The sequence below is a fragment of the Carettochelys insculpta genome, chromosome 7 (genome assembly GCF_033958435.1).
Source record: "Carettochelys insculpta isolate YL-2023 chromosome 7, ASM3395843v1, whole genome shotgun sequence".
Classification (NCBI taxonomy): Eukaryota; Metazoa; Chordata; order Testudines; family Carettochelyidae; genus Carettochelys; species Carettochelys insculpta.
This window is the reverse complement of record NC_134143.1, coordinates 17,845,341-17,917,429: the sequence shown is the minus strand read 5'-3', so window position 1 is coordinate 17,917,429 and position 72,089 is coordinate 17,845,341. Positions and strand designations below refer to the sequence as shown.

Here is a 72,089-nt window from a genome sequence, read left to right as displayed (position 1 = left end):
AGCTGGTATATTACTTCCCAGTACAGTAAACTCTTTGATATTCGGCATCCATGGAACCATGAAGTTGCCAGATAATCAAATATTCTGGATAATAGAGAGTTCAGTACTCATGCTGGGTAGGAGTGCAGAGGAGCCTGCCATCTGCATTCACATGCAGCATGAAGGGATGTAGGGCAGTGCTGAGTGGGATGCAACCCCTGAGGGGTAGGGCTGTAAAAAACTCCAGCTCCCTGTACAGAGAGTAAGCCGTGCTAGTCTATACACCATCAAAACAAAAAGCAGTCAAGTAGCACGTTAAAGACTAGCAAAGTATTTTATTAGGTGAGCTTTCGTGGGACAGACCCACTTCTTCAGACTATAGCCAGACCAGAACAGACTCAATATTTAAGACACAGAGAACCAAAAACAGTAAGCAAGGAGGACAAATCAGAAAAAGATAATCAAGGTGAGCAAATCAGAGAGTGGAGGGGTGGGGGGGAAGGTCAAGAATTAGTCTGAGCCAAGTATGCAGACGAGCCCCTATAGTGACTCAGAAAGTGTCCTCCTTGCTTACTGTTTTTGGTTCTCTGTGTCTTAAATATTGAGTCTGTTCTGGTCTGGCTATGGTCTGAAGAAGTGGGTCTGTCCCACGAAAGCTCACCTAATAAACTACTTTGCTAGTCTTCAAAGTGCTACTATACATAAGGATAAGGACATTGAGGTGGAAACCAAAAACCTAATTAATTTTCATTACTTTTTATAAGTTAATTGGACAGAACTGTATAACTAGATGTTTAATAAATGAGGAAATCAGCCAAATTACTAAAGGCGTTCCTGCCCAAGTTCAGGCACTTCTGCATCAAAGATCTGTAATATCAGATCAAGCAATGCAATTAAGTATTCATCGTTGGTATGATACTTTCAGGGGATTGTCACCCACTTAAACCTCCATTTTGAACATTGCCAAGGGTGGAAGTGCTATCTCTTTATTGCCAAGCGCTGTCTGTGTTGTTAGATGCACAGAATGTATGCCAATTAAAACCAGAAGCTCATGTAGTAACAAAATTCACCTTGAAACGGTTACATAAGGTATCAAATGTAACATGACTCATCCAAGAATTGTTCTGGAGCGGTCAAAGATGGATAATATAGTCTGCATAAGTATTAGATAATAGTTTGTATAATTCATCAGACAATGTTTTGCTTATACATTCTGTGTGCTTCTGTTTCACCCTGCCAGCCACCCTTCATGATTAGCACGAAGGAACGGCTTGTGCTCTGGGTAGGTATGCATCAGGTAAACAGTAAGTGCATACCCTGAAGTTGATGCATGAAGAGACTATAAACTTTTTATGGTTATTTATTTTATCTTAGGATGACAATGTTTTCAATGCCTGCATTACAAAATAAATTGTGTTTCTGGTCCACATTACAAATTAAGTTGTGTAAAATTCTTTTGTAATTTCATCAGTGACCATATGACCCTTTCTAAAATGTCATCTGATCTGAATTTCTTAGTCAAATTGTGTGGTCATGAGTGAAGAATGTGTGTATAGTTAAATGTGAAAGCCATCACTAACATCCCAATGGTTAAGAAGTGAGAGACGAATCACAAAATATCTGTTGTGCTCGATGCTACGTTATGCCTGATGCTCAATGAGTAAGCAGAACTGGTAATCCCTGAAGATGAGATAACAGGCAACAGAAACTAGTATAAAGCAACTCCCAGAGACAGTTGTCTGAAATACTGATTAAGAATAATGACAGAGACAACACTAAGATAAACACTCCAGTGATAATTTATTGCAATGTAACACAGCGGGATCCATAGACCTGACGGGCAAAGATGGGGTGCTCTGCCATGGGATTTGGGGTGCCATTCTGCAAAGTATCGGCTCACAACTAACAGAACCCAGCCTCTCTACTTACGCACAATCTACCTGGCCACGAGATTGGTCTGAGCTGTAGACTGGTAAGTATAACATCAGCAGAACTGGTGCATGTGGGAGGAAATGACAATGCTGTTTTCTTGCTGTATTTTCAATAATCGAGCCCTACTGCCTTTTCCCCTGAAAAAGAACCCATGTGTTTCTTATAAACGTAGAAGAGAGCCTGTGTATCCATTGTGAAACATCCAAAACAATCTCAGAAGCATCAGCTGTAAGAGACATGGAAGCAAATAGGTTTAAAGCTACATCACCCAGATATACCTGAATCCGTGGTGTGGGCAAAGCAATCCTGTCCATTGGATTATTTGTGGCGGTTGCCCTGAGTTTTGGAGCGTCCTGTGCTTCAATGGGATTTGGGGAATGGGCAGAGTGGGGGTTGACAGGAACACACCCAGCCCCACTCTACTCTGTCCCCCTGCCTCAGGGGACATGGGGCTGTTCAGTGCAGGGATGGGTGACAGCCCCACTCTACCTCGCCAGCTCCTGGCATCGCTTGGGAGAAGAGGGGTTGGGGGCTTTGAGAAGGAGCAGGGTACACGGTGGGAACTTGGAGGAAGAGGTGGAGTGGTGGGGAAAGGGCTGGGGTGGGGCAGGGCCTGGGGCAGAGTGGGGTTTGTTCCAGGCCCCAGATCCCCTAAAAAAGGCCCTGGATGACCACTCCCTAGTTTGAAGGGGTTTCCACTATAGACAGCTGCAGGAATTCTCTGTACACTGCAGAGCCAAGACTGGTGTCTGTAAACTGAAATCTGGTGCACTGGTGCCAGCACAGCCAACAGAACTGTAAATAGCGCAGAAACACTGGTCCCAAAAGATACCCTTGGGACTTTCTTCTGCTGCTTAAATCCTGTAGCAGCTGTCCTGAATGCAAGTTCCGAATGAAAATTTCATTCTTTTGCCTGTGCCTTTTGACCTTTATGGACTTTGCTCTACACTTTGCTTTAGTGTTTGGCACAGTCTACAGATGCAGGGTTCTAGCAACTGTTTCTTTTGTCAGAGGAGAAAAAAGCTTTGTTAGTAGTTTTGCAATATTCTATTATCATTGTTTGTGGGGCATAAGTTAGGGCCTCATTTTCTTGTCGAAACTTAGATTGCAAGGAGCTCTCTCTTCACAGCATGAGTCAGCCCCTCACAATTTAGAGCAACAAGACACAGAAGATGACATGCAAACAGCAATACAGCTTGAACTTCCCCAATCCGGCATCCTTGGGACCTGACCGGTGCTGGACCAGACAATTGTCTAGCAGCATTACCAACCCTTCCAGTGCTTACTGGGCTCTTAGAACATACAGACTTTAGAGGTAAATTACAGCTAAACATCAGAGAACACCGAGAGCCAAGACTGATGTCTGTAAACTAACTTTACAGGATCACAGGAAACTTTGGCCGCACCCATGACAAGAGGTTATCCAGATAACTAAAATCACACTGGATTGCGGGTGTTGCCAGACAAAAGAGTTCCAGACTAGCGAGGTTCAACCTGTAGCAAGGGATGGGTAAGAGTCATGTACACAGAATGACATGGTGATGTTAAACAAGGTCTTAGGGACCACACACCACACTGGAAGTATTCTGATGAGGCCGTGTTACAGTTTACATTAAATGTATGTAGCATCTTCGATCTTAGCAACACATTAGGAATTACTCTATCCCAGTCTAGAATCTCTCTGCTTTCCTTCTATTAGTCTTGTTATTCAGCATATAATTGGCTAATAAAAAGAGCAAATAATTGTGAACCACTGGATCAGAGGAAATAAGTAATAAGTGTAGGTGCAGCCAGGAAAAATAGCTAGTTAGATTTCAAGACTACTGTGAGATGAGCAGGTGAAAGGATTATAGCATCAGAAGTAGTTCAGCCAATCACAAAAGTGACTTGAATTCATTCTCTAACAGACCTCTACCAGCAGGAATGGGGATCAGTTTTGCAATCACACAAAAGTGATGCTAAAGGGACAAATTCTGACCTCAATAATACTTAGAGGAACAGAAACAAGTCCTTCAAAGAGGGGAGTGTGTCTTTCGTATGTTGCACACAGTCCCATGGGCATTTAAGGAACTATACAAATTATTTATTATTCAAAGTTCATGTTCTTTGCTCCTTAATACAGAACTCCAGTGCCACTATCAAAAGGAAAACAAGTTCTAACTTTACCTCTTTCTTTCTCAATCCAACAGGTTTAAACTTTTCTAGAAGACAATTCCAAATCCAATTTTATTGAAGCGTAATAGCTCCTTACACTTTGATTATTCAATCACGCATCTGAATCATATCAACAGGCTTCTCCCACATCCTCCATCAACCACAGTGAAGGAAAGAGCTTCTACTCTGAAGCTACATCATATTTGCAGATGTCACTATTTCTAAGGCAATGCCTTCCTGAAGACTCAGCACTTAGCAGCCAACAATCTATGTCCATACATGCACCATTTATTGGTGTAAAAAAAAAAAATAAATTCGGCAATCTGATCTGGGTTTCTTGCAAGTTACGAATTTACTACAGGTTGAACCTCTCTTATCTGGCACCCATGGGACCTGATACGTGCCAAACCAGAGAACTTGCCAAATCACACGAGGTCAAGCTTATCTAGCAGTAATACCAATGTTCCCATTTTTACCAGGCTCTTAGAAGACATTTAAGGATAAATTACAGCTAAACAACAGCACAGAATACTGAGAGCCAGGATGGGTGGCTGTAAACAAACTGTTTGGGACCACAGGAAACTGGGCACACTCATTACAAGTGAAAAAAACAAGAAGCCCTGTGGCACCTTAGAGAATAACAATTGGTTTGACAGTCTTACTTAATCTATAATGTGCCACAGGACTTCTAGTTGTTTTTTGCAGATACGGACTAACACAGCTACCCCTCTGATTCATGGCAAGTGGACATCCAGCTAAGTAAAATTATGCCAAACCACGGATGTTGTGGGACCAGAAAGTGCCAGATTACAGAGGTTTAACCTGTTCCAGATGCCCAAATTACTCAAGAACACAACTATACCCCAGGCTGCTATTGCTCCTCTCTACCTCGCTGAGATATGTTGTGTGGATAGCACCAGACTGGAACTCAGGAGATCCCTGTTTAATACCCGTTCTTCTAGAGTCCTTACATGAGATAAGGCACAATCATTTGCTCTCTGAGCTTGAGCTCTCCGTGGTCCAAGGGGCCTAGGAATACTTTCTCAAACCGAGGCTTTGGGGTGCTTGCCTGTGTTATCAGGAGGCCTCTGGTCACTCAGATGAAGCTTAGCAACGTCGTGGACTGCAGAGACCGCTACTAACCCACCGCCCCTTACGCAACCCACGTGCACCGTGCAGCCTGTCAGCACAACCTCAGGTCACCAAGGGTTTATCTACTGCACACAGCTCTGCTGCTCCCTCCACCTAATTGATCTCGAGCGCTGGTTCCTCAGTCGCTCCTGTGACAAACATGGCAGCCTCCCCCGGCGACACCTCGGCGGGCCGCTTTGAGAGGCTACAGAATGAAATCAACCGGCGTCCAGCAGCTCTCCGGATCCCACCGACGCTCCCCGGCCCTCGCCACTTAGCCCAGGGGAAGCCCCGCCCGGGAGCCCGCAAAGCCTCCGGCGGGGCGGGGCGGGGCGGAGCTGCCAGTGCAGGAGAGAGGAGATCCCTCCTGCCCGTCCCGGGCCCCGCCGTGCGCTGTCTGCACCCGCTCGGCCCTGCAGGGAGTGGGGCTCCTGAGCTCCCCCGCAGATACTCACACGGCCCCGGCTGCATCTTTCCCCCGCTGCGGCTGCGCACGTGCACAAGGGTCAGCTCCGCAGCCAGCGGCTCCTCCCTCCCCAGCGCCTGCGAGCCAGGCCCAGCTCCCGCGCGGCGGGGCATCCCCAGCCTGGCGCCCGGGTGGCCAATCAGCGGCAGGTGCCCGCAGGGCTCCCCGGGGAGTCCGCAGCAGACGCGTTGTTGGATGTGGGGCGCCGGCAGCGCAATCTGCGTGTGCAGAGTCTGCGACCAGGGTTTGTCTGCAGTGGGGGACGGACCCCGCGCAGCGGTCACCCTGCAGTGCCGGAGAAGTCCAGATAAGGGGGCTTTTCCTTCCAGATACTGTAATAACTCCAGCTCTGCGAACGACTTTCGTGGGAAACCCCCCTCCCCAATTTCAAGGTTAAAACATCAGTCCTGAAGCACCTTAAAGATTAATCATTTCCTTTATTAGGTAGTACAGAGAGATAGCCGTGCTAGTCTATATACTATCAAAACAAAAAAGCAGTCCAGTAGCACTTTAAAGACTAACAAAATAATTTATTAGGTGATGAGCTTTCATGGGACAGACCCACTTCTTCAGCTCATAGCCATACCAGAACAATGTTATGGCTATGAGCTGAAGAAGGGGGTCTGTCCCATGAAAGCTCATCACCTAATAAATTATTTTGTTGGTCTTTATAGTGCTACTGGACTGCTTTTTTGCTTTATTAGGTAATGAGCTTTCTTGGGGAAGGCCGGCTTCTTCAGAGTCTGCAGTAGAAATGAGCAAACCGGATAATTATAAAGCAGAGGGGGAGAAGAAGGGGTCAGAAAAGAAAGAAAAAAGAGCGCAAAAAGAAAAGGAAGGAAGTCACCTACCATTAATAGGAGCCTGGAAAAAGTAAATTAAGTGGGATGGCTACATTCCTGCAAACATCAAAGGTGGGGAAATTGTCCTTGTAGTGCATAAGATAATTGAGATCTCTTTGAAGGCCCAGGTTAAATGTGTCAAACTTGCAAATGAATTCCAAATCAGAATGTGTGTGAGAAAAGCGTTTAGATCCCTATGTGGATCCCTTGTGTAGCTGTACCCTATTTGCAAACATGATCCACAGATAGAAAGTGTATATCCACAGATTTGCAAGCTGAATGAGTTAATATGATGTACAGTTTGTCTGCATTAACTTGGCCCCTCTCCACACACAAATTCATTGGTTATATGCAATTGTAACTACACAAGTTGGACTGCATGGCTAGGAATCGAGGCCAGACTTTGAGTTAGCTTCCCTTCAGAGCTGGTAACTCAAGTAATTCCTCTAATCTAGTGTGTACACTGATGCCACAAAATATCACCAGTGAACTTTTAGTTCCCTAGTGCCTTCCCACAAACTTTCTTCCCAATGACTTTTTCTTAATATCAATGTATTGTCTGTTCCTGCCTGGAACAGACCTATACAACCCTGCAAGACTACAGATAGCTGTTTTATACCTACGTCTTAGAAAGAAAAACTCTCAGACTCATGAATTTGGAAACAGACTGACATGCAGTTCGTTATTGCAATCAACCGCACAAATCCAATATTGGACATATAAGCCATGAGAGAAGCTGCAGACTCAAACACTGCCCATAGCGCCTTACCACCGCTGCTATCCACCATCTGTTGAGACAAAAAGGGGCCATATTACCTGTGGATCGTTTTTGCAGTTTGAGTGAGGATACAAATTTTGTATCCCGGCAGATCTCCTAGTCATGTACCATTGCAAATAGGCCTTCTCAGTGTTCTTCCACCTAGTTACTGGCAACTTGAAATACAGGCAGTCCTCAAACTTAAGTCCTTGGTTCCCGAAAATTGCATCATAAGCCAAAACATCATAACTTGGAACTGCGATACATTCCACACCATCAGTTTTTGCTTGATAGAATACCTGAGCTTAAGTTTCAGAAGGTTAGTCATATTATTCTGTAGCTTCATAAATAACAAGCAGTCCTGTGGCACCTTAGAGAGTAACAAATTTATTAGGCCATGAGCTTTAGTGGCTAAAACCCACTTCCTCAGATGAAAAAAACCCTCAAGTGTGTATGACTCATGTTTCTTTTGTGGGCTGCATCTTACTGAGGTTATGTGCCTGAAGACTCCTATAGCTGATCTAGATGCTCCTTTAGGTCAAGTAGCTTTGTTTTGTTATTTGAATCCTATGGTCAGTGACAGCCACAAAGTAGACTATACAAGAGTACAATGGAGCCATGAAATTGTTACAGCTGCCTTTGAAAATGTACATTGGTCCCAATGGAGGGCACTGGATAGAAAATAATCAGGAAACCACCTTGGTAGTGAATAACAAGGCTAAATTCGACATTTATAAGATCAAGAGATTTTCTAACCGCAGCAGTCTCAGGATTTAGCACTTGAGATGGGTGGCAGGTTGGTGAGGGATAAGAAGATATAATTATTTAGTGAAGTCCTGACCTAGTGCAGGAATGCTCTTTGTAAACCACTATGGATAATACAGTTTAGTGCCTTTCTCACCGTCTTGAAGACACATTTGAAACAAAAGAGATTTCATCCTCTCCCACTTCACTGTACTTCAGCAATGTGATATAGGTTGAACCTCTCTCATCTGGCACCCTCGCGACCTGACTGGTACTGAATGAGAGGATTTTCCAGATCACAGGTCAATATTGTTTAGCAGCATTACCAACACTTCCACTGCTTACTGGGCTCTTAGAAGATGTATAGAGGTAAATAACATCTAAATAACAGCACAGAACACTGAGAGTTAGGACAGGTGGCTGTAAACAAACTTTATGGAACCACAGGAAACTTGACCACAGCCAGAATAAACTGTCATCTGGATAACTAAAATCATGCCAGACTAAGGATGTTGCCAGATGAGAGAATTCCGGATTAGAGAGGTCCAAACATTATATTGCAATAACATGACTGCCATAAATTAATGCCCATATTAAAATCTTGGTTTCTGCAGGTTGTCAGCATTCCTTGTTTCTGATCTTCAAAACTGGCTTTGACTTTTCACAAACACTGGTCCATCCCTAATATCATGTTCATTTCCTTGTTGCTACAGATCTCAGGGCTGGGTTCTTTACTTGGGTAACTGTCAAACCTGAGGGCAGTTATCCCAACAGGTATTAACATGAAATCCTGTTTCCAGAAATAAATAAATAAATAAAGATTTAAGAACAAATTGCATGATGAAAACCTGCTTTAGAACTACCATAGTCAAAATAATTGTAGCTTTTAGATCTGAAATAAATCTTTTTCAAGGAGGAAAGTCAAGGAGGCTAGCTTAATTATAAATTTCATTATTTTTAGCTTCCATGATTACTAAAACATAGCTTATTTTGAAATAACACTGCTACACACAAAAATGCATTTCAAAATAGTACTTAGCTATTTTGAAATACAGCATCTACATGCTAACGCCATATCTACACTAGCAAGTTCTTTCAGAAAATCAGATCATTTTTCGAAAGAACATGCGGAGCATCCACACACAAAATGCACTCTTTCAATCTGAAATCAATAGGACATGGCTCTTCTTCCAGAAGCCCTTTTCCACTCCCAGATCAAGAAGAGCGTCTCCTTTCAAAAACTTTTTGAAAAAAGAAAAATGCATGTAGACTCTCCAAAGGCCCTTTTTTCAAAAGAGCAGTCCTCATGGCAAAGGATTTTTTGACCCTGGCCCGTTCTTTCAAAAAAAATGTGGTCTGTGGACGCTCTCTATCAAAAGAGTGACTCAATCTTTCAATCTACTTTTTTTTTGTGGACACACTTTGAAAAGATCTTCCAGAAGATCATCTTTCAAAAGATTGCTGCAATGTAGACGCAGCCATAGAGTGTATTTTGAAACAGAGCCAGTAGATGCACTACAGCTTATTTCAAAATAGGCTCTATTCCCTCTCTTAACAGCATCTATTTCAAAATAGCTGTTTAAAAATAAGCTCTGCAGCTGTGTCTACACTTGCATTCCTCTTTCAAAAAAGGCATGCAAACAAATTGAAAATGCAAACGAGGTGCAGGCTTACATATCGGGCACCTCACTTGCATATTCTTCTGAAAGAAGAAAAGCAGTGTAGACGTGGGCTCTTTCGAAAGTAATCCCCATCTTCAAAAGAACCCTTCTTCCTATTGTTTTTTCGGTTTTTGGGAAGAAGGGTTCTTTTGAAGATGGGGTTTACTTTTGAAAGAGCCGCATCTACACTACTGTTCTTCTTTCAAAATAATATGCAAATGAGATGTCAGATATGTAAATCTGTACCTCATTTGCATATTCAGTTTCCCTCATTTACGTGCCTTTTTCAAAAGAGGAATGCTAGTGTAGACATAGCCAGAATGAGGTTTACTAATTCTGAAACAAGACACTATTTCGAAATTTTAAAATAACAGTAATGTTGTGCAGATACTAGAATGGTTATTTTGAAATAACAGCTGTTATTTCAAAATCACTTTGCTGTGTAGACCTACCCTTAGCATGTAAACTTATTTACAATAGATTTACAGTACTGATTCTCTTTGTTTTGATCTTCATTGTTCAGCACTGCCTGTATTAGGAGATATAATATCAATTTCTATGCAATTTATGCCTATTTTTGTATTATACAAGGCCTCGTTAATTCCTGCACAGTCTGCTCCACTGAATTTCCAGCGGGATTTTGCAAAAAGACTTACTATCAATTGCAGATAGTTAATAATGTGTCTCAGTGCTCCAGATGTAAACTAAGGCAAACAAATCTTATACATTAATCATCAGCAGAGTCCAAACACTCACTAGCCCACAGGGATTAATTCTTAATGCAGATACATCAATAGCTTTGTAGTTCTGAGTAAAACTAACTAAATAAGGAAACTCAGAGGTAAGCTGGTCTTACAGGCGGTATCAAAACTGCTTGGCCTAAAATGTGGATTTTGTTAAAAGAAAGAAAAAATAAGAACAGTCTGTTAGGTTGTGGTTGTAACAAATGACATTTAATACTAGTAATACATGCTTTCTTTTTTTTTTATTTCAGTGAACAGTTTTTGTGGGGAACATTTAGGTTTCCTTGCAGTACAGAAAATTCTAACCCAACAGGCATTATATTAGTGGTTCCCAGTGAATAAAACTCAGGAGAGGGACTTAGAAGACCTAGCTTCTACTCCCCAGTATGTGAGTGGCTTGCTGGGTGGCCTTGGGCAAACTATCTCACCTCCATGCCTCAGTTTCCCCATCTATAAAATGCAAAAAATTATTTGCCTTGTTTGTAAAGCTCTTTGAGATCTACTGATGGACTGTTAGTGGACCCATTTTCTAATCCTAATCTGCATGGTCCAACTCCCCCTTTGGCCTCAGTCTTGTCGGTTCCCTACAAAAACCAGAGCACTAGGCTACATGGAATTAAATACATAAAAATCAATTAATTTTATACTGATGGATTTGAGTGTGACTGTTTGGCCATGGACCCTCAGTCTTTACTTATTCTGTTATTGTCAATCTGACTGTAAGACTTCACTGACATTAGATCTGTACACATTGCCAGGAGCACAAATTCGCTGATCTCTTGTGACTGGAGTTTTGTATTCTTGTATGTTCATTACCTTTCCTACTTTGTTGACATATAAAGTTTTATGGCAAGTTGAATACAAGGTACATTTAAATAATTAAAGAGGCCATGCAGGGTGGGCAGAGCTGTTGGTGTTCTTTTGTTTTTGTTTTAGTTTGCAAAACAATAATCTCAGCCTGAGTGTATCCTGGACTAAGTCACAATTCCCAGGAAGTATCACCAATTGGACACCACCATTGACAGGCAGCTTTACAGACCGAGACTTGGATGACCAAGGGATAAGATTCGGAAAGTGATGACAAGCAAAGAGTGAAATTAACCAAGACATCTGGAATAGGGTATCCAAGCTAAGAAAATTTAAGTAGTAAACAAACAGCATAAAAGACAAATCATTTGTTGTCTGAATGATCCCATATGTAGGTATTTGCAGCCCAAGAACCTCTCAGTGGCAAAGGATAGAGGGCAGAGTACAAGAATATCTCGATTCTGGTATTGTAGGCACATTCTAGTTCATCAAAAAATGTCATGGGAGCTTTACTTAACAGCGTTGCAATGACATCAAATGTATGCACAGATACTATGTCAGGAGTGTTTGTGTGTTTTATATAGCTATAAACAGTAATTTATATCTATCTATATTGCTATATTACAGTCTGTATCAAGGCAGATTTGACAGACAGGGTTTCTGTCAGACACTGGATTTTTATTCACCTTTCTGTTGTATCCTTCATAAGTATTAGATAATAGTTTGTATAATTAAAAGGATAATATTTTGCTTATACGTTCTGTAAGCTTCTGTTTCACCCTGTCACTCACCCTTTATGATTAGCAGGAAGCAATGTCTTGTGTCACTGATAGATATGCATCAGGCAATCTGTTAAATTTGTATCTTGATGCTAGGCACAAACAGCTATAACTTCTCACGGTCATTTCTTTTACCTTAGGACAAGGTTTTAGTATAATGTTTGCTGTATCTGCATTACAAAGTAACTTGTGTAAGGTTCTTTTGTAGTGTATTCAGTAACCATGTAACCCTTTCTCAAATGTAATCCAGTCTGAAATTCTGTCAAATGAATGAAGAATGCAGGCATAGTTAAGCGTGAAAGCCACTGCGGACATCCCGATGGTCAAGAACTGAGAGACAATTAGAAAACATCCATTGTGCACAACACTAAATGAATAAGCAGAATTGACAACCGGGAAGTTAAGGCAAGCACTCCTGAGGATAAGATAACAACATGACTCCATACCCCCATATTTTGTAAGGAACCACGTTTTAAATATGAATTTGCATTACTCAAGTTTGTGTTATGCAAACGGGGGAAGCAAGCTATCATTCAAGGGCTTGTAACCTCCTGAATGTGTGTATTCTATTTGTGTTCATGTATCTTCCTTGAATGTGAAGTTAGAAATATTAAGTGTAAAAATGATTATTAATCTAGGTCTTCTATGAAAGCCATTAATGGTACTTAAGGGTCTTCATCATGACCCAGTGTTCAGGGTAAGGATCTGTAAATAGTCATTTTTCCCATAAGCCTAAACAATGGTTGGTACTACAAAGACATGTGACCTTGACACCTCATGCTGGAATCCATTCTGAATGCAGTATTTTTGCATAGAACTGGGAAAAGTGGAACAAAGACTTCCCTCCCTAGGGAAATTTTAAGGGATAGAAAGAAAACACTGATCAGCTCCAGCTGGCTTCACAAACGGCTCTCTATCACAAGAAGACACACGCAGAGACCTGGAAACAAAGAGCTCTAACAGGGGAAGGGGAGAAGGGAGAGGGAGAGAAGCAACTCTGACCAGGTCAGAAAAAAGAGCAACATTGGCTCACAGGATTTTACCTGAAATAAGGATTAGGGTAAGAAATTATTTGTAATAATTTACTTAGTATATTCATCTTAGTTCACATTTTTTAACTTAGTACAGTAGAACTCCAAGATATATGCACTTGACTTGTGCATACCTCAGGTGAATGCAACTTTGAGTGGTGGGGAAACTGACCAGCTCCTGTTGGGGCTGCAGCCCAGAGTCTGACTCTCAGCTGCTGGCATTGAGGGGGGCAGCAGCCTTACTGTTGGCTGCTGCCTCTGACAGAGGGGAAACTGACCAGCACTGGCATGCTGGTCAGTTTCTCTGCTCTGGGGAGCAGCAAGCAGCCCAGAGCCAGGCTCTCAGCTGCCTGACATTCACAGGAATTAGCAAACTGACCAGCGCAAATGCACTGGTCAGTTTCCTGATCCACAGAAGCCGCAGGGAGTGAGGAACCAGGCAGCAGCTTGGCTCCCAGCTCCCCTCCCCTAGCAGGAGCCAGGAAACTGACCAGCACACCAGCGTTGGTCAGTTTCCTGGCTCCCACAAGTGCAGAGGAGCTAAGAGCCAGGCTGGCTCCCAGCTCCTCTTGACTTGCACAAAATTTGAGTTACGTGAGGTTGTCTGGGAATACAACCTTCACATAACTGGGTAGTTTACTGTAACTTATTTTCCTCTGTCATCACTTACAACCACTTAAACTCTTACTTTTCATACTTAAATTGGTGGGAGGAGTGCAGTGCATCTCTCTTCCATTTACAAAGAGTAAGCTTACAAGTTTTCCCTGTGTAAAATATTTTTACAAAGAACCAGATGGATTTATCAGGTGTTTTAGTTGCTTCAGGGCTGCACTCCTCAGTGCAGTCATGTCCCTGTAACTGACATCCCAGAGCTGAGTTGTTATTAGTGTCTCTGTTATTCTGCTGGGGGGGGGGGCTGTTACCCCAACTTTGTGCCTCTGCTAGGGGAGAGAACTGTATTTCTGGCTCAGTAGGACAAGGTCATGGGCTATTTCAGGTGGCAGGTAGGTGGCTGCAGTGGTATGATCAGCCCATCATGCGACAGTTTTGAGAAGAGCTCTGTGACTCAACCCATCACAAACAGACCCCACTGAAACCAGCATGGGGCAACTTCCGGAGACAGTCATCTGAAATGCTGAGGAAGAATGACAATGGCCACAACTGCTAGCAGCCTGACAGTGAGATCCATTGATAGGAATGACAGAACTACTATTAAGATGAAGTGTTTTCCCATGGGACTTTGAAGTTTTGGAGGACAGAACCCATACTGCATCCCACAGAATCTGACTCCGCCCTTCAGGCTCAATCTAACTAGCTTTTAGATGGGCCATACTTCCAGCCAGCTAACTATAACAGCAGGAGAAAATGAATGCCTATGCAGCTTTTCATGCATTTTCAACAAACAAGGTGTATTGCTTTTTCGCCAAAAGAGATCCCATGTGCTTCTAATAACCATAACATTATCTGCATGTAAATTAAGCATTAATCTACCTAGATAAAGGCATACTAACACATTAAGGCAACAGAAAGAATCATATACAGAAAGGAAAGAGAGCCTATTTTAACATGCAGTTCAAAGTTTTGTTTGGGCAACAAAGAAAACACCCCATCCTCTTCAGTCTAGGAAGCAAGTAGACACGACTTACACTCATAAGAAAATCACCACCAGTCTGTTTTGTAATGCTGTGTATAGGATAAGATAAATGTCTTTAGACAGGCAGTTAATGTTAGTTTAATGTCTATAAAGCACATTATGACTTTGTTCTACATGTAACCTTTTGCTTCCATTATCCTTACTATCTCTTGTCTATCAACTTTTTATGATACATATCTCTCAATACTGTGGCATAAAGCAAGGTGCTTATTCTTTGACTCATAAGCTGGTGTGTAAACTATTCTCTTGGGAACAGACATAATATTTTGGTGCTGAATGGCTACGTGTTTGGAGACTAGAGCCCTGTGTGGAAACTCTCATTAGAACCCTGCAGACAGACTGGGATGCCCCCAGTTCCTACAGCAGCTGCTACCCTAATAGCACGAGTAAAATTAAACGAAGTGCCATGGACTGCTGTGTTGCAGACTAAAACAAAACACTTCAAAGGGACTCATGGACGAGAGTGCATTTATTATTCATCTGCAAGGCAAAGTAAGGGCTGTCATAGCCCCGAGGAGATAGCTTGGATGGCTAAAAGGATGATGGTGGCAGGGAGCGGACACCCAGTTAAGCACAGACAAAGCTCCCTCCTGTGGAAGCAGGGCAGCAAGTTACTCAGTCCTGAACATCCTAAGAGCTACCACAGTACTGTATAACATTATAAAGTTGGCCCTGCTCTTTGTAAAAGGCAGAACTCTGGTCTCCTCATGCTGCAAGGCTTCCTTAATCATTAGATTACGCTGTCTTGAAAAGGCATGAAAACAAACCAAAAGATCTTTCTGTATTAGAATTGTGTGTCTTAAGACTACAAAAATAAGACTGGCCACTAAAGGGTTAAGCCTGTCAGATCTGGTTTTATTCCTCAGAAGCAATGACGGTCTCTAAATGGGTTTTTTCATGCTTTTTGTCCTTTGAGTTTTGCTGCTGGTAGAACTCCATTGTTCTCTATAGCTTTTTGCACATTGCCTAATTAAACTGACATTTTTGTAGAGGGATGGGTAATAAATTATACAAAGTTAGCCCCTTATGATGGAAGAAATGTATCTAGAGCACTGCCTGAAAAACAACTTTTTTAAATGTTTTTTAACTACACACCCACTCTCTAGCATCTACATTATCTAGATGAAGGCCTCTCTACAATCAGTTTAGTTTTCCAGCACAATCCTTCAAGCCATACCCAACAGATTTCATTTTAAAACTGCATAATACCAACATTAAAAGAACTAACTGTTTTTCCTGTTAGGTCTCTTAAAAAACCTATTAAAAAGAAAACCCTGCTGCCTTATTTTTCTTTCTTCTGCATAATCTGTTGACACAGCAGCATGCTCACTTGCATTTGAAGAATGTCTTTCTGAAAACTTTCCACGTACTCACTCAACTCTTCCCTAACGTGCCATCGCTAACATTTGTAAGAAGAGATACCTGTCATCTATGCTAAACAGACAATGTCCCAATGTTATAATAGAAACCTGCAATTAGCATCCAAGATCGAGACCTTTCATGTTACACTAACACATTCCCACTTCTTGATAAGTCCTGATATTATACATTGTGCTTTAGAGCAAGTGCTTTGCTGAAGGAAACTGATTGAATTATTATTTTCTTTTTTAAAACCAAAGCAAAAAAAAAGGCAGGCACGCATGCAAACAGCATGAAGTGTCAATCTAAGGCAGAAGCTAGCTCCTTTGTTCAGAGGGACTTCTTAAATTTCAGAAGACTGAGCACTGGACTTCAAAGAATCTACCACCTGGGGACAAAGGGAGGGGAAATACAAAATTATGCCTCAGACCTGTTTGCATCAGTGCTAGCTGAAGAGGTCATTCTTCAGTTCCCTCCCAGAATGGTCAGGAAAGCGAAGGAAGTAAGCATCACTTGCCTCTCCCCGCCCAAATATCAACTGGTGTTTTGGCACCACTCCACCAAGTGGTGTGCCAGCAAGAACCATCTCCGAACTCATGGAAAGAAACTGTCATGATATCTTCAAACTCTGAATGTGCCAGACAAATAAGCCACTGAGATCACCTCACAGTCATGTAAAGGAATGAGTAGGTCTCATTTCAAAACCAGTGTTGAAGGGCAATGATTAAAACCTCATTGTCAAGAGCTGCAGGATTTTTTCAAACCCCTCTCTTTTGAATTCCTTTATGGCTTCCACGTATGCAGCATGACTGCTGCAGCATGCTTCTGAGCAGATTGCTGTAGGATAAAAATGACTAAAGGCTTATACAACACCACACCGCATACCAACAGCCCCGCTAACAGTGAATTAGTAAGCTCTAGTTAACCAAACTTGCAGGATGAGGCTTAACTGAAAAGTGAGTAAGGGAGAAATAATTTCAGGACCTTTAAGTTATTCAGGGAGTATTTAGATAATTAGTGGTATTCTCCTAGAGCCCAGGAGCCCCAATTAGGGTAAAGGACCCAAGTGTGCCAGTCCCTGTACAAATAGACTGTCCCTGTCCCAAGGAACACACAATCTAAGTGCAAGACAAGAGACAATATGTTGTAATGAAAACTGACAGTCCTTTCATCATGTGATCTGATAAGAGAATAATCACTCATTCACTGGCAAGTTTAGAACAAATACTTCACAAAGCACTGGTATTTCTAAGCTATGCCATTCATGTCTATACATGATAGAAGTTATGCTCACAGAAAAGATTTAAACAGGATTGAATAATTTTATGGTCAACAATATTTCCAGCAATGTAAGTTAAGGGCAACCAAAGACACCTCAGGGTAAAAGTGATCCCTCAAGGGGGCAGGATATGGAGCACTATAGATTTGCATCACTTTTGGACACTTACAAATCACTGTGGTGGAAGATGATGTATTTTACACTAGTTTTTCTCAGCTATTGATGGCTAGATGATTCTAGGGGTATGCAGCAATCTGCTTGACTTTTTTAAAAGGATGGTTGAACTACCATGTAATTCTAGATTAAATGTTTGGCTTTTTGCTTTTTTTTTTTGTTCAGTGTGTCATTCTAGTGCCTTATCTATGACAGGTTAAAGTAACATGAACTTTCATTTGCATGCTTCCTCCTATTCTATTTTAGCATTTGGCCTGGATGGTCCTGACCTTTTCTTAAACAAACAGAAGAACTGGCTCGTCAAAAGTTAATATATTAATGCTTAAAACAGTAATGAGCTTGAACAAGCAAAGAATATGTATGTTTTAGTGGAAGTAACACATTAAAAGTCAAAAGGCCTGTAGATGAACAACTGAGTTGGATGAATTAGTATTAGTACAGAATTCTGTACTGCATAAGTGTAGAATCCAACAGGTCTTTATTGTGAGACACTTTAGAATATTACACCTATTTCATAATACACAAACACTGCTGCTGAGGAAGTGAGCAAAATGCTTGAGTGTGGAAGATTAAACTAATTGAGGGATCAGGAAAGCAGAAGCGGTAGGTTAAAAGAATAAATGAAAGATGCAAAGTTTAAAAAATGGGTTATTACTGTACATCTCAATACAAAAATTGTATAATCCTTGCAAATGAACCCAAGATGTTTTCTTTACATCAGCTCTCTGATAGCTTGGCAAATGCTTGTGTTCTTTGTTCTGCTGTCATGTGCTCACAGGCTTCCAAGATATTTGCCACAATTAGAGTTTGTTGAATTGTTTTTGCTTTTACCCATATTCTTCCATTCATTCCAAACACTATCTCAAAAGGATAGAGTTGTCCCAATTCCTGAATGATTTCACAGTTGGGAGTTAAAAGCCTGAAAACACAGCAAAAGGGATGTCAGAATAAACCGTAACTGAAATAGATGTCACTGTTAGTCAATACATGATCCCTGCTAATATCACCATTAATATAAAAATATCTTCAATAGTTAAGGCTGAATTGAGTCGAAAACATGGATTTAAACATTCATCATCATATGAAACAGTAAAATTAAAAAAGCCTAAACCCAGAGGAAATATATAATTAAGGTTAGATCTAAAATAAATTTCAAATATAAGGTAAAAACCATATGCTCTGCAGTGAGACCATACAACAATCATACAATTTGATTAAGATATACTAGTGTTCATAAACCAAATTTAATTAAATTGATTTTTAGCTCCTCATTTGCAATTGAGAATAAACCCTACTTAGTGCTAACCCAAACATTTCGGCCAGATTTTATGTAAAAAAGGTGCTGATTAAATGCTTAAAACAACAAGTTGTTTTTTGCCGCTGCCCTTATCTTCCTTCATCCCCAGATAGCTTTTGGGGGGCAGAAACTGAGTAAGGTCAGTTTGTTTCTTCACAATCCTTTTCTTGACTCTCCTTGAAAGAGAAACTTCTGAGAATGTTTGAGAATACCACTGAAGGCTTGGTGAAGACTGTCATTTAGAAACTTATGTTATTTTCAGACTACCTACATATACAGATTCTTCTTACCACTGAAGACAATATTTACACAGTAAAATTTTGATTAGTGTCTGAAGTAGCAACAGCGTCAAGTAGAAAATAAACTCCAATATGACATTACACCTAACAAAGGCAAATAGTAAACTTCAAAATCATTTTAAAATGTACGGAGTAGAATTATACTTAGAGCACAGCTTTATCAAGAAAACAGCAAACATACCAGAGACTTGTTAATTTACAATACCAGTTAGTAACTGAGGAAGAGAGAGAGAAGCATTTTTTGTTGTGACATTTCTTGGTATTGTACTTCATTGTTCATCTCTTCCTTCTCCATACTATATACTCACACTTCATATGACTGTAAATTTTGAAGATGGCAAATGGCAAATAATGGCCAGGCAACACTGATGACAACACATGCCTTAAGGACACTATTATCACATCTGTTACTGCACTGGTCATGCTGCTCAGGCCTGCTGCTTATGGACATCCAATGCATTAAAAACATGAGTGAATACCATTTTCCAAGATAAAGAGGTTCACTCATCTGTCACAGGTCAAAAACATGACAAAAACCAGCTTCTCATATCCCTGGAAAGTTAAAAGTTGTAATACTTACTTTCTTATTAGACCTAAGGAAACCTTAAACAACAGGCCTTCGTGTCCAATTACACCCATTCCATTTGCTCTTCCACTGCTGTCTATACAGACCATCTCTGGTTCCATGTCTTTATTGGCTACAATGAACTGGCCGTATATAAGATCTCCCACCTAAAACAAGTGATGGGAAGTGTTCAGAGAAATTTTATCCGCCCATTATCTGTTTTGTTAAACCTGTCCCTAGTTCTTTACAAAAGTACAGTTACGCAACAGTGAAGTAGATAAATGTATTAACAGTTCACTCTTCAACATTTCTCCATTCTTTCAGACATTTCTTGTGGATGGTACTGGTATTAATACCTACCATATACCTTGTCCTCAGTACAGTAACTAAGGTTTGCTGAAGACATCAACAGTGGCAAAAGGAATTTTGCAGGAATGTGGCACAGATTTTTTTCCTCTAAAGAAACACTCCCCTCAAACTTCATGTTTGGTATTTGAGAAAGCAAACCAGCTTCCTCACCTAAACTCCATTGTAAATTTAAAACAAAGCAATTTTCAAAGTAATTTACTTTCATAATTTAAATAGTTTACTTTTGCATTTCATTCAGCTTGGATAATGAAAGTGGATTATTTTTCTTTTCACCTTGCCTAAAGTCAGTATCACTTCCTTTTTATGGTATGTAAGCAGGATGCAGAAATGATGGAATACACATGCTGCTGAAAATGTTACATGTTTTTAACTGTTAAAAAACAAACATTTCTACTGATGTCACTAAGACATTGGAGCCAGCTCTTTCCCAGGCTACAGGCATTAGCTAAGAATCAAAAATCATAGTCCAGATCAGTTCACCTGTATGTTAGTTTTACTCAAAATTAGTATTAATCTTCTAAGAATGCATTTCATGTTTAAACTCTTAGGAACTGCTTACAAGTTGCTGCATGCACTAATCTCCCTTAACTGTCTTTATTCTATGCAATAAATATATTTGTGTTTTATTTTCTAACTTTGACAATGTTTGGTCTGAACTTGTGAACCACCTACAACAAACATCTCTTCTGCTCATCCAGTGGAGCTACCAAAATGAGGTAGGCCATCAAGAAACATGGCTCCATCCCACCTTGGAAATGCTATGTACAAAGAAACATACCCTGTGAACTTGGTAACTGAATGAAGGAGACAAAGCCTCTCCCTGCATTCCATCTCCCTCTTTACTGTCTGAATTCTGTCTGAAAACTGAGGCGTAGATTCACAGGGGTAACCCTCCAGTCTGCCCTGAAGGATGACTTTGAACTGACAGATTATTACAACTTTAATGCTGTTAGGATTTAGGTAACGGTTCATTTGCGTGTACAGGCTTGCTAATTTTAACTCCTAAGTAACTTATTTCTTTTCCCCAGTTAAACTTTTAGATAGCCAATCCTGTAATAAACTACAGGCATTACTGTAGATTAAGGGTTTAAGTCATCAATCATTATTTTGGTGTATATTCTAGAGACCTGAGATAAATGATTGGTTTCATGGACTGGAAGCAACAAAGCAGACTGAACATGGTGTGATTTTTGGTGTAACTGACCTTTTATCACTAAGTGGTATCTTGTCACTCAGACAAGATGATTGTCCCCTTAGACTCTATGATCCAGTTCACATTTGTTACTGGCATTGTAAAATCTATAGAATACATCATCAGTTTGCCATATCTGCCCTGACGTAAACATTTACAGTCAGAAGCCATCCCAGACAGCTAACAGTCACATTATGTATGAGCCTGTTTTATTCAACCAGTATTCTAGTCCTAAAGTGATCTCACAGTGTTTCTTTGAATGACAAATCTACCTGCAGAAATACCATTTCTTCCCTCTGATATTGAAGATATAACTGCAACACCCATTGTACAACAAATGGCAAAGTCTGGCAACTAATCTAGTGGCAGTCAGCGATCAAAGGAAGAAAATCCATGATCTGCAATTGACTCCCTCTACCAGGGCCAAACATAAAGACCTAGGAGAAATGGCAGAGAAGAGTTTGTGAAGGTTGTGCCTTTCACTAAAAACCTCTCATATACCAGAGCATCTTTTGACTAAAGAATACAGATAAATATCTTGGAAGAAATTTTAAACTGTCTTGTTGCAAGAAAGGGAAAAAAATACTTTAAAGGGTTCAATATTGCCAATACTTGTAACAAAAATTACCTGCACATTTGGCCTGTTTCTCTTTGTTGCACCTTCAAATGCCAAATAGGACAAAGTAGCTTGCTCACTTCCACCAACATCAACTTTGAATATATCACCAGCCTTGATGGTTACTATGCCTATCACATGATCGCCCTTGACTGGCACATACTGAAAATAAAATCAAACTTTAGGATAAAAAGACATGTACAGGAAAAGAATATATACATCTTTTAAACACATCTCTCCCCTCATATGTTACCTTTAATCTTTTCGCATCAATGTACAGAATACATTTTTACATGCACTGAGGCATGTGTGACGGTGCACCATCAATAGACACAAAAACACATTTGTGGAGACTGCTAATCAGCTGGCAGGCATTTTAATCTCTTCAGAGCAGCTGCACAAGCGTACAGTTTACAGAGAATACTGACAGACACAAACATCGTGTACAAAGAAGCTGAGTGAGCAAACTTATTTGCAAAATAAAAACTGCTGAAAAAACTGATTTAGTATCAAAATGAACTATTTTTAGAAGGGACTGAACCCACTGAAAATGCACTACTTCAACAGGGCTATCAAAGTTAAGCATCTGTATTTGCAAGAATAGGACCCCAGAGTCTTTATAATAAACGTAAACATACAACATGGCTAGAAGAATGCTTCTCAGTGCGAGCAGTCATGCCCTAGCTCTGCTGAAGCAAGCAAGGTAAAAATAACAGTGAGGCCAAGGGGGCACCACTAGTCACCTGAGTACAATCATGCTTGATGCAGTATGTAACCACAGGACTATGTACTGGTGAACTTCTAGTTTGAGCTGGCACATTTGTATACCTGCACCAGACCACACACTTGCAGCAACAAAGCAGATGTACCCTAAAGGTGTGTCTTCATGGCAATTACGTTTACTGCAAACCCTCAATTTAATAGACTAACGGATGTCCATTAAACCCAAACGTCCATTAAATCAGATGGTTTACTGAGACCCACCTCCATCAGGCTCCCCCCACCCCGCCCCAACAAAAGCCTGCTACTAAGCCATGGCTGTGGCTTCCAGGGCCCAGCGCTGCGCGCCCAAGAGCCACCACTGCCACCAGAGATTGGGGGGGTATGCGCCCGCCCTCTGCCTGTGTATGCACCCCACCCATGGCAGCTCCCGCAACAGCAACTGTCCAGGCAACGGCACCCCAACAACCAGTAAGTCATTTACTTTTTTGGGGGGTGCGGGAGGCACTTAGGATTTTACAGGCCCCAGGAACAACGAGGGGCTTGCGGACGTCCCTTGTTCCCAAAGGCTGCTAAGTCAGGGTCCTTAAAATTGAGGGTTCACTGTAGTATTACACCAATTTGATTTCCATCCCCAAGCTCATGACCTAAGAAATCCGTTAGTCTTCAAGGTGCTGCAGGACTGCTGGTTATCTGGGAAGCTACAGAATTACACAGCTACCCCTGAGACTAATAGGGGGAGGAAGATGACGGCAGCCCTGCGGACTCCAAGAAAGCACGGTAAGGACAAGGGCCCACTCCTGGAAGGCCAGCAGCTCAGGAAGGGGAAGGCGACAGCGACTGTCCCAGCAAGGGCGCGATGCCGGGCAGGCGGCTCCCGGCCCTGCCAAGGCGCTCGGGCCCCACAGCCCCCCGCGAGCGGGGAAGCACCGACCGCACCCGCCTTTCCTTCCCGGCCCGAAGGCCCACCCCGCGCGCTCACCCGCTTCTGCTGGGAGTCCACCCAGTAGGCCCCGCCCGCGCCGGCCCCGCCCGCCGGCCGGTGGCGGAGCAGCCCGCACTTGGTGACCAAGAGGCCGGAGCCACAGCGCCTCAGCCCTGGCCCGCACACCAGCCGGCCCGGCAGACCAGCGGTGGGGCCCAGCCGCAGCCGCTCCCCGTCCGCCTCGGGGTGCGAGGGAAGCACCAGCACGTCCCCCGGGAGCACCACCTGCCCCACCAGCTCCTCGGCGGGCAGGGCCCCCCCCTCGGCCGCCATAGTCACGCCCTTCCCCGAGCCACCGCTTTCCTGCTCGGCGCCTGCGCGTCAAGGGGCTGACACGCGCGCACAGGAAAAAAAAAAAAAAAAAAAAAAAGCAGCCAGGAAAGGAGAGATGGGGCGGGGAAAGAGACGGCTCATCCATATTGCGCATGCGCCCAGGTAGTCTGGCGTGTGTAGTGGCTGTTGCGTGGCTGTAGCTGGGCCGTTCGGGAGAAACCGGAAGTGAGGAAGGCTCTACAGTCTCAACCATTCCAGTTGCGTGCGCGCGGATAGCTCTGTGCCGTGGCGTCAGCAGAGCGCTGTGTTCGATCTGAAGTAAGGGCCTCCGAGTGGCCCTGGCTGCTACTAAGCCAAATGGCAAGCAGTCCTGAGGCACCTTTCAGACTAACACGCTTGTCTGTTAGCTCCTCAGTGGCGCCCAGGGAAGCTACTAAATAAATGTTTTAGCGCTAAGGTGCTACAGGGCTGCTTGTTACTTCTGAAGAGGCGGACAGACAGGGTTGCCCTCTGTTGCTGACCCTGTATAAGGGAAAAGGGCAGGAGGTCAGAGGAGCCTGTATAAGGCAAAAAAAAAAGCCTGAATGGGGGAGTAGAGAAGGCGAGAGGGACCATCCCAGCAAGGGTGCAGAGATGAACAGGTGTGACTGCAAGGGGAAGCCACACCGTGGATTTCACAGGTGCTGCTGTGCGCACATTGCAAGATCAGCACTATGGGCCAGCGTATGCCATACCAGGAGTAAATTCTAACAGGTAGACTTTTTTGGCAATACAGGTAGCTATGTTAGCCTGTATTCTACCAAAACAAACCAGCAGTCATGGCCTTAAAGACTAACAAAATAATGTTAGGACGCTGGAATTAGAACACAGAAAAGATTGATTTGGCACTGGATTGTTAACCAATGGCGACATCACCTGGCTGTGTCTGCATTAGCAAGTTCTTTTGGAAAATCCAGCCCTTTTTTGAAAGAACACATGGAGCGTCTACATACAATATGCACTCTTTCAGTCCAAAATCGATCTGAAAGAACACAGCTTTTCTTCCGGAAGATCAGTACAATGAGATTCATATTTATATAATATTTGCTGTGTTGTTACAGAATTAGCAAACCTCTCATAGTGATATCAGTAATGCATTGAAAATGTGACAATCTAATGTGCTATACTGCTATAACTGGTATAAAAGCATATGAAAATGAATGCTATAAGGTTTTGTTTTAGAGTGTGTGATGAAATTGTCTATATTGTTTTTGGGTATCTGCTGGATGGAGGTGGATGTTTTATGAATGTGGTATTATATGTTGTGATTATATGTAATATGTTGGTGGAAAAGACACCAGTTTTTCCTCTTATTTTTATGATGCTAAAGTTAGGAGTGTCGCCTGCCACTTACAACCTTTAATGTCATTATATGTAGATTTTGCTGGGTTTAGGGCTTGCTTCACAGAATTCCAGCTGACTTCAGTCGGAGTTACATGCAAATGAGAGCTGTACAACAGATTAACAGTGAGTGCCTTTCTGGAGAAGCACTCTCAGCTATGAAATATCCTTTTCTTCCTCTCCTTCATCCCATCTGGAATTTTTTACACTATGAAAAGCCTATTTGAAGACCTTGACTGAGGCTTTGCTATTCCCTCTCCCTAAAGTCATGTACATGAGTGTTACAACATTTTTAAATTGTACATTTTATTGAAGAAAAACCTCAAAATCTTTTCTTCCAAATTATCTGATGGCCTTCTACGTGCATACAAGAAAACAGGATTTTGACACAGTGGATTCAAAGTATGCATAACCTTAAAATACGTAGACAACTCAACATACAGGATAAATAACTTTAAATATCTCATATTTTAAAATATGATAGGCCGTAGAATCTGCGTTAAACTTTATTAAAAACATCAAGGATCTTAAACAAATTCTATATTCAGCAGGTGCATATTAGCAATTATTCAGCAGACATTTCATGCAACTATTTAACTAGAAAACAAGGATGCTGTTTAGGCAAAATGTGATGTTGCCAGTTCCATTTGCTTTGTGATTGAAATTTAGCTAAAATCTACCATTTTAGAAACAATTCTAAAGGATGCACTATTTTCAAAATTAGTAACTACATATACAGTAATCCAGTTGGATCCATTAAATACAAGTACATAATTAGTAATGTCATCATATGTGCCAGGACATATTTTAAAATACTAATATAGTAGGTGGCATAGAATGCAGTGATGCTAGAGGTGCAGAAACTTTAAAGAAGTAAATGCTTCAAGGTCTTTTATTGTGCACTATTTTATTTAACATGCAAATGCAGACAGTCTGCACAGACATACTACATTTCAGGATCAGGGTCTTTGACTCTATGGACTGTCATGAACAGAGAGGAAGACTCTTTCCTTACTCTTTTCCAGAGCACGGTACACAAGAGGAAGATAAAGATGAAAAATAAGACATGAATTCACTGAATTATGCTAATTTCAGGGTTTCACTGGATTCATATTTGTCATGTTGAACTAATACATCTTGGGTTTTGTTGTCTTATTTATTGCTAGGTTTGTTGTGTTCCATTGGTCATCTCAGAAAGGTTAGTGGCAGCTTTGCTTGCAGTGTTCTCATTTGAGGCTTCCTCATGAGAGATAGTTAGTGATACGCTCAGCTGACTCATTCATGTACTGAGTTGTCTTCTCTGTAAATTTTGTCTCTTGATGGTTCCTGGCTTGTTTCAACAGCTTTATCGCTTGCTAAAATGTCCACAACCTTTTCCTTAATGTCCTGTGCCTGAAAAGAATGAATTTTGTGTGTGCAAACAAAACCAAACATGAATACACTTTTTGGCAGAATAATCAAATCACATTATTATCTGTTTTGTAATATTTATTTCTACAAATAATGAAGAATGGCTTATAATGTATAAAGGACATGACTACTGTTTATTTATCGAGTCTCCTTTTTCAGTGTCTTTTAGGAGTATCTAGAGAGTCAAAATTGGTGCCTAATCTAAGATTTAAAGAGTATTTTGCCCCTCAGTTTAATCTGTGACGGGCAGGCAATAATTCTGGGAGTAGGGGGCACTACAAGAATTTGTAAGTGATCAAGGGCCACATTTGAATGATATTAATGGAGAAGGTGCGGAGTTTGAGAGGGATGTTGGGTGCTTTGAGTAAGGGATTGGAGTGCAGGAGAGGGTGTGGGATTTGGGAAGAAATTTGGGTGAGGAGGGGGTTGTGGGCAGGGGAAACAGGAAATGCTTGCTTTTGAGATCAGCAAGCTCTTGGGATACAACCAGCTTCTCTGAGTAGATGGGAGAGGGAACTTTTTGTGACAGGGAACTGCTATGGTTACTGTTAAGATAGAACAGTGTGTTGCTTTTTAAAATTACATCCAGCATCTTATGTGCTTTCTTAATTTCTTGTATACTCTGGACAGGTATCTTCATGCCAGTATACAGGACTTTATTCTGTCATTACACAGTATGTTTATTCAGTTGCTTTTCTACCCATATAATATTGTCACGAACCAAGTAGTCACAAACCATGCCAATTCTTCCTTTGAAAATATTGTCACAGTCCCCATGCTTTACAAAAATTGGCTGATGAATATGAATATGCATCACTCACACACTTTATACAAAATCTCTCCTTAACATATCAATTTTTATGTTACAATCGTCTGATTGTGTATATCCTATTTTTGTGCAGGTGTCATTCTTATATGTGAAGTTAGAAATATGAAGTGGATACGTTTATAATTCTAAGTGTGCTAATAAGGACCTCAGAACATGAATGACTCAGTGATCAAGGCAATTACCTGTGAATAGTCTTGTTTATCTTGTAAGCCCAAACTGTGGGTTGTCTTACAAAGACATGTGACCAGGCTACTTGATAAAAACCATTTTGGATCTGGTACTCTTCAATTCTGAATAGGAAAAGTTTGAACTGAGCACAAAGAATTCCTGCCTCGGGCAAAAGGGATATAAAAGGGAGAAACCAAACAAGAGGGGTGTTGCCAGATGCCAGGAGATTCCCCAATTAACAATTACCACCTAGGATGTCTGCTAGAAACATCTAAGACTGAACAGGGAGAAGAATGAGGCCCAAGCTTGGAAACTGCTTAGTTTGTGAAAGAAGTGTTTAGATCAAGAATTCACATGTAACATGTTTCTTAGTATTTTAGGATTAGCTGGCATGTTTTCTGTTTATTTTAACAATAACTTACTTCAATCTGACTGTTTTCACTTGCAACCACTTAAATCTTACTTTCTGTTTTTATTAAAAACACTTTTGTTTATTATCAAGCCCAGTGTAAACAGTTTTGTGGGCAGGGAAAAAACAGCCATTGTGCATATCTCTCATTCACTGATAAAGAGGGCTGACTTGATCGTATGAGCTTTCTCTGTGCAAAATTGTACACGGAGTAAGACAGATTTATTTGGGGTTTTGGTCCCCTTTGGAAGTTGGTTTCCTGGGTGCTGAACCCTCCCAGAGCTGAACTGGTTGCTCAGCAGGCAGGTAGTAGTAACCCTGTGCCTTGCCTGTGGGAGATTAAACTTCTGGCCCAGCAGGAAAGGTTGGTGGGAAGCCTCAGAAGGCAGGAAGACAGGCATCAGTGGTATGATCAACACACCAGCGGACAATCTCAAGGGGGTTTCTGTGATCCAACCAGTCACAAATATATCATTTGGTTTTCATCCTTAGTTTTCTCACTCTTGTATAGCTGTGTGCTTCATGGATGTATATTCCTTTTTTGCAGGGGAAAGGGGGAATGAGGGAGTACCAATTCTATTTAAGGTCTGGATTTCCCTCCCTTAACCTCCTCTCACTGCCAACTAGAGACATATATCTGTGAGTATAGATAACCATCCAAGGCAATGACTCAAGAGATTGGTGTCCTCATGGTCCCAGGTGTTGATAATTTTTTCCTGAGGTTTCATGCTTTTGCTTCAGAATACAAAAAGCATAAGACCCCTTCACCTGCAACAGAATTAATGATGTTTGCAAAGAGTCTACATGACAGTGACAAGGTTCAGGTGTGTGTATGAATGAGAGACAGGAAATAAATAGAGACAGAGTCAGACTACAATAAGTTGGAAATTCTGAGCTTTAATCAGGTTACATCACAACATTTCTTAAAAAATATACTCAGGCATGTGGCTGCAAAACTTAAATTGTCTTTGTGATGTTCTGCTGTTAAATACATGCCTTTTATTCAAGTTTAACTGGATTTTCTTACATTAAAATTATTCTAGGAATATTTTCTTTCTTTAAACCAGCTAAGAAATAGGACAAATTCAATAAAGGCAAATGCAAAGTACTCCACTTAGGAAGGAACTATAAGTTTCACAAAATGGGAAATGACTACCTTGGAAAGAGTACTGTGGAAAGGGAGCTACGGGTTCGTGGTAGACCACAAAGCTAAATATGGCTCAGCAGTGTAACACTGTGTTGCAAAAAAATCAAACATCTTTCTGGGATGTATTAACAAGAGTGTTGTAAATAAGACACAAGAAGTCTCTACTCTGTGCTTGATTAGGCTTCAACTGGAGTTTTGAGTCCGGTTCTGCATGACAAATGTCAGGAAGATGAGGACAAATGGGAGAAGGTCCAGAAAAGAACGACTAAAATGACTGAAGGTCTAGAAAACATGACTTATGAGGGAAAATTGAAAGAACTGGGCTTGTTTAGTCTGGCAAAGAGAAGACTCAGAGGGGACATGTTAACAGCTTTCAGGTATCTAAGGGCTGTTAAAAGGAGGGAGAAAAATTATTCTCCTTAACCTCTAATGATAGTACAAGAAGCAATGGGCTTAAATTACACAAAGAGAGGTTTCGGTTGGACATTAAGACAGACTTCTGACTGCCAGGCTGGTTGATAAATAATAAATTGGAAGAAATTGCCTAGGAAGGTTGTGGAATCTCCACCATTGGAGATTTTTAAGAGCAGCTTAGACAGAGACCTGTCAGGGATTGCACAGATGGTGCTTGGAGCTGTCATAAGGGCAGAGGACTGGACTTGGACATTCCTTCCAGTTTTATTATTCTATGATTCTATCATGTAAGTCCCACAAATAGCTAAACTATGATAAACTCTATTCCTTAACTAAACTGAAAAAGGCACTAGCACATTTCTACTATATTGTTTCCAAGGCAGATTAAAAATTGACAGTCTTATTACTTGTTTGTTGCAATAAGTTTTCTTGTTTTATAGAAAAATTTTTATGGTCAAATCTATTTACATAAAAAAGAGGTCAATGAAGTCATTCTATGCTTGATTAAAAATGTGCTTGTCTGTTGGTATATGTCAAGCCATTTTTTTCAAAGTGTGTTATGTACTCAGCAGACTACATCAGGTAGAGTATGAAGGAACATTAACTGCAGTACTATGAATGGGGCCAAAGGAGAACAATGTTTAGACATTAGTTATATTACTAGATATGATACTTACCTAAATAATAGTCTCATCATCCTCTACAACAGTTGCCAAATTAGGGATTCCAGACTTGCTGGTCAGCTCCACTGTGCTATTTCTTGGATACTGTTCAAGAACTATCTTCTAAGATAAAAGTTACATTTGATTAACGAAAACAAACGGAAAAGACAGACAGACCACATGCCATATCTTGTTTCCAGTGAAGTCAAAGAGCTTTTGCCATTGACTGCATGGGGAGTAAGTTTAGCTCTATGCAAACTTTTTTCTCAATTCTTTAACAGTAAGGGTATGTCTACGGTACAAACATATATGAGCTCCACTTATAGACACTGTGATAATTAATGTGCTGGTGCATGTGCAAACTACTAACCTTGGGTCAGTAGTTCAAGAGGGAGGAGGGAGAGGTTGCGGGGTAGCTTGGGCTTCTCACTCCAGCTCCCAGGTGGGCGCAGGGTCCAAAGCCACCTAGGTTTCCAGTTCCAGCCAGGAGTGGGTTCCACACACCTGGGCTTTGACTCCCAACCAAGAGCAGGGTGCAGCCACCCACATCAACAGAAGAGCAGGGGGTGCTGGGTTCTAATATTGCAACTTTCCTCTGAATTTAACATGATTTGCTAAATTAGACGAGTTGTTTTATCTATTTTTCTTGTGGCCATTTCTGAGTTTTATGCCATATTACTTGTATTCATGTAAAATCTCTGTCATTGTTACACTTGTTTTATTTAAACCAGCATGTTCAAATAAAACAAGTGTAATAACATTAGTGTATTTCATTTCTATTCATAAAATGACAGACTTTATATATGAACTTGTTTTGCCCAGGAGAGGGCTGGGCACTACAAGACTAAGCTTTCTGGGAATAATCTGGGAGTTGCAGTACATTGGGGTCATCCTGCAGTATAATTCAGGTTGGTAAGAGCTTGAGTGTTACTGGCAAGCTGTAAGCATACACAAAAATAATTGAGAACAACTTAATGCTGGTTGGTGTTTGTGAGCAGTAACAGCAAAGCACTGTAAACAACATCCCTGGTTAAAGGGCAGCTTGGATTTTACCCTGTCTGTGTCACACTCATTGACCATCTGGCCCACTGAGATCCCTATCACTGCCCTAGAACAGGATCAAGACCCAAAATTGGGTTACCAGAATGTTTCAAAGGGTTACACGGCAGCTCCTGTGGTTCCTGTCCCACGGCTGGCTGGGCTCACCTCCCTGATCTAGGAACTGCAATCTCTGGAATGTCAGAACTATTCAGGCTTGGCTCAGCTATCATTATGACAGCAGTATGTGTAGGTCAAATCAGAGTGAGTGGCACTGCAACCCCATTGCAACTCACAAAAATTTGGTTTAGTCAGGGAGCAGGTCCAAACCAGAACAGTGCTACAATCCTGGAGGTTGCAATAGTCACAGCCAAAAGCCAAGCCGCCCCAACCCCACAGCACAGGAGCAAAACCACTCACTTAAAAGGCAGAACCCAACCCAAACCGCTCCAGGGCCACCACCCTCAGAATATTTCCTAGATTGTGACAGACCATAAATATTTACAAATGAGTCCTGAACTCAAAGGTAGAGAACTATTGCCCTGGAACTGACTAACCAATTGTGCTGCCCACAATTGAAGTAGTGTTTTGGTTAGATCTCTTAAGTCATATTTGTAGCACTTTGAGAATAGATTGGACCATCTAGATCATTTTGTCTGACCTCCTACGAATCACTAGTTTTTATACATCATCCAGTTTTTCCTGTATTCAGTCCAGGAACTTGTGTTTGACTACAGAATAATTTGTAGAAAAACATCCAATCCTGATCTGAAGACACCAAGAAATACAAAAAAAAGAATGTTTATCTCCCTTGGTGGTTTGTTGCAGAGGTTAATCACCTTCATTGTTAGAAACGTGTGCCTAATGCCTGTCTCCACTAGGTCAAAGAGACCTTTAGTACCAAGTGAAGGTGCTTACATGCTGTAACCAAGAGACCTGAAGAAGAACTCTGTAAATTTGAAAACTTGTCTCTCTCACTAGTAGAAATTGGTCTAATAAAAGATACTGTTTCACCCACTTGTCTCTTTAACACTGTCATCAAGTCACCTTTCAGGCTAAGTCTATGATACAGACCTTACAGCTGCACCACTGTAAGGTCTCTCTGTGTCCATTTTTTGCCAATGGGAGAGAACTGTCCACTTTGGTGCTTTTGTTGGTAAAATTTATGCAAGTCAGGGTTGCTTTTTTCAGACCTGTAACTGACAAAGTGATAGTATGCATATACCCTAAGTCTGACAGACTGCATTTTAAATTTTTACTGCAAGGCATTTTATCAAGCCTTGTTGTGGGTGTTTTCAACATTTTTCAACATTTTCAATTTTTCAACATTTTTTTAAAATCTGGGCACCAGAAATGTAAGCAGTAGTATATTTCATTCACAAATGCCTTACAGAGAGGTAAAAATCATCTTCCTCTTTCTGTCCACTATCTCCATTTATACATCAAAGGATTACGTTGTCCCTTTTGCCACAGCAGTGCACTGGGAGCTCAAGTTCAGTCATTCATCCAACCTGATCCCTGAATCCTCTTCAGAGTCACTGCTTGCCAGGATACAGTTCACTGTTTGGTACGTACAGCTTAAATTATTTGGTCCTAGATGTATAACTTTGAATCTAGATGTACTAATATGTATTTTGTTTGCATGGGCCCAACTTGCACCCGCTGTCATAATGACAGGAGTCTGGGTAGATCATTCTGCATGATTCCCTGTCTCCGTCATTATTTAAATTCTGCCAATTTTTGGCTCATCCATAAATTTTGTCAGCTCTAATTTTGACTTGATATTCAAAATGCTGTAAGTCTCTTTATACTAAGGTTTCTAATACGTCTGATGAAATGGGACCAAATGTTACCAATGTTTAGAAAAGATTTCCCAGTATAGATAAGATTCTAGATGCTGCTTTTATGATTTGTGACTAACTGGACAAGGAACTGACAGTATGATGATGCCTGAACATTACTGGGATGAACAATATAAATATGAACTCTAGATTATAATCTAAATTTCCAGAGCTGGCCCAGCAGGGCCTGGCTGGTGGGCGGTGTCCACAGCTGTACGCTGACAGCAGGGCACAGCCAGCAGATGCGATCGTCCATTGGAGCACAGGGTTGCTCTCCTTGCTCTCCTTGCCTTAAGGCGTGGCCCATACATTTCCCTCTTAGCTAGGTAATTGGAGCACTGTGAGAATTCCTTAACTCTTGTCTGTAAAATGGGAATAAAAAGTATTTACCTATCTATTCTAATTACTGCATTATTAGATTAAGAATGCTATAACTGTTACATAGGTTATTATGATTTACTTTTCAAAAGCATGTAAAAATAATAAGATTTCAGTTTAAAAATATATTACACAAGATTACATTTTTCTGACCTGATAATGTGTTTCTGTTTTCTGCTTGATCAGGAGTTCTTCTGCTTTCAGTTTCTGTACCATGTCCAGCTCTATCAGGGTGTTTCCAGGTTCCTGTATCAGCTGGGCCCTCTCTACCTTCCTCTAGCGTTGCAGAAAAATTGACATTTACTAGTTAAAACCAGTGGAAACTACAATCAGCCACATTCCGATTATGTAACAAAAATATTTAAATGAAATTCACCTCTTCTTCATTTAATGTTTTCTTGTATGTGTAAAGCCAGTATGCCAGATAATTGATTGGGTCTGCTGGTCGATGCTCTACCACCTCTGCAAGTCCTTCCGCTAAACATTTCCCTATGCATTTCTTGAGGTACTCGGTATCCATGTGTATCTTCTACCAAGCACAGCACCAATATATTAACTGAAAATGTTTTAGACACTGAGTGAGAACATATGCAAAAATTTTCATATGGACATTGGTGATCACACAAATATCTTTATATTTTCTTGGATGATACACCTGAATCTTGACGGGGGGTACTATTTCTGGTAGAGAGTAATTCAGCCTTAACGGTTAATACATTCTTTGATGACCATAGCCAAGAAAGGTGGTAACTGAGTTCCTGTTGTTTCAAGATAGATCTATACTAATACTAGAAACTCACTTCTCATAGCTTACTGAAAAGACAACCAAAAGTGGTTACCAGTAGATAACTACCAGCTTGCTACTCTAGAAATGAAAGTTCTTGGACTGCATATTTACTAATTAAATTCTGTGTCAGTCTGAATAAAATAGTTCTCCTTAAGTATTGTTATATTTCCATTGGATCTGCAGTATAGCCCTAACTTGAGTAAAAACAAAATCTGCATGACTGAACTAAACATAAGTCTTAGTTTTCATTATTCACAAATACAGTACAAAATACTGTCTTTATAAAAAAGCTTCCAAGCTAGTCTAGACAGCCAAAATACAGAATGAAATGTAAAAGATAAGAAACTAATGCAGTAGCAGTGTATGGAAATATGGGAATAAATACTGAACACTAAGGCTATGTCTACACTAGGGATGTTATATGAAGGTATCCCATATACTTGTTCAAAGCCAGCCGGGGAGAGTTCTCCAACCAGCATAATTGAACCACCCATAATGAGTAGCAGTAGCCATGGCAGTGGGAGAGCAGCTCCCACCAACACAGTGCTGTCCACAGCTGCTCTTGTGGATGAACCTTATGCTGGTCAGGGGTGTATCTTTTTCACAACCTGACCAACAAAAGTTTTGCCCACAAAAGTGACACTGTAGGCAAAGCCTAAAGGTATACCTACCTTTCAATGCTACAGCAGCACAGCTTTGCTGCTGCATAGACACTACCTCCACCAATAGGGAGGGATTTCCCCATAATGTATTGGTAATCTGCATTCCAGAGTGGTTGATGAAACACTTATGACAGATGTGGCCCAGTTTCCCACATTCCCATAAAGTTTGTTTACAGCCACAAGTCCAGGCTCTCAGTGTTCTGTGTTGCTATTTGCTGTACTTTAGCCCAACACAGCTTCTAAGAGCCCAGTAAGCAGTGGGAGTGTTGGTAATGTGCTAGATAACATTGACCTCCCACAGTCCAGCAAACTTCTTATCCAGCACCAGTCAGGTCCAGAGGGTGCTGGACGAGAGGAGTTTCAACCAGTACCTCCCTCGAAGGTGTGGATTTTTCACACTGCTAAGAGACCTAGTGGTGCAAATCCCTAATGTGGAGCGGGACTCAGACTCAGTGTTGTAGGCTGCAGCGTCTTCGAGTGGGAGCCGGACAGCCCGAGTCACTGAGGTTGTTGGATCTTCTGCATCATCAGATCGGGGCTTTCCCCGTGGGTGCCTGCAAGCCGCAGCCAGGGCGCTGATCACCACTTACAGGATTCCTGCTGGGCGCCCATCACTCACCCCACGGCGCTGGGACCAGTCCTGACAGGGCCTGGCCGCCCTGGAGCCCCACCCACGGACAGGCTAGCGCCAGACCAGCCCCACGGCCAATGGCCCGGCGGCCCGTGCCCCGCCCCCTTATCACGTGACAGCCCCACCACACCGCCTCCCGCTGCCTAGCGACTGGACGCTCCCGAGTCCGCGCGCGCCTGAGCAACAGCTTCTCGTTCGACCGCCGCGCGTTGCCGGCGCAGTCCCGCGTGCCGTCTGGGCTGGCTGGTATGCTGCTGCCGGCGGAGGCACCCGGTAGGGCTCTGAGGCGGCCGGGGGCGCTTGGGCCTTGTCTTCCCCAAGGAGTCGGGCGCGCGCTGGGGAGCCGCGGCCGCCCGGATCGCCTTCCTCTGGGGTAGAGGGCGCAGGGCCGTGCGGGTGACTCTGCCCGGCGGACGAGGCCCGGCAGCCGTGCGTCGCGCGGGCTGCTTCATCCTTCCCGTCCGTCTGCGGGGCCGCCTCAGCGCGCTCCTGGCCTCTGTGCCGTCCGGTGTATAGCCAGGTTCCGGCTCCCACCGGCCCGCCAACGGGCGGGGTGCCCCGTTGCTCTGTCACTGCCCTTTAAATCGCTGCTGGAGCACCTCAGGCGCGGTCCAGGCGGGGGAGGCGGGTGCAGCAAGCTGGAGGCCCTGGCTCCTCCCCTTCATGCCAAGCCCCACCCCTTTTGGGCACAGGGAACTGACCCTTCTCACCTTTCCCAGGGACCTGGCAGGGCTGTTGGCCCCCTTCAGCAGCTTCCCCTCTTTCCCCACTGGGATCACCATGTGGGTTCATAGCAAATCATAGAAACTAGTTGTTTTCGACAGCATTTGGTGCATGGATCACTGACATGTTTCATGTGGCGGTATGGACCCCTTTGGAAACCTTAAGCATATTCTGTAGTGTGTGCTCTGGGATCCATAGGCTGAAAACCCAGGATGCCCAAGTTGGATAGCTCCAAAGCTGTTTGTCAGGAGGCTGACCTGTAAAGTGGGAGGGCTTCTACATCTGTTGGAAATCAAAATACAAAGACATTCAGCCATAGTTTTGCTTCAATTTGCATCTTCCAGGAAAGATGTATAGAAGTTGCATTTTGTCTCCATTCACCAGCATGAAAGGCTGCCATATGGTCTATTTTGTCCTCCTTCTGTATTTACACAAAGAGAACAATCCTAAATGATATTTTAGTGCATCACAGACCTCACTGTAAACACTCCAGGCCTAAATAAAATGTTGACTAGGTCTTTAATGTTGTTTTATGGTGCTTGAGTATTTGTAATTGTGCACTATAATGCATACACTGCTTTCTAGGCTGGCCCCCTACTTCAATTGTATCAGAAAAGCCAGTGCACACTAAAAGTTCCCAAAAAACCCTGATATTTTGCAGATGATTGCAAAAAGCTAAATTCATTCTGAGTTCTAAGTTTTATATTAAAAATAATATAATCACAGAACACTAGAACTGAAAGGGACTTTGAGAGGTCATCAAGTCCAGTCCCCTGCCCTTACAGCAGAACCAAGTACCATCTAGACCGTGCGTGATAGATGTCTATCTAACCTGCTCTTAAATATCTCCAATGCTAGAGATTCTACAGCCTCCCTAGGCAATTAATTCCAATGTTTAACCACTCTGACTTTTATGAAGTATTTCCTTATGTCCAATCTAAACCTCCCTTGGTGCAGTTTAAACACATTGGTTCTTGTCCTATCCTCAGAGGCCAAAAAGAACAATTTTTCTCCCTCCTGGTAACACTCTTTCAGGTACTTGCAAACTGCTATCATGTCCCTTCTCAGAGGTCTCTTTTCTAAACTAAACAAGCCCAGTTGTTTCAGTCTTCCCTTATAGCTCATATTCTCGAGACCTTTAATCATTCTTATTGCTCTTCTCTGGACCTTCACCAGTTTCTCCACATCTTTCTTGAAATGCAGTGCCCAAAACGACATAATACTCCAATTGAGGCCTAATCAGTGCAGAGTAGAGCAGAAGAATGACTTCTCATGTCTTGCTCACAACACTCCTGTTAATGCATCCCAGAATCATGTTTGCTTTTCTGGTAACAGCATCACAATGCTGACTCATATTTAGTTTGTGGTCCACTATGATCCCTAGATCACTTTCTGTAGTACTCCTTGCTAGACTGTCACTTTCCATTCTGTATGTGTGAAACTGATTATTCCTTTCTAAGTGGAGTACTTTGCATTTGTCCTTATTAAATGTCATCCTATTTACCTCAGCCCATTTCTCCGTTTGTCCAGATCGTTGTGAATTATGACCCTATCTTCCAAAGCATTTGCAACCCTTCCCAGTATGGTATCATCATCAGATTTATTAAGCATGCTCTCTATGCCAATATCTAAATTGTTGTTGAAGATATTGAGCAGAACCTGGCCCAAAACACACCCCTGCAGAATCCTACTTGTTATTCCCTTTCAGCACGATTGTGAGCCATTAATGACTACTCTAAATAAAAGGATGTTCAAGCTGTTATTTTTTCCTTTGATCTTTTGTTGCTTCCAAAGTGTTGTGGACTGAGACAGTGTCTTCAACATTCACATACAAATCCCAAAACCAGGACAATGCTTTTTTTTTTTTTTTAAATTAAAAAATAAAAAAAAGAGGAGCTGGTACTCACCTGGCTCCTTGCTCCCCCTGCTCCAGCCAATCCTGTGGCTTGGTTGCTGAAGTGCTGATACTCAGTAACAGCAAGTAGAAGCACAAAAAAAGTACTGAATGAGGATATTAGTATTATGTGACAGCACTGCTCACCCTAGTAAGGGAGGGGCCTAGAAAAGGTGGCCTAAAAATTGCCTGCCCTACAACAACTGACCAGCAAGCCAGGTCTGGCAGTTCAACCCTACTTGCGGTCGAAACCAAAAGAAAAATTTGAGAAAACTTACCGTTGGTGTATGGAATGTTCATACTCTCATGGATGGAGAAGCTGTTGCAAGACCTGAGAGAAGGACAGCTCTCATTGCTCATGAACTAGCCTGCTATAACATCGATATAGCAGCATTAAGTGAAACAAGGTTGGCTGGGGAAGGTTTCTTGAGTGAACCAGGAAGTGGTTATACCTTCTTTTGGAAGGGCAAGACTGAGACAGAGGATAGAATACATGGAGTCGGTCTGGCAATAAAAAACTCACTGATGCATCAACTCCCAGACCTTCCAGTGGGTATCAATGAAAGATTGCTGAAACTACGCTTCCCACTAAATGCCAAACGTCATGCCACCATCATCACTGCATATGCACCCACTCTAACTGCCCTGACAACTCAAAGGAACAATTCTATGAAGATCTCGACAGACTGATCAAGGCCACACCTGCAACAGACAACTACTTCTGCTTGGAGATTTCAATGCCCAAGTCAGGGCTGACAAGGAGAACTGGAAAGGAGTGATCGGGCCACATGGTGTAGGCAAAATGAACAGCAAACTCCTTTTGAGCCTTTGTTCTGAAAATGACCTGACTATTACCAACACTCTGTTCCGAGAAGCGGATAAATACAAAACGACGTGGATGCACCCTAGGTCTAAACAGTGGCATCTGATAGATTATGCCATTGTCAGAAGGTGAGACATCCAAGACGTACTGATCACCAGAGTAATGCGAGGCGCAGAGTGCTGGACAGATCACAGATTAGTCAGGATGTCTCTTCAACTTTACATCGCTCCCTCTTGGCACAAATGCCTTAAGCGTGTGCGACCTGCTTTTAACATAGCCAGACTGAAGGATGCTCAGTGTTTCAACAATTTTCAGAAGAGTCTCAATGACAAATTAATATCCCATGGTCAACTGATCGGTACAGTAACCGGAAAGTGGGATCAGTTCAAGCAGACAGTGACTGACACGGCAATTACATGGCTTGGACCAAAGAGAAGAATACATCAGGATTGGTTCGATGAGAACCAAGAAGAAATATGTTCAGCACTGGAAGTAAAGAGAAAAGCCTTTATTGAATGGCAGAATGACCACTCCTCAGTCTCCAAATGGGACCATTTCAAGCACCTTCAGAGCAAAACACAGAAAGACCTCCATCAGATACAAGACAGCTGGTGGGAGAGCAAAGCCAAAGAAATTGGGCACTATGCTGAGACCCACAACTCAACAATGTTCTTTAGTGCTATTAAGACTGTCTATGGACCTTATAAACCAAGGACTACCCCATTGCTCTCATCAGACAACACAACGCTGATCAAAGACAAAGAGGGCATCAACGAAAGATGGCGAGAACACTTTAGTAACCTCCTTAACAGACCATCAACTGTGAATAATAACATCCTCAATGAAATTCCACAACAACCCGTCCTGACAGATCTTGAATTTCTGCCCACTATAGATGAGATTAAGAAAGCTGTTAGCCAGATGAGTTCAGGAAAAGCTCCTGGAAAAAATGGGATACCAGCAGAGGTATATAAAGCGGCAGGTCCAGCAGCACTAGCAGCATTCCATAGCGTGATCATCAGCATCTGGGAGGATGAAAACATACCACAGGACCTCCACAATGCTATTATTGTCTCCCTTTTCAAGAATAAAGGCAGCAAAGCAGAATGTGGAAACTACAGAGGCATATCCCGCTTCTCCGTTGGAGGGAAGATCATCGCCCGCATCATCTTGAACCACCTAACAGCCAGTATTTCTGAGGCATATCTACCTGAAAGTCAATGCAGTTTTCAACCTGGCTGGAGCACAGTTGACCTAGTGTTTGCTATCAGACAAATACAAGAGAAGTTCATTGAACAGAACATGCATCTGTATGCTGTCTTCATAGATCTGACAAAGGTGTTTGATACCGTCAACAGGGAAGCCCTTTGGACCATTCTAATATGACTTGGCTGCCCAAGAAAATTTGTCCAGATTATACGCCTTTTCCATGATGGCATGACAAGCGAAGTACTGTCTGATGGAGCCACATCAGCCCCCTTCAACATCATCAATGGCATGAAACCAGGATGTATTCTCGCTACTGTCCTATTTAACCTGTTCTTTGCATGCATCCTTAACCATGCAATGAAAGATCTGGACCGAGCTATATATTTGAAATACCGGCATGATGGTTCACTTTTTGACCTCCGTCGCCTGAATGCAAAGACTAAGACAGTGCAGAAACTCCTTTCTGAGGTTCTCTTTGCCAACTACTGTGCCCTTATGGCTCACACTGAAAACAATCTACAGCACATTGTCAGCAAGTTTGCTGAGGCCGCGCAACTTTTCGGACTAACTATCAGTCTCGGAAAGAGAAGTTCTCCATCAACCTGCACCTGGATCAAATGCTCCTGTCCCGCGTATCTCCATTGACAGCACTCAGCTTAAAGTAGTGCAGAACTTTAAATACCTGGGTAGTGTCATATCCAGTGATGGATCACTGGATAATGAGAGCAACGCGCGAATATCCAAAGCAAGCCAGGCACTTGGCTGTCTGCATGTCAAAGTTCTAAACCACCACAACATCCGGATGTCAACAAAACTGCTTGTGTACAGAGCTGTTGTCCTCTCATCTCTTTTGTACGGGTGCGAAACATGGACACTGTATAGGCATCACATCAAGCAGCTCGAAGCATTCCACATGCGCTGCCTCCGTAACGTCATGAAGATCTGCTGGCAAAACAAAGTGCCCAATCTTGAAGTCCTCGAGAGAGCCCAGATGACAAGCATCGAAATGATGATTATGAAGTCACAACGACGTTGGACCAGTCATGTCAGCCGCATGGATGCCAACAGAATCCCTCGCCAGCTTCTGTATGGTGAACTCTCCCAGGGCATCCGGCATATAGGTCGTCCACAGAAATGCTACAAGGATACCACCAAAGCCAATCTGCAGTACGGTAGTATCAAACCTAGGGACCTTGAGGACACTGCCAGTGACAGAACACAGTGGCGTGCAACAGTCAGAAATATCTGCATTGCCTTTGAGGAAGACCGCTGCTGGCATCTACAAGAGGCACGCGAATGACGTCACAGAGCATCAGCAATGCACAACCCACTGATTGCGAACTTCCCATGCACCATCTGTGGCAAAATGTTCACCTCTAGAATTGGCTTATACAGTCACCAGAGGGCACACCATGAGACTAATAACAGATGATCTGCACAGATTTGTCATCATCGGATCGATAGACTACCATTATAATATTATTATAATATAATATTATTACCTCATGCTTTGGTCTTCAGAGTCATTCCAAAATCCACATGAAGTGATAGGATAGAAACATCATCATTGACCTGACAGATTATGCACATGATATTGTAATAATAGTAGTCTATTAAGTGCTGATAATGCAGACTCTTAGGCAGATGTTTAACATTTAGCATAGTTAATTCAAATCAGAATCTGTATTTAAATACATAAAAAGAAAGCTGGTATGAGACCATAGGGAGACAAAAACTTAGCAATTTGAGGCAATATGTTTTTAGTCTATTGAGTGGCAAAGGAGACATGCTGAAATATGTGGCCGTTTATGCTATTTAAACTTAATTCATACCTAATTCTTCTTTTGTTTTAGAAATGGTTTAAACAAGAAAATAAAGCATCTCAAAACTGAAGTGCAAAAACTACACCAAGAATATAAATATGCTTGAAGAGTATTGAAGAGGGTTGCAGAATCCTTTGAGGTGAGGGGAAGGTATTGAACCTTCTGTGGAGGTAGACTGTGACAAAACACTGATATATTGCCAGGTGACAGAAAGTAAGATCTAAACAGAGAGCATATGGTCTCATTTCCTTTATCTGTTTTATAGTCTTTAGATAAGATGTTTTCTTCTTAAATAGATCATACAGAAAAAATATTGAAATTCTAAGTAGCTTTTAGATTCTCTTTGAATCAGCGTATAATTGAGTGACGTGTATATACTTGGGGCAGAAAATAGCTAACTGGGACTACTGCATTTGATTAGAGCTAGAAGAATTAGCACTGTAAGGAAAAGTTGTGATCATGTACTACAGTAACTAGAGATAAATGAATATTTACTACAGTTAGACTATGTTAACCAACTACATGTTGAACCTCCCCATTCTGTCATCCTTGGGACCTGACAGGAGTGTAGTAGAGACCAGGGAGTGCATCTTGGCAGCTAGAGTCCCATAACTGGGAGTACAGCACTGCAGCACAGGCCTGTCTCTTTCACCAAGTATCCTCTATCTCTGCTCCTCCCACGTTTTCACTGAGCATCATTTCTACAGATGAACTATTTGTGGCACTCCAGAAGCTCTGGGATGGTGGTAGAGGAGTTGCAGAGTATGGGGCCCCTAGATTTTCCTTGTGAATGCTCCAACTCCAGACCACCCATTGGTGCTGGACCATGGATGTTGCTGGAGAGGGAAGTTCAGATAGTCCTGCCTGTGTCAGCATCTGAGTTTGCAAAAATGACATCTGTGGATGTGAATACTTGTAGGTATAGTGTGGATAGGCACAAATTTGCAGATTTCTAGATTAAAGAATTGTATCTGTGTCTGTATCTGCAAAATGAGCTTCAGATATCCACATTCACATCCATAGATGCAGATACCTCCTGGACCAGGAATGTCAAACTCAAAGCCTACTGAGGGCTGCACAAACAAAAACTGATAGCTTTCACGGCCACCAAGGAAAATGTACTTCTGTTGGAAAGTTGTAATTATTTATTACTGTATATTATGTTTTAGGTATATTTTATAATATTTTTCAGGTTTTGTTTGAATATAATACAATCATGTTAACTGAGAAATTTAATACTAATTTTGTTGTTTTATAATTTTATTAATAGTTCATAAAATATGATGTGTAAAATTGTTATTTGCTCATATATAACAATTTTAATTTAAATATAATTTTAAGGAACTTTAATTTTTTATATGATACATAACTTGTTTTGTTGATAGAAACAACTATAAACAGTGGTTAATCAAATAGTGCAGCCCCCATTGCACCATGCCTGGCTCCTAGACATCTGTACTGCCCCCTTTCCATGCACTAGCTCCCCGGGGGGGGTCGGGGACTGGGAACACACTTGACCCGAAAAGCAGCAGCCTGAGAAAGCTGCCAGCCAGTCCCATCCAGCTCCCAAGCTCTTAGAAAACGTGTAGCTTCCACAAGCCTCGAAGGAGAAAGAGCACCCCTTCCTCCTGTCCGGCACAAGTGGCAGGTGGAGCAAGCCCCCACTTTTCTTGCAGATTGTCTGAATGTGTTTTCTTCTTTACAGCTGCTTTCCAGGTGTTTTTTCCTGCACAAACATTTTTTTCCCCCCTTTCCTACCTTCTTTCCCTTTTCTGTTTGTAGCACTGAGAGCAGGGAGCAGGGCACATCAAACACAGTGGCGTGGACCTGCTTTTCCCCTGCAGAACCAGAAAATACCCCGCCTTCCCCTTTCTACCAACCTCTCACATGCAGCAGCTCATTCTCAGGGGGTTAGTCTTTCCTGTCTCCGCAGTCTCTGGGCTTCTTCCCTGCAAAATCACTAATGACAGCCAAGTTCCAAGAGGGCACCGCAGCATCTCTGGCACAAGCAGACCAGCTGCACAAGGGGCTTGCAGCCTCCAGCAGCAGAAAGAAGGGGACTGGACCAGTGGCCACAGGGGCCATGATACATGTTTGTCCTGCCCCCTGCCTCCTCAGGCTACCCGTGTCCAGCCCATACCTATTAAAACCCCAGGGAGACAACAAGGGTTTAATAGGCACGTGCCTGACATGGGCAGCCCGAGGAGGCACGCATGAGCAGCAGGGGGCTCCTTGGGCTGTCCGTGAGTGCCTGGGTGGGCTGCACTTATGTGTTTCATTAACATCTAGTTGCAGAACCCAAAAAATGTGGTAGGGCCGCATGTGGCCCCCTGGCAGGGTGTTTGACATGGCTGTCCCAGACATTTAATAATGGATTTAAATGTAGCTATTCTAAAGAATATTATCACCTAATTACAGAGGGGGAACATCTGAACTAGAATTCACTTACAAATTTAACATCATCAGCTTAGGTTTGAATTAAAATCTTAACTGATTAATGCATTACAAGGGCAATTTCCCCACCTTTGATATTCACATTTCTATATCACATGCTATGAGTGAGATATATCCAGCTTAATTTGGTCCTACTAGTGACAGGTAAATTTTTTTGTATTTTGCTGCAATATATGCCCTGGATCTGCAATTTCTACTCCAACTCATCTGATGAAGTTGGTTTTACGCACAAAAGCTCATGACCTAATACATTTGTCAGGTTCTTAGGTGAGTTATATGTATCATCGAAAGCAGTGAGGGGAAACCTAGGGTAGTGAGTGGGTCTCGTGAGTGGCACTCCATCATCTCAGTGAGCCACTAGATTATCATAACCAAGCAAGTCTCCCAGGATAGGGTAGATTTGCTAACTGCACTTGTGTACCTAGAATTTGTGGGGTGTGCTGATTGAACAGTAAATTTGATTGGATGCAGGGGGAATGCATGGCTCTCACAGTGAATTTTGTGTGCAATAAACACTCACCTAAGTTCCTGTGCCCTTGCTTTAAATGCAAGTCACTTCTGATTTAAAAAAAATCTGGATGAAAACCAGTAGCATATGGTAACTTGTGCATGGGCAACAGTTAAAAAAGTCTTGTGGGCCATAAACCCTAATTATCAGAGGGGTAGCCATGTTAGTCTGTATCCTGAAAAACAACGAGAAGTCCTGTGGCACTTTACTTTATAGACTAACAGATATTTTTGGGGCATAAGCTTTCATGGGCAAAAACCAACTTTGTCAGAAGACCCTGCATCTGACAAAGTGGGTGTTTTCCCCCCAAGAAATCTGTTTTACAAACCCCAATGGGCCTCATGTGGCCTTCACGCCGCAGTTTGTCCACCATTGATCTAAAGTTCTATAAAATTAATTGACAATGAGCCATTTTTAAGAGAGTTTATTGTTTCCTTATATCTAGTGTAGTTAGAAAGGTTGGTAAAAATGTTTGCAACTGAAATTATAATGCTCTTCAAGAAGTTGCAACGTTGCAAGGAAATTGGTACAACAACATAGATTCTGACACCTTTATGTCGGGTAATATTTTATTCACGAAATAATCTCAATTAGGTCAATAGGACTTTTTTGTAGAGAAGTGTTATGCTCAACATAAGTAAGATTTTTGGAATCTGGTCTCAGATAAACAGAATATAATAACAATGCATTTTAAAGCTTGTTTTTATTTCACTATCCATATAACTATCGATGATGCTGGTGCTTCACTAGACTGGAGAACATGTGTATTCTGAGAAGTAATTAAGACCTCCCAGGTCCAGCACCCTTGGGACCTGACCAGTCCTCAAGGAGGGGATTTGCTGGACTAGGGAAAGTCCCCTGCCACTGGCCCCCACCTACCTGCATCCTGATTCCAGCCCCGGCTGAAGGCTCAAGCACCAGCCATGGCCAAGCAGCCACCACTGAAGGCTCCATCTCTGGCCGTGTCCCCACTGCTGCAGGCTCCAGCATGGGGTTCTCTGGTCTCACGGATATTGCTGGACCAGAGAATCCCGGTTTTTAGAAGTACAACTTATATTATTTTACAATCTGAATGAATAGCAAATCAGATATTTTAATTTCAATGAGCCATGGGAAGTCTCTTCTGATCTGTTTTTAATATTCTTCACATATAATCAGAAGACAGAAGAATTATAAATTATAATTAGTACCTAAAGTAGTTGAGAAAAATGCCTGGTGAATGATGGCTATTCTCAAAATATCTGGCAGATTCATGCTCTTTTGGCAGAGGAAAATATTTCTAAAGTTGGGGTCAAGTACTTTTTAGGCAGCATAAGTTCATACCAACTTCCAGGTTTTGCCTATGCCTGCTTGTAAATTAGAGAAATTATTTGGTTTTAGTAATGATGGTCTTGTGGTTAGACACAGGATGGGGATTTGTCTTGTTTTAGTCAAACCATACTGTACTGCTCACTTCATTTTTTGATTAAAATACATCAGACGTGCATGTTTTTTTGAGAGTAAAACAGCATTAATGAAGCTTTTTGTCAGTATAATCTACCAGTTTGTTTTGATTGAGTACTATTCACCTGTCCACAGAAAAAACATGTTTGTATTCACAAGAATTCTTGTTTGCAAGAAATCTCACCTATCCTCGCATGAACAAATCTGTTTACAAGAGTATTTGTGTTGAGCCTACTTTGGTGGACATTTTGCAAAGCTGCTTTAATTATTCTTGCATTAGTTTGACAAAAATATTTATAGACAATTTGTGAACAGAAAAACAAATTTCAATTTATAAAGCTTAGGCTGTTTGATCAGGGAACAGACATGATACCTTGTGACTTACATGGGTAGGTCATAAAATATTAATAGAAAATATACATTGCAGCAGTTCACGAACTGTGATAAATTTTTTCTGAATTGTGAACACTGCTAAAATGAGCAAATTGGTATTTATTATTAGTAATATTATAGTGCATATAGTCCCCAACTCTGACTGGAAGCTCTTGTGCTAGGCATTGTTCACAGTGAAGGATAGTTTGTGCTTAGACCAGCTTGCAGCCTAAATAGGCATGACAGACAAAGGAGTGAGAAGGGAATTAAGGCAATGACCTTTTCAACAGGTGTTGGCAGAGCTGGGAATCCTGACTCCCAGCCTAGTGCACTGTCAACTAAATAACGTGTTTATACAATGCACAGTGTTTTCACCAAGCATTCTTAAAAAGGAAAAAGAACTAAAACTCTTTTTTTAACTGGTATTTGAGTAACCAGCACTTTCAAATAACCGACATAATTCTCATGCTCTCTCCATCCCCGTCCCCTGGCGGTGGCTGCAAGATACATTGTAATAAGCTGGCAGCAATAAAATCTCACTGGTTTAGTTGGAAGTGGCTCTCCTAGAGGGACATTTATATGGTAACTGACAAACCTTACATGTCTCAGCATCCTGTTCCCTAAAGAAACTAAAAAGACATGCTTAATCTAGCCCAATTAATCATGTAGTTAGCAACAATTTAAATAGATAAGAGGCACTACCTCTCTCCTCTGAACACTATGCTTGCCTGCCGCCAGTCAGTGCAGGCTGCGCAGGGAGCTGCCTGCTCTTAAAGGAGAAAGGTGGCAGCTGGGGCAGGAAACACTCCTGAGTCAGCTGCAGCTCGCCCTGCGGTGCCACCCCTTTCCTTCTCTACAATGAGGCTCCACCTTGGAGGGCTTTGCAAAGCCCTGGGGTGGGAGGTGGCAGCTGCAAACCTGCCTCATTTTGCCCAAACCCATGGCCATCATACAGCAGAGCACAGAGCCAGGAAGAAAAGTACAGGGAGCTGGAGTTTGTGTACAGCCCCACCCCTCGGGGGGTGCATCCCACTCAGCACTGTCCTGCATCCCTCCATGCTGCGTGTGAGTGCAGATGGCAGAGTCCTCTGCACACCTACCCAGCATGAGTACTAAACTCTCTTTTATCCAGAATATTTGATTATCCAGTAACCTCCCAGTCCGGTTGATGCCAGATATCAAAGAGTTTACTGTATGTTCATTGGCTAACCTATTTGCAACAGACCATTTAATATAATTTAGTCAATAATTCTTAACATATTTTGTAGTTTAAGTTATTGTTTGATATCTCTTGCGTTTGCATTTTCAGGAGGTGTAAATGGAGTCTGAATACCTGAAGAGATGCCTGGGGACATGCTTGGCAAAGGGACTTGCAGAGGTGGTAGAGAATCGGCCCATAGACCCGATAGAGTACCTGGCATACTGGATTTACAAATACAGGAGAAATTTAGATGAAGAACAACAGGTGTATCTCTTTGCATTTAAAATGATTATTATTACTCTTTCACAAACTTTAATGACCATATAGTTAATTAACTTTTTCTGATTTGTAAATATCATGCAATGACAGAGGAAGCAGGAGAGGGATAAACTGGAGCAAGAGCGTGAGGAAGCCCTGAAAGAACTGGAAATGTTAGAAAAAATGAAGGAAGAAGAACTCATGATCCAGCAGAAACTTGCAGAGGAGCAGAAGGTATGACAAAATATAGCTGGTAGTAAAAATAGTTAAAATTTCTAGCTAATAATACTTGGCTCGATACCTTATAACATCAGAACCAACCTAAGTATGTATCTTATGGGTGATGTATTACAAAGGTCTGTGTAATGGTGTGACAAGAAAGTGGCATAGGAGCACTATATGTGACTTGTATAAAGAGATGGTCTGCTAGATAATAAGGCTATGTCTACGCTAGAGGGTTTTGTTGATAAAACCCACAGAGCATCCACATTACCAAGCCATTCTGTTGACTGTAAATTGACAGAACTTTTGTCAACAGCATTCTGCTATTCCCCCTTGACACAGAACGCCTCTGTCGACAGAGACCTGTCAACAGAAAGCCTGACTGGACATTCCGGGGGCCTTCTGTCGACACTGGGCAGCTGTGTTTGCTGTGCTTCTGATTGTCTGCTTTGTCAAGAGAGTGACTGGGCAGTCCATGAACTCTAGTGCCTGACATGCCAATTGTAAATTATTGATGCTCAGAGAAGCCTTAGTTTGGGTAGCCTTTCCTCAGGGTTCTATGTTATTTAAGAAGTCCTACTGCAAACTACATTTCCCTGTTAAGCTAATTGTATGTTCCGGTTGGTCATATCACTTGGGCTATGCCTACATTACAGGGATTTGTTGACAGAAGGCAGTGGCCACTGTCAGAAGACAGGATACTTACTGGTCTAGGTGGACCTTTAGTCTCACCCAGTATGGCTGTTCTTATGTTCTTACATACAAGTCCATGCACTTCCACTTCTTTTTTCAGCTATGAAGACAAACACATTTGTTTATATTTACAAAAGATAATGCTTCCCATTTCTTACTTACAATGTCTCCTGAAAGTGAGAAAAAGCATACGTTTGTGACTTTTATAGACAGAGCTGCAAGGTTCTTAGATGCTAGATATGGTAAAGATTCGTATGCCCCTTTATGCTTTGGCCACCATTTCAGAGGATATGCTTCCATACTGACAATACTCATTTTAAAAAGAGGGGCTAATTAAATTTGTGACTGACTTCCTTGGGTGAGAATTGTATGGCTCCTGTTCAGCGTTTTACCTGCATTCTGGTTTATATTTCATGTTATATCAGTCTCAGGTGATGAGTCAGCATGTTTGTTTTAAGAACACTTTCTCTGCAGATTTAACAAAAGACAAAGAAAGTACTAATGTGAGATTTCTGAAGATAGGTATAATATTTGACTCATGATTTAAGAATCTGAAGTGCCTTCCAAAAACTGAGATGGACAAGTTGTGGAGCTTGCTTTCAGAGATCTTAAAAAGAGCAGCACTCCAATGACTCCTATGTGCCTGAATCCATTTTGGAAGGAGATTTAGACTGCAAAATCAGTTAGACATTGGAATTCTAATGCAGCATCACCTAAACACCTTTAAACATCTTGGCCTAAAACTCTTGTGAGTTCTAGTTGTCTTCAAATGGGCATTGGATTTAGCCTTTAATAACAATGGTAAGGGGTATGTGGAAGGTTAAGGTCTTCATCTCTCCATTCTGATTTCTCTTTGACAATCAAAAAGCCTTGCTAATCCATTCTTATTATTTCAGCTAATGTATGTTTACGTTTTCAAGTAAATTATAAGAAAAAGTAGACCTATGAGTCTCAGGATATTAGAGAGGTAAGTTGGGTGAGATAATACCTTTTATTGGACTGACTGATGCTGGTGCAAGAGGCAAGCTTTCAAGGTTACACAGAGCTCCTTTTGAGGTTTGGAAAACTTATCCAGAATGTCACAGCTAAATGCAAGATGGATAAGCCCTTTCATTTTTGGAATAAGCCAGTTTTTACTGGAAAAAAATCTCAGGTTTTACAAAAAAGTAGTAGTCTTTTTTTTTCTAGTTTTCATCCTAATTTTGTATCATACAAATATATAAAAATAACTCATTTTCATAAGAAAATACAATACAATACATTTCCTGAAATTATATGTATTAAGTAATTCGATAGTTTGTGTGTATAAGGAAAGCTGCCTGTTGAAGTTAAGGCTGTATATTAATCTAGAAAATACACACAATAAACAGACATGCATGCAAGCCCTGAAGTGCATGCATAGCTGAACGTCCTCATGAATCTCTTGCCCATCATGTACACATTTCAAACTGTTAGCAGATAATGGTTTAAAGATGTGACACACTAAAATGGGAGGAAAATTAAAATCAGAAGTTGATTGAGAATGTAAGGAAATATTCAAAAGTTTTTAAAATTGAGAAAAGGAGGAAGTTGAGTGTGGGTGCTGCAAATGACATGGCATCAATGGTGGCATTCTGGCCAACTGAATCAAAGAAAATTTGGAGTGCAAATGACACTCGTGACTAAAACAAGAAGGAGAAAATAGAAACAAGCAAACATTAGACTCAGCATTTATCTGGGCATGGCAGAAAGAGCAAGATCAAAATGAGATAGTAACTGAATTTGTACATGTCCTCGACTTTTCAGGGAAGCCGCTCAGCCTTCCCTATAGTTTTTTTTGAGGACTTAATATGTAAAACTTCTGTCCAGCTACAAAATCTTTGCTAAATTCAATCAATCTGATGAAGAAATATTTGGAGGAGAATGATGATGCTCTTGTAGGCTATGTCTACACTAGCCAAAAACTTCGAAATGGCCATGCAAATGGCCATTTCGAAGTTTCCTAATAAAGCACTGAAATATATATTCAGCACCTCATTAGCATGCAGGTGGCTGCGGCACTTCAAAATTGACGCGGCTCATCCAGACGGGGCTCCTTTTCGAAAGGACCCCGCCTACTTCGACGTCCCCTTATTCCCATCTGCTCATAGGAATAAGGGGACTTCGAAGTAGCTGGGGTCCTTTCAAAAAGGAGCCCCGTCTGGACGAGCCGCATCAATTTCGAAGTGCCACGGCCGCCCGCATGCTAATGAGGCGCTGAATATGTATTTCAAATGCAAATGGCCATTTCTAAGTTTGTGGCTAGTGTAGACACGGCCGTAATGTCTAAGGTAGTTGAGATCTATTCAGGCCTAGGTTAAACGTGTCAAATTTGCAAATGAATTCCAATTCAGATGTCTCCTTCTGTAATTGATTAATTGGTAAACAAGCTGTTCCATCCTGTATTTATTTGTGACACTGAAGTAATTTTCACATACCTGAGGAGTTGTATATGCTCAAAAACTTGTCTGTCTCACCACTAGAAGTTGGTCTAAGAAAAGATATCACTTCATGCATCTTGCCTCTTGAAGAAAAAAATACATACAGAAAATGTCTGCTTTTCAAACTGCAACACCAGCATAGCTCATGCTATTGTAGTTTGCCTTTTTCCCCCCTCAGTTTTTCCTTGTTATATTGCTTCTATGAAATGACTGCAGGCTCAGCTGGAACGAGAGCATGAGAAGGCTCAGCTGGAACTAGAAAGGGTAGAGAAAGAGAAAGAAGAAGAGCTGTCCTTGCAGCAACGAGCTGAAGAGGTCTGACAAATTTTAGTTAATAATAGTATTAGTAATTTGATATCACAGATCACCAACCAGCCTCTCCCTGATTCATGCTTAGATATCAAACATCCACTCTGATTAATGCAGGAATTGTGTATGTACGCTGTTAGCATACAGACATTTGACCAACTGTCAGTCTGTTAAAAACATTTCTGGGGTGCATGTCTAGCCTTCCAGTTTCATTTCAGATTTCTCGAGTTAAGGCACTGGTTTGTATTATAAGTCTCTTAAGCATAATTTTACGATGTTTCTAGAATGTAGCTTACAGTACTATGTATTTGTTTGCTTAGTATTGCTGCAGTCCTTGGTTATTGTTATGAGACAGTGCTTCTGTTTAAATGGGAGGTCAAGTGAATAACTTACCCACTCCCTGCAGGTAAATAAAGCATCAGTGGTTCATCAGGGGCTAATCCTGGTGAACTGCATCCAGCCATCGGTGGACTAGGTTCTAGTACAGGTTGAACCTTTTATCTGGAACTCTTTTGTCCAGAAACAGTCGTGATCTGGCATGATTTTAGTTAGCTGGATGACCACTTAACATGATGTGGCCAAGTTTCTCATAGTCCAATAAAATTAGTTTACAGCCATCCATCCTGGTTCTCAGTGGTCTGTGCTGTTGTTTAGCCATAATTTACCCCTAAATGTCTCCTAAGAACTCATTAAATAGTGAAAGTGTGGTAAGGCTGTTAGGCAACATTGACCCCCTTTGGTCTGGCAAATTCTCTCATTGGGCACCATTCAGGTCTCAAAGATGCTGGACTAGAATGGTTCAGCCAGTGTGACAATCTAAAGGAGAATATTTTTCTCAGATCATTTTGTCAAAGTATTGACAGTGTAGCACTGTCTAAATATTAAATTTTGTAACAGAGAAAAAAGGGTACTACAAGAAAACAAATTTGTTCAAGCTCCTCTAATACTAGCTAATATTAACCTTAACAGTAATGCATAGACCCTTTAAATACTTAATTTATTTGTGTTGGGGTGTTGTTACTATACTTTTGATATCTATGGCATCTGTTCATTTTTGTTAATTTAGTGCATGCAAATTTCCTTTATCATATCTTCAGAATTCGTAAATACCTTTGTGACAAAAGTAGCAGAATTAGAAATGGGTCACCAGTAAGCTGTGTGATTGAATTGTAGGAAGCAGGGGAGAAATCAAGGACATTAGCTGAGCTTACAGATAAATATGGAGCTCCTAATTTGACACGAGTTGAGGAGATGGATGAGAGTGGACAATCTGACGTAAGTACCAGAAAAAAAAAAGTAACTGATCTTTGTGTTGAGATATTTGTGTCCCCACTGATGCCTATAGTTAAGACTGTCAGCACTTCCATTATGGCCAAAAAGACAGTATGTGGGCCATATTCTCCAGACCTCCTGAAGAGAGCCTGATCCCCAGTGCATGTTAGAGAATACTTTAGAATGCTGTCTCTGGTTTTTGGCTGCCGGTAGCTTCAACTTGTCATTTCCCACAGCCTAGGAACTCTCTTGCCCTGCCTCTTTTTCCCCCAGCCATGCCACTGTCTGAGCAGTTGAGGAACATAGTGGTGGAGCCAGCAGTGTAATAAGGGAAATCTCCAAATTTCGAACTTTGTACATTCAAGGTATTTTCCAAATAAAAGTTTGAATATTCCCAGTGAAGAAGCTGCCTCCATTTGCCTCTATGATCATATGTGTGTGATAAGTGCTAATTTAATCAACTCTTGCCCTGCCCCATTTTCCCCAAGACATGAAAACAGAAATAGTTTCCTCAACTGCTGAAACTGTTTTGCTCCTGTTTCAGCAGTTGAGGAAAATGGTAATGACACATTCTTTTTTGCATTCTGCAAAGATATTGTCAATGAGTTTACATAAAAACTATGGAAATAGATCACTGCTCTTACAGTATGCTATGCACTTGCACCCTTTAGTGCTCTTTGTTAGTTTGAGAATCAGAGATAATTTTCTCTATACAGTCTTACAAGATTATGTTGATGTTACAGTTGAATAAAAACTAAAGCATTATGTCACTGTATAGGAGAATACATCATCAAAATGAAGGTTATTTAAACACTGTTTCTGTTTGCTTTGGTTTGTATCACTTTTTACTATAATATCTGTTTAATATGCTGGTGAGTAATTAATAGAATATGTAATATAATATGATAATATAATATAATTTAATATAAGATAATAATATAATTTAGTATAATATAACTTTAATATAATATGCTGGTGAGTAATTATTGTTCTTGTTCTTAGACTACATTGAATCTCACCGCTGAACCAGAGGAAGAAAACCTACCTAATACGAAAGTTGATTCCTGATCTTTAGAGACGTACTGTAATTGTGTATTTAATATATGTGGAATTAATTTATCAGTGATACTTGGGGGGGCTTCAGAGTTAGATAACAAAATGTGCTAAGGCAACTAATCTAAGGTGAATATTATAAAAATAAAAATCATTCAAATACTTGGAAAAATTGATTTTGACTTAATAATTATGAATTCATTCTATGCATGATGTTGTAAATACCATATCTTGTTTCAGTGAAACAAGGGGAGACAATTAATCTCTTCTAAATCTGATATACTGAGTTATGTGTAGTTCACTAAATAAGACACTGTCAGACAAGTATCTCCAAACCCAATATCCTTATCTTCATGAATATTAAATATGTAGAAGTAACTTTAGGGATTCATCCTCATGTTCTTGTTCAGAAATTTTCCTGTTTTCATTTATTAAATTGATTATGGCTCCATGCAGAAGTAGCTGCATTTCATTAGTGGGAGAAGTGATTTCTGTATGTACAGTTTTATAACAGCAGTCTTAATCTCAGGTCTCGAGGATAAGTGGTATTACTCATGTATTAAAACTTTTACAGATGCTTAAATGCTTTGCTGTATGTGAGCCACAGTACTCAGTTCCTTGTAGGGTAGCATTAAAAATGCTTCCAAATGAAAGGTGATATGTAATTGTACAATATTAGATGAATTCTTTTTAATAATGAACAAATATCAAAAGACTTCAAAATTAAATTCAAATAGACATCTGATAATCATCATATCTGATCTTAGCCTTATTTCCTGACCAAAGAAATTTCCCTTTTTCTCATGAGGTTTTCCAAAATTCTGTGGGTTTTTTTTGGTCAAAAATTACACATTGAGTCTTTTCTGTTTTTCATTACTTATATTCCCAGGTGACCATGTCCATTTAAAAAAAAGAAATATATAAAACCATTACATTCAATTTTTTTTTAGTTTGAATTGGACATTTGACATTTCAAGTTTTATCCAAATGGCTTCTGTTCTTAATCAGATTACTATGCCTGAGGAAATTGTGGTGGTTTCTTGCTGATTGTCAAGGGTGTTAACTTCCCTGCTCTAATAAGGCACTACTTGTCTGGGAAGGATACCAGAACTGATTAACTGGATTACACTTGCTTATAAAATAAATCCATTTCTTTCCACCTTAGTGTCTTGTAGCAATACAGATTAGCTGGGCAATCAACAATCAGTTAAGATAGAATATATAATATATATAAAATATTACTCCATTACAAATTCAGTATAAGGCTAATTTAACTGATATGTTTGTGTTTTGGGATAGATTAGCAGCTTGATAATTGATCTGTAGTAAAGCTAGCTCTAGGATTTCTACTGCCCTTTGTGAGCTAGAAAATATGTAGACCCTACAGGAAAAGGTCAGTCATGCAATAAATACTTGTCTGTCCTAGTTAGTTAACTTGCTCAGTTCATATGCTGAAGCAGGAGTTGAGCAGAAACCTGTCAAAAATGTTTTGCCTTTATTACTTCCAGTCATAAATTCTCCAAGAAAATCTTTGCTCCTTGTGCATTCTCTGCTGTTGATTCCTCAGTTTAGTACATCAGTTTCTTTGAATCATTCCTTAAAGTCAACCACAAGGTTTCCAGTGCCATTGAATCATACTTTAATTTTATGTTGGAAAGTGGCATGGTGTTGAAAGAGGAAATGTATCTTTGCAAAGTGCTTGTAGCAACAAATTAAAAATATTTAAAATAGCCTTGAATTTCCATGGGCAAATAAATACTGAAAGCCCAAACCTATCCTATTGCCCCTGGATGCTGGTAAGTTTTATGTGGTTTATTGGCATCTGCCTGTTTTAGAGAGAACAACACTCTATAAACACAACACTAGAACAGCAATAATCTGGGACTCATTCCTACAAACTTTGATTCATGTGGTCATCTTTAATTATGTAAATAGTTTAATTGAAGTAAGTGAGCCTGTGTTATTAGAGGTTTTAGTTCTAGTATTCTGAATTGATTCATATGTGTGTAATTTTAACAGCAGCTGTGTCATGATGTCCTATCCCTTAGAGAGTTCTGAAAAACTCAACCTTCATATGTAATTAAGAAATAATACTAAATCACAAGACAGTGGCCCTTAACATTCTGGTTTATAATTTCAGAAATTAGTCCTCTATTATGTCAATAGAAACGCCGTGCCTATCTGTTACTTCATATGGTCCCGTTCTGATCACTTGGGCTGTGTTTACACTATGAGATAAATTCAAATTTAATGCAGTTAGCTCGATTTAACCATGTGACTGTCTTCACTCTAAATACCATTTGCTCAGTTTAGGGTGCACTAATCTCAAGATTACAAAATTGCACTTGCATGACTGTGTCAAGCTCGAATTCAGAAGTTCGATTAAAGGCAAGCATGGAAGCGCCTCATCTTAAAATCAAATGTATTAGCATCCAGAGGTATCCTGTATGTAGCCCACAATGCTCCTCTCAGTGCTCTGTTCTGACTGCTGCTCTCCAGTAACAGGAAGACCAAGAATTTCCAGGCGGGAGCAGTGAGCTTTTAGCTGTGGGCTCATGCTAGTATGAGATCCTGAGAAATTTCTTTTCCTCTTTCTTTTTCTTTCTTTCTTTCTTTCTTTGCTGTTTGCGCTGTGAGCACATCTGCCCATTCAAATAGCCACTGCAGGGAGTTCACAGCTCCATTTGTACACTTATTTTTTTTCTGTGCTGCCTGGTGGCAGCCCATACCCTGCTGTATCACATGTCAGAAACGCTGTGCTGGGGGTCGTGCTTGCATAACACGCTGAGAAACTTCTGAATCTTTTGTGCATTCAGCCACATCATGTGGATAGCCCCCAACCCAACCCAAAAAAAGGATGTGCCTGCCATTTGGTGCTGACCTTGCTGCCAGTCACCCATTTAGGGCTCCAAGGGCAGGAAAGATATTCAGGGTTTTGCTGCTGTCGTGGGGAAGTTTCCCCTGGCGGCTAAGATACCAGGGGCTTTGCTGTCGCTGTGGGGAAATCTCCCCTGGAAGCTAAGGTGTTTGGGGTTTTGCTGGTGCTGTGGGGAAGTCTCCCCCAGCAGCTAAGATACATGGGGACCTTTGCTGCCGCCAGAGAAAAGCCCATAATGGAGCTTGCTGCCTCCAGGGGAAAGTCTCATGAGTTGGGGAACTGATTCCCCATGAAGGGGCCATGTCAACTGGTCCCTCAGCACTTGCTTCTTTTTTCCTACACTTGTCTATCCTCTTTCTTCTCACTTTAAAAAACAGTCCAAGCCCCTGACAGTCCATCAGTGCTGCCCCTCCCCCTCCAAGCACCCCCGCTTGTTGAAATTTTGCGAGCCCCACCCCCCATGTTGGACAGCTCTGTGTAGCGTAGTAGGAATCTAAAAATCTTTTCTTTAACCTTTTCTATCCTCTTTCTTCAAGCTTTGGTCCCCTTAGCACAGGGAAGAGTGGATGGAGGGCCAGTTGAGAAGACACAGACTGTTAGTATCAGAGGGGTAGCCATGTTAGTCTGGATCTGTAACACCAACGAAGGGTCCTGTGGCACCTTATAGACTAACAGAAAAGTTTTGAGCATGAGCTTTCGTGAGCACAGACTCACTTCATCAGAGGCTAGTCTTGGAAATCTGCAGGGCCAGGTATAAATAAGCCAGAGCAAGGGTGGGGAAAACAAGGTTAGCTCAGTCAGCAAGGGTGAGGCTTACTACCAGCAGTTGATCTGGAGGTGTGAACACCAAGGGAGGGGAAGCTGCTTCTGTATTTAGTCAGCCATTCGCAGTCTTTGTTTAAGCCTGAGCTGAGGGCATTGAATTTGCAGATGAATTGTAGCTCAAAAATTTCTCTTTGGAGTCTGGTCCTGAAATTTCTTTGCTGTAGGATAGCTACTTTTAAGTCTGCTACTGTGTGGTCTGGGAGATTGAAGTGCTCTCCTACGGGTTTTTGTATATTGCCATTTCTGATATCTGATTTGTGTGCGTTTATTCTTTTACGTAGAGACTGTCCAGATTGTCCGATGTATATAGCAGAGGGGCATTGCTGGCACATGATGGCATAAATGATATTGGTAGATGTACAGCTGAACGAACTCATTCTTGAAACTGCAATACCTAGCTGAGGAAGTGAAAAAACAGATCAACAGAGCCAGACGTGTGCCACGAAGCCTCTTACTACAGGACAAGCCCAAGAGAGAAACTGACAGAACACCACTAGCCATCAACTACAGTCCTCAGCTAAAACCTCTACAGCACATCATCAGGGATTTACAACCCATCCTGGACAATAATCCCCCACTTTCACAGGCCTTGGGAGGCAGACCAGTCCTTGCCCACAGACAACCTGCCAACCTGAAGCAAATCCTAACCAGCAACTATACACCGCACCACAGTCACTCTAACTCGGGGACCCATCCATGCAACAAACCTCGTTGCCAGCTCTGCCCACATATCTACACCAGCAACACCATTACAGGACCTAACCAGATCAGCCACACCATCGTGGGGTTCATTCAGCTGCACATCTACCAATATAATTTATGCCATCATGTGCCAGCAATGCCCTTCTGCTATATACATCAGACAAACTGGACAGTCTCTACGTAAAAGAATAAACGCACACAAATCAGATATCAGAAATGGCAATATACAAAAACCCGTAGGAGAGCACTTCAATCTCCCAGGCCACACAGTAGCAGACTTAAAAGTAGCTATCCTACAGCAAAGAAATTTCAGGACCAGACTCCAAAGAGAAATTTCTGAGCTACAATTCATCTGCAAATTCGACGCCTTCAGCTCAGGCTTAAACAAAGACTGAGAATGGCTGGCTAAATACAGAAGCAGCTTCCCCTCCCTTGGTGTTCACACCTCCAGATCAACTGCTGGTAGTAAGCCTCACCCTTGCTGACTGAGCTAACCTTGTTATCCCCACCCTTGCTCTGGCTTATTTATACCTGGCCCTGCAGATTTCCAAGACCAGCATCTGATGAAGTGAGTCTGTGCTCACAAAAGCTCATGCTCAAAACTTTTCTGTTAGACTATAAGGTGCCACAGGACCCTACAGACTGCTAGGTGATCCCAGGGCACAGAAGCTGTATAGTGGACTGAGAAGCCAAAAACCCTGCCTCACGAAACCTCTTATTTCAAAACCTTTACTATCCTACTCTTTCTTCAAGCTTTGCCTTGTTCCTGTATTATTTTCAGGGATCATATGTAATCAAGGGAGTGGGGACAGTGGCTGGAGGGCCAGTTGAGAAGCCTCAGACACCTACTGCTTTTTGTAAAATCTTTCATAATTCAGTTACAGCTACAGTTATAAAAATCAATTCACTTATAGAACCAAGAGATTTCAGTTAATTTGGCAATCTTTCTTGATGCTCTGCTTTTCCTTCCTTCCTGCTGGAAAAATGGCCATTTGCTTTCCACAGGAGGGGAATGAAGGCAATGCAATGTGTGAAGATGACATCACATACCCACAACTACTTGTGGGGCATTTTTTTCCCCTGCTGCACCAGCAAAAATACACAGAATGCTACGGGGCTGAGGGAACTGTGGGATAGGTTCCCACATGCGTTGCTGCAACAGTTGATGTTTGGTGACGGAGTGTGGCAGCAATAAGTCAAATTTGCGGGAAGCCTGTGCAGAGGTGAGGATACGCCAAATTTATAAAACACAGTGGTACAAAGTTGATTTTAATAAATTTGTATTTATCTTGTATTATAGACATAGCCCTAGATGGGCATATAATGGGTCTCAAACAGATCTTAAGGGAATTTCACCCCTTCATGAGTAATACAGAACTGACATATGTGGCTTTTCTGGCTCCTGAGTGGTTACAGGTCAGAGAGGGAGTGGCCATATTTCAACACAACTCGGGGTTTCAGAGCAGTCCACAGGTGGGCTGGGCTAGGCTTTTGCCAATTACAGAAAGGACCACTCTTCCTCACCCCCTGCCACTCCTAGGCTGCATCTACACTACAGAGTTTTGTAAACAGAAGTTACTGGTGGGACATATTCTTCTACAGAACCTCTGTTGACAGAAAGCATCCACACCTAATAGAGGGTCCCCCATCGATACCCTCTGTCAACAGAGAATAGCCAAACTGCCCAGCCCTCTGTATACAGAACAGCCAACCAGAAGCTCTGCAAACAGGGCTGTTGACAGGGGTGCCCTGGAGCGTCTACACTATTACTTTGTCAACAGAATCTCTCCGCAGGCATTATGCCTCGTACGGGAGCGACTTAACTCTCCTAAGAATACTGCTGTTGACAGTTTCTCAACAGAACGTATTTGTAGTGTGCACACTCCATGAGATTTGTTGACAAAATCCCAGTTCTGTTGACAAAACTCTGTAGTGTGGACACAGCCCTAGAGTCCAGCAATGCAAAGGTGACTTAAAATTACCTTAGTCCTCCCTTCCTCCTTACTGTGTGTCCAGTAAAGTACAGAATCTAGCCCAAGTAGTGGCATTTGTGTTATTCTTAGTACACATCTGATTTGAGAAATTGTCATCCAAATAAATGGAGGATGAAATTTGACCATCAGTTGAATAAAAGGGAAGGATCTGGTCTGCGAAGTGCAATCACTAAGTGAAACTTAAGCTGCAATATGATTTACTGTTCAAATACATTTGCAGGGAAAGGTAGCATTTGGGAGCACATGTTGGAAAATGCTGGTGACTAAAATATCGATAAAAGTATCATTAACATGCGCTCTCTTCCTTTTCATGGGGTCCCTGCAGGTTTATTTAGGCTAACACAAGTGCCTATATACAGACCATTCAAAGAATGTGCTGATAGTAATGTGCCCCTTGCAGCTGTTACCATTCCTCCAAAGCTGAAACAAGTACAAAAAGGAAAGCAGACACGAATACCCTAATAAGATCTAAATGATTCAGTTTAACGATCCACACCTCCAAAACAAGGAAACTGTCACACACCATATCAAATGGGATATACAGATAAATAAGGGGAGGAAGCTCATTGTTACGTAATTTTAAAGTGTGGGAGTGCAAAGCTCTTCTCTCCCAGAGTGTCAGATGCCCTGGAAAATGAAAAGATTATATCCAATTTGTTCTCAAGCTGTCCGGTTGCATAGTACAGAATTCTGCAATTACTCTCAACTCATCTGCTTTAAATCATTTTGTTAATTACAGAAAATAAAAGTTGTACCCCTTTTATAATGGCATCCAAGAAATACACAGTTCTAATGGAAAGGTTCAGTCATTTCCTTTGCAGCTTGTTTTCATACATATCAGCCAAAAGGAGCTCATTAATATATGTTTAAACCTCTTGCCAACAGGTGGCTAATATTGCTCTTGCTCCAAAAGTAGTGCCAGAAGAGAAATGATGTGTGTGAGCCCTCCCACTAAAAATAGGGCTCAAAGAAATAACCCACACAGTAGTATAATGTGCCATTACAAAAGTGGACAGAGCCGATTAGGACATAGGATAATCTCATGGTTATATCGAAAGGTTTTGGACAAAGTTGTTTTCTGGATTATCTTCTGATTCAATGGATTTCAAAGCACAAGCTGCTTGCAAACCTCTAGTGGGTCTGTGACTTAGTTAAGACCACCATCATGAACAAAATGGATACTCTAATTCAAGGATCAGTAACCCCCCCGGCACTTGTGCCGAGAGTGGCATGTGAGCCAATTCTCATCAGCATGCAAGGCAGGAGCTCAGCACCACTCCTCCCCAACACAGCTGGGAGCTTGCTCAAAGCCTGTGGTTTAACAAAAGACCAGCTAATGCTGCCAACCACCACCTAAATGCTAAAGCTCTGCATCTTCATTTATTTGTCAATGAAGCTGTCATAAGTAGGACTATTAGTAACTTTAAAAAGTATCACCCAGCACTTGGACCGTACAGGAAGGTCAAGAGGTCAAATTTCAGCACTTCACCTCCGAAAGGTTGCTCATTCCTGTTTTAGGTACTTTCTCCAGATGTGAAGAAGAGCTCTGTGAAACTTGTCCCTTCCACCAATAGAATTTGATCCCATAAAAGATATTGCCTCACCCACCTTGTGTCTCCCATCACGAACAGATTTTTTTTTTTTCAAAAATATGTCTCGGAGCAAATAAACCTGGAAATGGGAAAGTTAGATTTGTGAGTTACATATATGAACTGTTCGGGGTTGTCTGCACAAGCCCTCTCCTTCAAAGGGGGCATGTAAATGAGCCGGATCGGTGAATAAAAATGAAGTGGCGTGCTGCATGTGCAGCACCTCATTAACATAATTCTCACTGCGCGAACTTCGACATTACTAATTTCAAAGCGCCGGCAAGCTGTGTAGCCGTGGGCACTTTGAAGTACCTGTGCTATTTCAGTTCCCTTACTCCCAAAACGTAGCGTAGGTACTTTGATGTAGCACAGGTACTTTGAAGTGAACGCAGCTATATGGCTTGCCAGCACTTCGAAGTTCATGCCGTGAGAGTTATGCTACTGAGGTGCTCCATATGCAGCAAAACACCCCATTGCTATTCACTATTCGGGCTCGTTTACTTGCCCCCTTTGAAGGAGGGGGTTACTGTTGACAAGCCCTTAGTGAAATTTACTAGCCAGATTATTACAGGAGCTTCAGTATTTTCCATCCTAGCTGGAAAGGAAATGAACAAATTTTTATGCACATTTTGGAATATCAAATAAAGTCAATTTTGAATTTGGGTTGAAAAATTGACAAAGGTTGTGGGTTGGGTGGAAGAAAGGGCTGTAATCAAACTGGCTTTTTAAAAGTAGAGATGGGGGCACTGTGAAGGAGGAAGGATGGAGTCTGAGTCTGGACCTGGATGTGAATATCATGATTTGTCCTTACTTTGTAATGGGCTGAATCAAAACCACAACTCTGAGCAGCCCAGAACTTTCATGTATTCAAAATCTGGACCTGAATTTTGTCTCTGTTTCTATTCTACACAATTAAATTCAGAGGAGCTTAATGTTGCTCTCACTGATATCAAAGGCAAAATCCCCATAATCAAAAAGGGAAGCAGGATTGGGCTGTACCCATATGACAAGCAAGTCTTCTGTCCCTCAGATAGAGTCCCCATATGCCTTTATAAACATAGGTGCCTTGAAGGGCTCCCTCTACATGTGGAAAGGAACTCTGCTGAAAAAAGAAGAAATTAGTTGGTGCGGGGAGCAGGGCGAGAGACAAAGTGAGTTTGGAAAATAAATTACATCTTTTTTTCAGTGCCTGGCCTCTGAAACTGCCCTGTGCTGGTCTCAGGTAATGTTTCTGGGAGTGTACTGTGGGACTGTCCAATCATTCTCTTTCATTTCCACCCCACCTCTTGTGCAGACCTTCTTGCAGAAACTATTGGCTGCCTTCAAACACACCTATGTTTGGTTCACTGTTGCCTCAAAGTTTTGTTTTTGCAATGGTATGTTTAGTAGATAATTTAAAAAAATCTTATTTATTTGATAATTGTAACCCTGGGAACAATGGCCTTCAGTTGTTCCTTTCACCGGAACCCCTAGTATCACAGTAAAATTCTTATGGGCACTGACAGCTGAATGTTTCCGTGGCTAAGGCTCTTTGCAGTGAAATTTTGTTGCAGCTGATTTTGGAGTGAAGGGAAGCAACTTGCTCATTTTCTCCTCTGGTGTTGAACAAGGCATCACCACATTGTTGTTTTATTTTTAAAGACATTTAAAAACAGGTTCCTCATTAAAAAAACATAATCAAATCACCCCCTACTGCCCACACTATATCCTCATGGCAAACATGAGCTCTGTGATTTTATAGACATTGACCAATCTATTCAGGGATTTTCTGGCAAGTTTCTCATTGCTGCTGATACCAGGACAGCTCCAAAAGTGGTAGCAATAGTGAGAACTCTAGTGTGGCTGAGGTGCCTGTGTCTGCCAGCATTTTTACCAGCATGTCGCTTAGATCAGCTCTCAGCCAGGTTAGATTACGTGGGGCCCGATGGGGTACCTGACCCAAGCTGTGCTTGGCACAAAAATAGAGTAGGGGCAGTGACACTGGAAATTGTTTAATGGTGGGTGTGTTGAAAGCCTGCCACTTTAGACCATGCACATCTCAGAGCTGATAGCAGTGCCTGTGTCTACAGGAGGGCAGGACACACACAGCAGTATGGGTGGCAAGGCTGGAGCTGCAGCAGGGGGCTGGCATGGGGTCAGCAGTGGAGCCTTGGGCGTGGGGCAGCAGCCAGGATTCTGGATGGCAGTGGAGTCCCAGGTGTAGGGCTGGCAGCAGGACCCTGGGTGCAGAATAGTAGCACAGCACAAGGCATGGGGCAGCAGCCAGGCCCCAGGCACAGAGCAGCGCTGGAGCTATGCACAAAACATAGGGAAGTCGCAGCCCCACCTACAACTCTAGTTCCCATGCCCATGAGTAGAGGCAAAGCTGGAATTAAGCCAGCTTCACTTCTCCCTGTATTTTAGCCAGGCTTTTGGTATACATTAGAACTGCCCTATTTTACATGTAGCAAAGACCTCAAACAGCCATTCCAACAGCTGACCACACCTCCATGGTGTGCCTTATGTAAGGGGAGCCCCTTTTTATTGGCAGTATTGCCCAGGAGACATTTCCACTGTCTTTATAGACCCCCTGTGCTAGCAGAGTGGCATAGAGGCATCACAATGAATGGCTAATAGCTCATGTTGCTGAAAGCCCTAATAGCCATCTTATGTTGCCTTACTCAAATTTGTGCTCCCACCATTGCTATCAATTATGTTGCATCCACAGTGGGAGCAATGGTGGGAAATGTTTGAGGCAATGGGGAAGTTGCCTTAAAGCAACTAATTTACTAATAGCAGAGGTGTAGCCGAGTTAGTCTGTATCTTCATAAACAACCAGAAGTTCTGTGGCACCTTATAGACTAACAGATATTTTGGAGCATAAGCATTTGTGGGCAAAGACCTGCTTTGTCAGATGCAACCCGGTTCCTCAGATGTAATTTACTAATGTGCTCAGAGCCATCAATCCCATTGAAAGAAATCAGAGAAATATTAAAAATCCCATTGAAAAACTACATCATACTAACAGTGAGGGAGCCATGCTACTCTATATACTATCAAAACAAAAAGCAGTCAAGCAGTCAAATTTGGACCCATGGTGCAGAAACTCGAGAGGAATTCCACAGAGACTTTAACAATCTACACCCCACCATCAACTTATGCCTCAGTTACTCCACACAAGAGATACATTTCCTGGACACTATAGTACTAATCAAGGGTGGCCTGATCAGTACCACACTGTACCGAAAACCCACTGATCGCTTTACTTACCTACACCCTTCTAGCTTCCATCCTGCACACATAACTAGATCCATTGTTTACAGTCAAGCTCTTGGATACAATCACATTTGCTCTGATCCAACTGACAGAGACCAAACACTACAAGATCTTTACCAAATATTCATAAACCTGAATTACCCACCAGGAGAAGTAAAAAAACAAATCAACAGGGCCAGACGAATACCCAGAGACCAGCTACTCCAAGATCGGCCCAAAAAAGCCAAGAACAGAACACCACTGGTCATCACCTACAGCCCCCAACTCAAACCACTGCAACGAATTATTAAAGACCTACAACCTATCCTTAATCAGGATGCTACACTCCAGAAGGCCCTAGGTAACATGCCTGTTCTCTCCTACAGACAACCTCCCAACCTTATGAGGATCCTCATGAACAGCCACAGTCTATACCTCAGGAATACCAGTCCTGGAACCTTTCCTTGCAACAAAGCCCACTGCCAGCTTTGTCCATGTATCTTCTCTGGAAATACCATCACTGGACCTAACCAGGTTATTCACAGAATCACGGGCACTTTCTCATGCTCCTCAACTAACATCATATATGCCATCATGTGCCAACAATGCCCAGATGCTTTGTATGTTGGACAGAGTTCTAACTCCCTTAAACAAAGGGTTAATGGGCACAAAACAGACATCAAAACACTCCAGATCCACAAACCAGTTAGTCAACATTGTAATGGAGTGGACCATTCAGTTAATGACTTAAGAGTATGCGTTACTGAAAAAAAAATTTCGCACCGCTATTCAAAGGGAAACAGCCAAGCTGTCTTTTATATTCAAATTCGGCACATTAACACATGGTTTGAACTGGGATGGAAATTTTCTGAGTCACTATAGGGGCTCGTCTGCATACTTGGCTTAATCTAATTCTTGACCTTCCCCCACAATCCCTCCACTCTCTGATTTGCTCACCTTGATCATTTTTTTCCGATTTGTCCTCCTTGATCACTGTTTTTGGTTCTCTGTCTTAAATATTGAGCCTGCTCTGGTCTGGCTATGGTCTGAAGAAGTGGATCTGTCCCACGAAAGCTCACCTAATAAATTATTTTGCTCATCTTTAAAGTGCCACTTGACTGCTTTTTTTACATCATACTAGTTTGTGGTAAGTCTGGGGGACTCTGCTGTAAAAATGGCCTTTAAATTTGTGCAGAATGTCTGAGACTTGCTTCGGTTGACGGAGAGTTGGCAAGACCATTTCTCCAGCAGGTTGATTTCTCCTGCCAAAACAGGAACAGAAGGAGAAGATTAACAACTAACATTAAAAGATAGTAAGAATTCTTTGGATTCCTCCAGGAATCCATGTAAGTGACATTTTAGCAATTTTCTTTAATAAGTTCAAACAGGTCCAGGCTACCGAATATAAAAATATTGATGTTTACTCTATCTACTAAAATGTTGAATCATGCAAGCCCAGAACGTCAGTGTAAAAATTACTTTCTGGCCATTTTTTTCCAATCTAAAATGTTCTCTGGGTCATTTTACCCCAGAGTGATCTGAAACCCTACTGCCATGTTTACACTACAAACCTATGCCAACCTAACTTGGCATGCAGCCAGTGCAGTTATAGAAACACCTGTGTATATGTGCAGACTTTGCTCCTTGTGTCAGGATGAGCATCCTCATCAGAAGTGCTTGTATTGATTGTATTTCCAGTATGAAGGTAGGACTCGATTGCCACCTGAGATCTCTTCTAGCACTAGGATTCTATGAGGCATTGCAGGATGGTGTCTACACTGACACTGCATTCACCTCATTACAATGTGACTCTTTGCTGTTTGGAGAGGTGATGTTATTAAATTGAAATAGAGAGGAACTTACACTGGCAGGAGCCAAATTTAAGGGAAGACCCTTCCATAGCTACGTTGACACAAGGAAGGTGGTTGATGTCAATCTAACCCTGTAGCATACACCAGACCTATGATCTTCTTCATGTAATGGAGTGAGCTTTTCAAGCTGCCTCCAAATGCTCCTTTATAAGACCAGCCATGTGCAAATGTATATCAGGTAATTGTGCATATTTATGTGGTGAACATAAGTGTGCGTTTTTGTACATGTAAACAGGGTAGAATTGCAACTGGGGGCACTTTTCCAGAGGAACGGTGAACATTTATTCATATCTGCTTTTTGACCTATAGGCAATTAAATACATATTAAGTAAAGCAACTACATTTTTGCACCACATGAAAGAAAGAGTATGGTGGTGGTGTTTCATATTCTGGACAAAGGCCAAGGTGTCTGAATTTAACCTAATATTCCTTGTCAGAGAACCAGCCTGCCTGGATTCACAGAAGCCCTCTCTCCACTACTTTGTGGGTAAGTTTCTGATGTTTATGAAATCCTGACTTCATGTGTCAATATTTGTTCCACAATCCAAAGTCCAATTTGCAGGATTATAAATATCTACCAATCTTGCAGAAGAAATGGGAGCTACATCTCTTAGGAGGGTTGTTGACGCATTTAAGGCAGTGGTTTTCAAGCTTTTTGCAGTGGTGATCTGCTTTGACACAGCAAGCCTTGCAGTGCTCCCCCCATAACTTAAAAATGGGGTGGATTTAATTTAATGAGGGCTCAGGGCTGTCAGTGCCACGGAGCTGACAGCTCATGACCCCGATAGAATCATCTTGTGGAGGTTTGAGGGGTCACAAGCAGTGTTTCCTGTAAGCTGTGCGTTTGTGTATCTGAAAAATTTGTTCCACATAAAGATGGAAAAAATCTGCATATGGATGGAAAAGATTAGCAGGAATATTGGTTATGACTCCCAATTTAAGAACACCTGATATTATGTTCTGTTTTCCACAGTAAAGGGGAGGTCAGAGCATCTTATTTATTTACGCTAATAATATATCCAGCAATGTGAATGGATGAACTTGTACAGATTCTGAGCTCTCAGAAGTGTGCCAAGTTTCTTAGAAAAAAATTCTATTCTGGATTGAAATTCACTGATCTAATTAGGTATGGGACAATGTGGTTAGCTGATGGGGCAGAATTACCATTAAAATAGATAAGTAACAACAAGGATTCTTAAATTCAAGATTATTCCCTCTGATGCTCTGTGGGAGTTGCGCTTTAATTCACATTTCAAAAGACAGTTATCCTGTGGTGAAAATATGTATGTCTGTGAGCTTAAAGAAAGCCCGCTTCTGATCAAAAAGCATTTCCATTTTACTTAACTTCATATCTTTAATAGTGAATAGAATCATATACTAATTGTGAGCTTGGGCAAATGTGTCTTCAGCTCAGGCAACACATTTATGCAGTTTCATGTTTGTAAGTACTCCCTTATTGTGACCAGAGGTAAAGCCTGAATGGGGGCTGACCTACATTACACCAGGTCTGTCCAGACCTGCCCCCAGAATGGGGACACAGCTGAGCTGATGGACATTAAGTCAAGGTTGTGAGTTCCAGCCTGTGGATTTAGCGGTTCTCCAGCTCTGATTTGAGTGAGCCTGAGTACTAAGTGGGTGAGCCTCTCCCACTGAGGTCCACCAATGGCTATGTCCCTGACTCAGACTCCCCTGTTTTCAACTCCATTTGCCATCTGCTTATGCTGTTCCTTAAACTTCAAATAGAGGGGACCAGTAGCAAACCTGAGGTATGGAGAGACAAAGTGGTCTGCTGAAGATCAGACAGCAGAACAGCTTCCCTCCTGACACTTCGAGTGGTTAAAACAGGATGCATCTGGTCACCGCCAAGCCCCATGGAGCCAGTCTGGCTGGAGCCACTGACCTCAATCCCTGATGCACCACGTCCGTGCCATGCTCAGCCCCTGCCTTCCAGCCGGTAGAGAACTAGAATCTGTCTTTATGCCATAAAGTTTCCTTAGCTCCAGGATGATTTCTTAATTGCTCTGTATATATTTTAGACTTTATTATATCAGAATTTTTTTTCTTGCTGCCAACCAAGACAGTTCAACCTGGAACCTAACCTCTTTCTGGCTAGTGTGTTGTGCATTACAGCCTGTTTCATTAACAGCTGTGCCACTGCATGACAATCAAAGAGATCACACAGAGCTCACAGAGGGCAGGATTTGGCCCTACACTTTGACATAAACTAGCAAATTTGTCAATGATGCATGAGATTGAAGCCAGTACAGTACATTCTCCCATTGGCTACAGCCACACAGCCAAGTTATTTCAAGATAACAACTGTTATTTCGAAATAACTTTGCTGTCAATTACACTATACATCCGCCATTTCAAAATTAATTCAAAATAACAGGTATGCTATTTTGAAATCAATAAACCTAATTGCAGGAGGAACTGAAGACATGGGATAGCACTTATTTTAAAATAGCTATTTCGAAACAAACTGTATTCCCTGTCTTAACAGCATCTATTTCAAAATAGTTATTTCAAAAGTGGTGCTCTTTTGAAATAAGTGTTGTGTGTGCAGACTGACTACGTCTACACAGCCATCCGCTTTCGGAAGCAGAATGCAAATGAGTGAGATTGGAAATGCAGATGAGATGTGGATTCACATATCTTGCACCTCATCTGCATATTCTCACACGATCTCATTTCCAGAAGAGCCTTTTTTGGAGGCAAAACAGCCATGTAGACAGAGTTCCTTTGAAAACAAACACTGTTTTCAAAAGCAGAGCCTCAGGCAGAAGGGGTAAGGCTGAGGGTAATCAGGGTAGAGAGTTGGAGAGTGGGGGTGCAGGCGTCAGGGCAGGGGACTGGGATGTGTGTGTGTTGGGTAGAGAGCAGGATGAGAGTCTTGTGACCCTGCCCTGCTCTGTTTCTATTCTCAGCCAAATGGGAGCTTGTGGGGAGGCAGAGCTTGTAGGCATGGGAAGGCAGCTGAGGATGGGCTGGGTGCTGCAGCACCCCCAGGATCTTGACCCAGCACCTGTGGTCCCAGATGACAGGCCTGCATGCTGGGGTCTTGGCATCCCACCTCAACTTTGGACAAGGAGAAGGACAGTATGAAGGTCCCACCCCCAGACAACCACATCAGGGTGCACTGCATTACTTTCATCTTTGGCTACTGCTGATATTAAAACTATACCTGGAAACAGTTCAAATTGGAAGTCTTACGTGAATCATATGACAGGTAGCTATAAAGAATTTCTAGAACAGCATCTGCAAACACACCCATTATACCTGACGATTCATAGATTCCAACAGAGCCATCAGAAGAGAACAAAGTGATTTAGTCTGACCTCTTACCTAACACAGACCATAAAGAATGGGAGACCCTTTAAAGGTCTTCAAGATTAGGTCACTTCTCCAGAACTGTGGGTTCCTAAAAGGGAGCTGCAAAGGCAAAACAAACAGTAGACTCTGCAAGCTCAGTGGAAGTTCTCCTGTAGTTATTCACATCTATCAGTGTTCGCAGGATGGGGCTTGTATTTTGTGTTTATGTTATACAAAGAAGGCCCGATAGAACAAATCAAAACCCCTACGCAAACCTGTCTGTGTTTTACCTTATAAATACTGAGAACGTCAAATCTTGCTGTTTTTGCATGAGGTTACCCTGGAGGACTAGAGAACTAGAGTAGAAACTTTCTCTGCCCTCTGCTGAAGAGGAAAGGGTTCTGAAAACTTCACCAGACTTTTCTCTCCAGTGTTCCTCATCTCCCATTGTGTCTGTGTTCTGACACACGGAAAAAAAACCTGCATTTAACGAGAGGGGTGTTAATATGAATGCTGAATGTTATTCATTAACTGGAGTTAATATGGGGTTAAAACCCTTCTGGCTGGTGTTACTCTTTGATCAAATGATGAACTGTTTTCAACATGCCAATTTTTTCTCAATGGTGTTAATGCAGCATTTACCCACATTGCATACAGGTAGGGGCTGACCCCATGCCAATGGAACAATGACAACAGATGCTGAGTGAACAGCTGTCCATTTATGTGTCAAATACTGAAGAAGATTAATGGTGTAAATGATTGTTCTCAAGAATGGATGCAAAAAATGAGTCTGAGGCATACTTTTGCAATATGTATTAAAGCAATAATTTGAGGCAGAAGCCGCTTATCAAGCCCTCCTCCTCCTCCTTGTAAAATAATCATAAAAATTGTTGGGAGAGAAGTATATAGTTAGATGCTAAATTGGAAATTACAAAGAGTAACAGCTTCATGACTATCTAACTTGCAATGTATGTTGAGCAAACAATATGCCCAATGGTCACATGTGTATCAGGTATCTCACCATTGCAATTGGATGAAGAATACTTCATAGGCCTTAATTCGATGCTTTTCGAAGTTAGTGGAAACTTTCCCATTTACTTCAGTGAACACTGGACTGAACCTCCAATGATTTTTAAAAATGAATTAATCCTTATGTATTCTCTTTTGCAGTGGTACAGTAGATGGTTGGGACTTTATCTACTCATACCATTCATTAGTGCTTGGTAACATTTGTCCTACGAACCTGCATGTGTGCTCACACACATTACAATCTCTCTCTCATCCTCCACCAACAATTGGCTACCTGATGCCCACAGTACTTACCTGAAGAACATGAAAGCCTGTCTCTCTGACATACAGAAGTTGGTCCAATACAAGATATTCTCCACAGTGTCTCTCTAATAT

The 72,089-nt window shown here is 41.7% G+C and overlaps 3 protein-coding genes across 7 annotated transcripts in view; 1 reads left to right on the top strand and 2 right to left on the bottom strand.

The window, feature by feature from the left end:
• The window catches only part of PRXL2A (peroxiredoxin like 2A), a 22,612-nt gene extending 16,823 nt beyond the window's left edge, over positions 1-5,789 (bottom strand). Inside the window, exon 1 of one of the 4 annotated variants that reach the window (XM_074999442.1) lies at positions 5,652-5,789. The gene's annotated coding sequence lies outside the window, so the exon portion shown is untranslated. Of the gene's footprint in view, positions 1-5,134; positions 5,227-5,310; positions 5,330-5,651 lie in introns of those variants that run through there. The other 3 variants (XM_074999443.1, XM_074999445.1, XM_074999444.1) reach the window with 3 other exon arrangements.
• Positions 5,790-10,605: 4,816 nt separating this feature from the next.
• On the bottom strand, positions 10,606-23,858 carry EXOSC3 (exosome component 3). The gene is made up of 4 exons (XM_075000081.1): positions 23,533-23,858; positions 21,843-21,992; positions 19,669-19,820; positions 10,606-18,411 (listed from the first exon to the last, which is right to left on the bottom strand). Exons 1-4 carry the CDS (start codon positions 23,806-23,808, stop codon positions 18,210-18,212), a joined length of 780 nt encoding a protein of 259 aa, XP_074856182.1. The 5' UTR covers positions 23,809-23,858; the 3' UTR covers positions 10,606-18,209.
• Positions 23,859-35,690: 11,832 nt separating this feature from the next.
• LOC142015695 (DPY30 domain-containing protein 1-like) lies at positions 35,691-54,936 on the top strand. 2 transcript variants are annotated; one of them, XM_074999462.1, is made up of 7 exons: positions 35,691-35,837; positions 42,067-42,175; positions 48,123-48,278; positions 48,384-48,506; positions 51,863-51,961; positions 53,129-53,230; positions 54,230-54,929. In XM_074999462.1, exons 3-7 carry the CDS (start codon positions 48,132-48,134, stop codon positions 54,293-54,295), a joined length of 537 nt encoding a protein of 178 aa, XP_074855563.1. In that variant the 5' UTR covers positions 35,691-35,837; positions 42,067-42,175; positions 48,123-48,131; the 3' UTR covers positions 54,296-54,929. The 2 variants fall into 2 exon arrangements, with proteins under 2 accessions (XP_074855563.1, XP_074855564.1); XM_074999463.1 differs by lacking the exon at positions 51,863-51,961 and having other exon boundaries at positions 54,230-54,936.
• Positions 54,937-72,089: the final 17,153 nt, after the last annotated feature.

Excerpts from the sequence above, each read along its gene's own strand:
- EXOSC3 (XM_075000081.1), bottom strand. The coding sequence starts at position 23,808 with ATGGCGGCCGAGGGGGGGGCCCTGCCCGCCGAGGAGCTGGTGGGGCAG. Across the intron at positions 21,993-23,532 it reads TGGACTCCCAGCAGAAGCGG|TATGTGCCAGTCAAGGGCGA; the intron begins GTGAGCGCGCGG and ends TTTTATTTTCAG. Across the intron at positions 19,821-21,842 it reads GAAACAGGCCAAATGTGCAG|GTGGGAGATCTTATATACGG; the intron begins GTAATTTTTGTT and ends CACTTGTTTTAG.
- LOC142015695 (XM_074999462.1), top strand. The coding sequence starts at position 48,132 with ATGGAGTCTGAATACCTGAAGAGATGCCTGGGGACATGCTTGGCAAAG. Across the intron at positions 48,507-51,862 it reads AACTTGCAGAGGAGCAGAAG|GCTCAGCTGGAACGAGAGCA; the intron begins GTATGACAAAAT and ends AAATGACTGCAG. Across the intron at positions 53,231-54,229 it reads ATGAGAGTGGACAATCTGAC|ACTACATTGAATCTCACCGC; the intron begins GTAAGTACCAGA and ends TCTTGTTCTTAG.